At 42.2% G+C, this 72,089-nt stretch overlaps 1 long non-coding RNA gene across 1 annotated transcript; it reads right to left on the bottom strand.

Annotated features, from left to right (window-relative positions):
- Positions 1-59,882: 59,882 nt before the first annotated feature.
- LOC141140694 (uncharacterized) lies at positions 59,883-65,877 on the bottom strand. The gene is made up of 2 exons (XR_012243989.1): positions 65,657-65,877; positions 59,883-61,674 (listed from the first exon to the last, which is right to left on the bottom strand). It is a non-coding gene; the product is annotated as an uncharacterized lncRNA (long non-coding RNA).
- Between the last annotated feature and the right edge of the window lie 6,212 nt (positions 65,878-72,089).

Raw genomic sequence — 72,089 nt, 5'->3', positions numbered from 1 at the left:
TTCAAAATGTTTTACAAATAAATATCTGAAAAGTGTGGCATGCATTTGTATTCAGCCCCCTTTACTCTGATACCCCTAACTAAAATCTAGTGGAACCAATTGCCTTCAGAAGTCAAATAATTTGTAAATAGAATCCACCTGTGTGTAACTTAATCTCAGTATAAATACAGCTGTTCTGTGAAGCTCTCAGAGGTTTGTTAGAGAATCTTAGTGCACAAACAACATGATGACAGCCAAGGAACACACCAGACAGGTCAGGGATAAAGTTGTGGAGAAGTTTAAAGCAGGGTTAGGTTATAAAAAAATATCCCAAGCTTTGAACATCACACAGAGCACTGTTCAATCCATCATCTGAAAATGGAAAGAGTATGGCACAATTGCAAACCTATCAAGACATGGCTGTCCACAAGAAGAAAGCCTTTTTTGAAAGAAAGCCATAAGAAATCCTGTTTGCAGTTTGAGAGGAGCCATGTGGGGGATACAGCAAACATGTAGAAGAAGGTGTTCTGGTCAGATGAGACCAAAATTGAACTTTTTAGCCTAAAAGCAAAACGCTATGTGTGGCAAAAAACTAACACTGCACATCACACTGAACACACCATTCCCACCATGAAACATGATGGTGACAGCATCATGTTGCGGGGATGCAGTTCTTCAGCAGGGACAGGGAAGCTGGTCAGAGTTGATGGGAAGATGGATGGAGCCAAATACAGGGCAATCATGGAAGAAAACCTATTAAAGTCTGCAAAAGACTTGAGACTGGGGCGGAAGTTCACCTTCCAGCAGGACAACGATCCTAAACATACAGCCACAGCTACAATGAAATGGTTTAGATCAAAGCATATTCATGTGTTAGAATGGCGCAGTCAAAGTCCAGTCCTAAATTCAATTGAGAATCTGTGGCAAAACTTAAAAATTGCTCTTTAGAGACGCTTTCCATCCAATCTGACAGAGCTTAAGCTATTTTGCAAAGAAGAATGGGCAAAAATGTTGCTCTCTAGTTATGCAAAGCTGGTAGAGACATCCCCAAAAAGACTTGCAGCTGTAATTGCAGCGAAAGGTGGTTCTACAAAGTATTGACTCAGGGGGGCTGAATACAAATGCATGCCACACTTTTCACATTTTTATTTGTAAAACATTTCGAAAACCATTTATCATTTTCCTTCCACTTCACAATTATGTGCCACTTTGTGTTGGTCTATCACATAAAATCCCAATAAAATACATTTACGTTTTTGGTTGTAACATGACAAAATGTGGAAAATTTCAAGGGGTAGGAACACTTTTTCAAGGCACTGTAAGATTTATTGTGGAACTACCCATGGAAGTGTGCATAATTTACATTTAAGATGTTAGGTTTTTGTTTTGGGAGCTGAATGATAGAGAACTAGATGTCAGGGACTATTTTGTAACCTGAGGTCAACTTAAGCTGGCCATAGATTAATAGTTATTTTTTGTTCAGCCAGCAGGCTGAATGGAAAAAAAACTGATTACTCCATTCACACAAAATGTTGTGAATGGAGGAATCCCTTCCGCCGGGACATTGTAATTTAACAGTGGGACCCACAGTTGTTAGAATACACTGATTGACTGCAGCTGCTGATCAACAAAAGGTTTGCACTGGGTCTGTTCAACAGAAGTTCATCTAACAATGGGCTTCTGTAGTGCAGAGACGGCCACACACTGATCAAAATTTGGCTGGCCTGTGGTGAATCGGTCAAATTTCACTCCATCTAAGGCAAAAACTTTAGTTTCAAGAAATAGGCATTTTATGCAAACTGAACAAAATGTTAGGGACATTAGTAGGATCTTAAAAGAATGGTTACACTTCTCAAATGTACTTGCTAAAAATGTTCTTACCCTGAAAACGGAAAATGAATGCTGACACCATATCTAAGGACTGGTAGGCTGCAATAAATTACATTTTTATTCCTGGATTTAGTTATCTTAGAGCACCATCTTACTAAGAAGGCTGCCAATGTACTATTAAAAACACTGTTAAAAATACTTTTGAATAGCTATGAAAATTAAATACTGTAATTAGAGACATTTATTGGTGAAGCTTCATGCTGAGTCTAAATGAGTGCCACCAAGATAAGCATGACTTAAAAATTTAGGCCACCACCCATCACCCTCCACACAAAATTAGTAGACACAATGTTTTCCTTGTTCAATATCTTAATTAAATTTCAATTGATTTACAATAATCAGATTACATTATTATTATCTAAAATACATCAGAGAAAGATGAAATAACAAGAAATCATATTAGGAGATAGGTGGTTGATGGCTACTTTTTCAGGTATCAGGACCAAACATAAACAAAGTAGCATAAATGACCACTAGTATAATTGACCATCTAGAGGACCCAGGATGCCTAAATAATAACAGAACCAAGAGGTAGGTGTTGTGAAAGACTAAAAGAAGAGAGAAAGAGGTGGTAGAGGGAGGGAGTATGGGGGAATGAGAGAAGGTCAAAATCCCGGGAGTTGGGTAATCGGTAGTAGGGGTTGACAGCATGATGTCAAATGATGAAGGGCCATCAGCATGGGAGCAAAAGAGTAGAGTCAAAATGTGGGGGAGATATTGATCCACCCAAAGCTGCCAAATTCCAGTGTATCATGTAACTTTATCACAACTTTGACTTTGGCATGGATCTTAGCCAGCATGACTCTATTTTTAAAATCAACCAGGTTCAGTTGGAGAGATTTCCATGAGTGGGCTAAACACAACAAAATAGAAATATCAGATTTTACATGTAAACATTTTAACCTTATCACTATTAAAGAATGCCTGAAACAATTTTTTTTAAAAAAAGGGTAGGTAGGCAATTGGTATTGTTTTCTGGCTGTGTCCAATTGTGGGAATTTCTGTTCACTTCCTATCTTCCTGACAAAATAGGAAGCAAAAGCATAGCTATCATCTGAACAGTTCTCTCTTTAAAAATGACTATCACTCACTTCCTTTTCTGTTGATAACTGTAAAAATTTGCATTTCAAATCACTTTTTGTCCCAATTACAGTGCTCACAAGAACAAATAGAGACAAACAGAGAGAGTGAATCTCCTATGCAGAGACATAGACATCAATACAAAAAAGCAGATGGGGGGGGGGGGTGATTTACTAAAGGCAAATGGGCTGTTCACTTTGCAAGTGCAGTTGTACTTCAAGAGGGAAATGTTCTCAGAGCCTAGTGAATGAGGGGAAGCACTGCTAATTTCAATCATCCAATCATGTGCAAGCAACAATAGTGAAGAGTGTGTGGACAGTAAATCACTAGTAAATCAACCTCAGGGTTTGCAATACTTCTCCACTGTATCTAAAACTAACAGAAGCCATTTTGAATTTACACACACGTAAATATATTGCAATTTCTGTCCTAATTAAAGCATTTCTTCGTTGTGAATTTTCAAACATCCACAGTGAAAACAAAAACTTGGCTAAAATCCAAGTAAAGAAGCAAAACTATAGGTGTGAAGGTTTGGTGTTGTGGGTGTGCATGATCCCAGTACAGGTGTCACATGAAGCCAAAAGCATTAATCCTATAATCCCATTTTAATTGAGCACATTACCCATATTAACCCTTTCAAGGGGAATGGCACTGCCTTGGAATATTTATTTAGGCACATTCTGTTTGGGATAAACAGTGACATGATGGCAGTCATTTAAACATAGAAGACTAACATAACAATATTCTAGATTTTCCAAGGAAATACCGTATATAACAGAAGTGTACTATTTTTAGGGATCACAACAAAATAAAAGGCATTTAAGTAAGTTTATTATATTAGAATAAATGTGTGACAGTTCTGCAACATCTAGGCTCTTCTACCACCCTTTATTATTATAGCCACAGCATTTCAAAATATATATTTTAGATAAAATGTAAAAATATTGCTTCTTTGGAAAATGGAACAGTCAAAAATTAAGCTGTAATTTTTCAAGTACAATTTGGAAGGCTGTGATAAAGAAGATAGGAAGCTTTTGTGGCTGAGTGCTCCTTCCAGAAAAACTAGTTGCCTGACTGTCATGCTGAATCAATAGTTTTAGCTTTTTCTGAGCCATTAACTTAGAACAAGTAGACCGTAGTAGCAGTTCTGAGGTCACTCTGACTTTTAGTCTGTATGCTTGTACCAAATCGGTACATAAAATAGTCTTTAACCACTTCAGCCCTGGAAGATTTGGCTACTGAATGACCGGGCCATTTTCGGCACTGCGTCACTTTAACTGACAATTGCACGGTTGTGCGATGTTGTACACAAACAAAATTGAAGTCCTTTTTTTCCCACAAATAGAGCTTTCTTTTGGTGGTATTTGATCACCTTTGCAGTTTTTATTTTTTGCGCTATAAACAAAAAAAGAGCGACAATTTTGGAAAAAAAAGCAATATTTTTTACTTTTTCCTATAATAAATATCCCCCAAAAATATATGAAGAAACAAATTTTTTCCTCAGTTTAGGCCGATATGTGTTCTTCTACATATTTTTAATAAAAAAAATCGCAAGAAGCGAATATTGATTGGTTTGCGCAAAATTTATAGCGTCTACAAAATAGGGGATTGTTTTATGGCATTTTTATTATTTTTTTTTATTAGTAATGGCGGCGATCTGCGATTTTTATCGTGACTATGACATTATGGCGGACAAATCGGACATTTTTGACACTATATTGGGACCATTGTCATTTATACAGCTATCATTGCTATAAAAATGCACTGATTATTGTGTGAATGACACTGGCAGTGAAGGGGTTAACCACTAGGGGGCGATGAAGGGGTTAAATGTGTCCTAGGGAGTGATTCTAACTGTGGGGGGAGGAGCTACCTAGGATATGACAGCGATCACTGCTCCTGATCACAGGGAGCATTACATTTCTGTCATTACACAAGGCAGAACGGGGAAATGCCTTGTTTACAAAGGTGTCGTCCTGTTCTACATCTCCATACTGCAATCGTGGGCCTCCGGAGAACATCGAGTCCCCGGGACCTGCGGGCATGCACCCACGGCGTGCAGAGGGTGCGAGCACCTGAAGGGCGGCAAATTTAAAGGGACGTACCTGTACGCCCATTTGCCTGCCTGTGCCATTCTGCTGACATAAATCTGTGTGCGGCGGTCGGCAAGCAGTTAAATTAGAAACAGGCACACAACCAGAATTTTCATAAAAGTTTAGTAACAAGTGCCTATGTATTTCTCTCAGCACAGGTTTCCAATATAGAGAACTTATTTCTTTGGCCATTTAGGGCAGAATAACAGGTTCTCTTGATAGCCATACAATGATACCTTCACCACACTCCCTGTCACATTATTTGTCTAGTGGAGCTGTTGGAAAACCTGGTGCTTCCAGGTAAGTGACTTTCTCCTCTTACTCCCAGGATGCAGCACTTGGACTAAATCTCATTGGGCAGCACAGTGTCTAAGTGGTTAGCACTTCCACCTAGCAGCACTAGGGTCGCTGGTTCAAATCCCAATCACGAAGCTCCTAGAGGGCAGGGACCAGGACCGGCACGAAGGGGAGGGGGCGGAACCATTTACTGGAGCAAGGGGGGCACAGGAGAAGTGCCGGCATTGTGCTGCTAAAACCAGTTTTGACATGTACACTAAAGCTTCGAACACACAATTGGACTTGTGAAATGTGTGATGACAGGCTGTTGGCGGTAAATCCAACTGTGTGTATGCTTCATCGGACAATTGTCGGATTTTCCGCAGACAAATGTTGCATAGCAGGTTTTAAAATTTTCCACAGACAAATGAATGTTGTTGGATTTTCTGAGCGTGTGTACACAAGTCCGTCGCACAAAAGTCCAAAGTACAAACACGCATGCTCGGAAGCAAGGATGAGCCAGAAGCGGTCGGTCTTGTAAACTAGCGCTTGTAATGGAGAATTAACATTCATGACGTGGCAAATTATGAAATCTCGAAATGCAGTGCACATTCTCTTCTTCTTTAATGGGATAATAATAAAGCTGCTTTGCTGGTGATACTGATGGAGTTATTGCAAACTAATTTTCAAAGGCTTTTTTTCTAGTGATATCAAGAATAATATTATTATGCTTTTTTTTTTTTTTTTGGGCATGTTACCACAACACCATTATCCCGTAGTTATTAAGATCAAAGATACAACTATGTTGGTGTCCCTTGTCAATTTTACATTGTATTTTTTAAAATGTAACTGCCTACTCCCAAACTGTCATTTGAAGTAAAACACATAGTCAAGTATTATTCTCCACATTTTTTTATTGTGCATTAAAAAAATAAAACAAATAAAATTAGACATGCTATCTGCCAATAGAACTTAACCAAAAAGTGCATTCTCTGCATCCAAAAATATAGAAAATATACCAAAATCAAATCATTATTATTCAACCAAAAAATAAAATAAAAGCCTCATGCATGTGTCCTACTTCTTAATATAGGGGGTCAACAATGCCAAGAGCTGGAGAAAGAAGGGGTCCGTCATCCGGAGATAATTCCGAAAAACATCTGGATTATTCTCCTGGAGCTCCCGCAGCAAATGCATATGACATAATTGGTCACGATTAATAAAACAACCAATTTTTGGTCCAAGAACTCCTCCTCCTCCTGTTCCTGGACTGGACTTGGGTCAAAGCAATAACTCCAAGGCCAATAATAAATAACACGTATCTCCTCCGATTCCGTAACATGGCTGGTTGATGAATGGCCGTTCAGAGACTAACTGAAAAGCGCGAAATGAAAAGTGCGAAATGAAAAGTGTGAAATGAAAAGCGCGAATCAACACTCGCCAAACTTCTACTAACACAAAATTAGCAGAAGGAGCCCAAAGGGTGGCGCTAAAGTGCTGAAAAACAACATAGTATGTCACTATGTTCGTATTTGTTGGACAACAGTTCCTTGCCGCTTGTATGCAAGACAAGTTTGGGCCAATGCCCTTTGGACAAAAGTCCACGGTTTTGTTGGCCAACAATCCGATCATGTGTACGAGGCTTTACTGTCTGTACACATCGCTCTTGCTACAGAGCTAATGGCTGCAACATGTGCCGAGTGCGCTCCTGCACACGCCTATTTTCCTTGCTTGTCCCTCTCAGATCTACAGCAACTACACTTCCAAGTGCACTTGTAGTGCAAAGTGGATTTGCCTTTAGTAAATAAACCCCAAAGTGTCAGTTAGTGTCACTATCACATTCCCACTATAAGTCACTGATTGCCGCCAATACTAGTATATAAGAAAATTCCAGTATATATACCAACATCTGTAGGCGCTATAGCTTTCACACAAACCAATTAATATACTTATTGGGATTTTTTTTTTACCAAAGACATGCAGCAGAATACATTTTTGCCTAAATATATGAAGACATTTTTTTTATTAGATGTTTTATAGCAGAAAGTAACTTTTTTTTTTTTTTCAAAATGTTGGGTCAGAACATGGTGTGCAAATATCCCTAAAAGAAAGCTTTATTTGTGTGAAATAAAAAAATATAAATTTATTTTGGGTACAGTGTTGCATGACCGCACAATTACCAGTTAAAGTAGCGCATTTCTATATAGCAAAAAATGAACTGGCCATGAAGGGGAGAGCACAAGTGGTTAATTAACCTCCCCCCTGAGAATTAACCACACACAAGCAGTTCATAATGGGGATCGCAGACAATTCCATCATTGCTGGGGGTTGTTACATAAGCTAGCAACATTGCTGGGGATTATTGTTGCAGAAACTGACGCAAATGCTGTGGGTTATTGCATATTATATTATCGAATTTAACATAATTTTATATGTGTATTGTTCTAAGTATTTTCTTTTTTTGAAATGACACAGACTCTTTCTTTACACCGGGCGGGGGGGTGCAGTTTTCCATCTTTGCCCTGGACACCGGATTACCTTTGTCCCGACACTGGCAGGGACTGATGTGAATATAATATATAGTATCTCACAAAAGTGAGTACACCCCTCACATTTTTGTAAATATTTTATTATATCTTTTTCTGTGAAAATACTGAAGAAATGACACATTGCTACAATGTAAAGTAGTGAGTGTACAGCTTGTATAACAGTGTAAATTTACTGTCCCCTCAAAATAACTCAACACACAGCCAGGGCCGAAACTACGGGGGGGTAGGGGGTGGCGCATCTATGGGGGCGCCGCCAAGGGGTGCCACCCCCACCTGTATTGGGAACTGCTGCTCTAAGGGTGTCACTGCCACCCGATTAAGTGTAATGGACAGGCAGCGCCTGCTGCATAGTTTGCCAAATACCAGAGAATCAAATAGGAGGAAGACTGCACAGGTGCACTAGCGCTGAATCATTCTGCTCCTCCCACCCACCCTATAGAAAGGCAATCCAGAGTAATGCTCCAGCTACTGTTGCTATGTTGCTAAGCAACAGTAGCTAGAGTGTTGCTCTGGAATGCTTTTCTATAGGACATCCAGGAGGGAGGAGCGGAGTGATGCAACGCTAGTGAGCCTGTGTGGTCTCCCTCTTATTTGATTCTCTGGTATTTGGCAAACTATGCAGCGGGCACTGCTTGTCCATTACACTTGAACCGGCGGCAGTGACACCCTAGAGCAGAGGCACCCGGTGCGAGCGACACCCCCGGCGGGGTGCTGTGAGGTCTCCCTCCTAGTCCTGCCCAGTGCCCTAACAGCCTAAGTCTGTTCTGCGTGAGGCATCCCAGAGAAGCGGAGGCTTTAAAGAAGGCCCTGGACTGGGGGGTGCAGAGGAGGCCCTGGGCTGGGGGGGATGCAGAGGGAGCCCTGGACTGGGGGGATGCAGAGGAGGCCCTGGACTGGGGGGGTGCAGAGGAGGCTCTGGGCTGAGGGGGGTATGCAGAGTAGGCCCGGGACTGGGGGGGTGCAGAGGAGGCCCTGGACTGGGGGGCAGCAAAGGAGGCCTTGGACTGGGGGGGTGCAGAGGAGGTGCTGGAGTGGGGGGGTGCAGAGGAGGCCCTGGACTAGGAGGGGAGTGGTACACAGGAGGCCCTGGACTGGAAGGTGCAGAGGAGGCCCTGGACTGGGGGATGCAGAGGAGGCCCTGGACTAGCAGGGGAGTACACCAGAGGCCCTGGACTGAGGGTGTAGCGGAGGCCCTGGACCTGAAAAGTGGAGTGTTAAACAACCTGGTAAAGGACCTGGATTCGGAGAGCAGAGTGCAGAGGAGGCTCTGGACTTGGATTGGGCTGTAGAGGAGGCCTTGGACTAAGAGAGGAATGTAGAGGAGGCCCTGGACTAGGGGTGTGGGTGCAGAGCAGGCCATTGACTTGGAAATGGTGGTTGGTGTGGCAAAGGCCCCTGAATAGGGGGGTACAAGAGAAATTAAAGCGTGGATTGAGGAAGAGCCTGCCTAGGCCCTGGAGGGTGAGTTCACAACATAAATGGAACATTTTATCAATTGTCGCAAGTAATGCCAAACAGGAGCAGAGAGACAGGTCGTGTGATAGATTTTTTAAAGGAGAAGTACAGCCAAAGCCTGTTTGGTTGTGTTTCTCCTGTTGATCGCAGCAGTGTAGATTGTTTTGCACTCCTGTGAGTCGGTCCAGGCTGGGGTAAGATCGTAACCATATGGTTGGGATCCGCTCACATGCCTGGACTGGCACCCACCTGAGTCTCTAAGCGAGCTGCTGAGCCAGCCACTCCTGCCTCTTCCACAGCCCAGTGTTTGAGTGAGTGCCCGGGTGGAGGTGGGGGGGGGGGGCAGAGCCAGAGACCGACAACCACCAGCTCTCTGCTCAGGGATCTCTGAGAACTGAATGACTGGCTGTATGATTACTCAGTTCTCAGCCTTAGAGCTGGCGGGGATAGATGCAGCATCTACCTATGTAAGTAGGATTCATAAATAAAATTCCCATACTTCTCTTTTAATTACCCGACATCTCCTCTTTCCTGCTATCTGGCCCACATGACAATTGGGCCTCATTCACATGGAGCATATGCGTCCATGCCCAGTGTGATGGCCGTGTACTATGTGGGAATGCATGGTGTTCTGTGCATCCCTGTGCAGGCAGTCCAGTCAAAGTCAATTGGGATGCAGCAGCTGCATGGACATAGTTGAATGTCAAAATTTGACATGCAGACAGGAAGGGATGCTTGTATCCAAACGCACAGTGTCAACATTCGGATCTGTGCACCCACTTCTATAGATTAAATTCTCTGGTGACTGCAGATGCAGCAAAAAGTGGCACATCATACAGGACCTGTCTCAGCACCTGTCTGAATGAGCCCTTAGGAGAATTTATCAAAACTAGAGCAGATAGAACTTGGATCAGCTATGCATGACAACCAATCAGCTCATAGCTTTTATTTTTAAAGCTGGACAAGCTGAAGATAGAAGCTGATTGGTTGCCATGCACAGCTGTTCCAGATTCTGACTGCACCAGTTTTGAAAAATTCCCCTCACTGTGTTTTACATTTCTTACTCCTGACTACTGCATTCTAAGTACAGCACATTCTTTGTTAAAGTGGTTGTAAAGGCACAAGATTTTTACTCTTCATGCATACTTACCTGAGCCCCCTCTCAATCCAGCGATGTCCACGAGGAGAGCATTGGCTGTCTGGAGACGCGCACTCCTGATGGCAGCAGTGGGAGCCATTGTGATTGATTGCTGTCAATCAATCACAGCCAGTGAGCCAATCAGAAGATGGAGGGAGCGGATTTGATCCATGGCTCCGTGTGTAAATGGAAACACAGAGCTGTGGCTTAGGAGCGCACCTGCTTGGGTGCCCCCATAGTAAGCTGCTTGCTGTGGGGGCACCCAGAAAGAAGGAGAGGCCAGGGGTGCCGGGGAGGGACCCGAGAAGAGGAGGATCCAAGCTGCTCTGTGCAAAACCACTGCAGCAGAGCAGGTAAGTATAACACGTTTATTATTTAGAAAAAAAAAAAAAAAAACAAGACTTTAATATCCTTTAAGGTTAGCTGTGTGTAGAAAAGGATATACAATGGAACAGTTTTATTTTATTAAAATGAGTATACTGAGGTTTGTACTGTCTGCTACATACTCGCTTGTGGCACAGTCATTAAAGCATATGGCCCTTTAAGCCCCTCCAACTGTTGATGCAATCTGACTTCACCCACAGCTTTGGCGTGGCGCCGCTATATTGCTACATACCATTTTTCTTGGGGGGGGAGCAAAAAAATGACCAGCTCCGGGTGCCAGATGTGCTAGCTACGCCACTGCACACAGCCATTAATGTCTAAACCGCTGGCAATAAAAGTGAGTACATCCCTAAGTGAAAATGTCCAAATTGGGCCCAATTAGCCATTTTCCCTCCCCGGTATAATGTGACTAATTAGTGTTACAAGGTCTCATGTGTGAATGGGGAGCAGGAGTGTTAAGTTTGGTGTTATCCTTCTCAATCTCTCATACTAGTCACAGCAGGTTCAACTTGGCACCTCATGGCAAAGAACTCTCTGAGGATCTGAAAAAAAGAATTGTTGCTCTACATAAAGATGACCTAGGCTATAAGAAGATTGCCAAGACTCTGAAACTGAGCTGCAGCACGGTGGCCAAGACCATAACATGGTTTAACAGGACAGGTTCCACTCAGAACAGGCCTCGCCATGGTCGACCAAAGAAGTTGAGTGCACGTGCTCAGCATCATATCCAGAGGTTGTCTTTGGGAAATAGACGTATGAGTGCTGTCAGCATTGCTGCAGAGGTTGAAGGGGTGGGCGGTCAGCCTGTCAGTGCTCAGACCATATGCCACACACTGCATTCAATTGGTCTGCATGGCTGTCATCCTAGAAGGAAGCCTCTTCTAAAGATGATGCACAAGAAAGCCCGCAAACAGTTTGCTGAAGACAAGCAGACTAAGGACATGGATTACTGGAACCATGTCCTGTGGTCTGATGAGACCAAGATAAACTTATTTGGTTCAGATGGTGTCAAGCGTGTGTGGCAGCAACCAGGTGAGGCGTACAAAGACAAGTGTGTCTTGCCTACAGTCAAACATGGTGATGGGAGTGTCATGGTCTGGGGCTGCATGAGTGCTGCCGGCACTGGGGAGTTACAGTTCATTGAGGGAACCATAAATGTCAACATGTACTGTGACATACTGAAGCGGAGCATGATCCCCCTTCTTAGGAGACTGGGCCACAGGGTAGGATTCCAACATGATAAAGACCCCAAACACACTTCCAAGATGACCACTGCCTTGCTAAAGAAGCTGAGGGTAAAGGTGATGGACTGGCCAAGCATGTCTCCAGACCTAAACCCTATTGAGCATCTGTGGGGCATCCTCAAACGTAAAGGTGGAGGAGCGCAAGGTCTCCAACATCCAGCAGCTCCGTGATGTCATCGTGGAGTAGTGGAAGAGGACTCCAGTGCCAGCCTGTGAAGCTCTGGTGAACTCCATGTCCAAGAGGGTTAAGGCAGTGCTGGAAAATAATGGTGGCCACACAAAATATTGACACTTTGGGCCCAATTTGGACATTTTCACTTAGGGGTGTACTCACTTTTGTTGCCAGCGGTTTAGACATTAATGGCTGTGTGTTGAGTTATTTTGAGGGGACAGCAAATTTACACTGTTATACAAGCTGTACACTCACTACTTTACATTGTAGCAAAGTGTCATTTCTTCAGTGTTGTCACATGAAAAGATATAACAAAATATTTACAAAAATGTGAGGGGTGTACTCACTTTTATGAGATACTGTATATATGAAGTACTGCGTAAATAGACAGTGCTATATAAGTATCTGTAATAAATAAATACAATTCCCGAAAACTGTCACAAGGAGAAGAGGAACCGGTTACGAATCCTGTGTAAACTCCAATGTTGACCAACACAGAGCTTACATAGGGATTAGACCCACAGTTCCAACAAATGCAACATGGGAGCACTACAACGGTGAGGATTAGTGGGGAGATTAAGTTTTTACGCAAACCTGTCACTTTACCCTTAACCACTTCCCGTCCGCCCACAGCCACAACGGCGGACTTGAAGTAGCACCGATGTGGGTTAACTGACCTGTATGTCAGCCCACATTGATGGCTCACAGAGTGTGAACCTGGGAGCCCGGTGATTGGTGTATCCCCCCAGATACAGTGGATCAAATTATCACTGTTCCCGGGTGATCACATGGTCTTGTACCATGTGATTACTCTGTCCAATCACAGCAATCACATAGTACTCAATGGAAACCAAAAGTAAACATCGGTTCTCTCTGCTCTCATACAGATCAGCTGTGAGAGCAGAGAGAACCATGGCTGCAGCCTGTGAGTTTACAACAGCCTGTCACAAGGCATGTACACTCACAGACTGCAGTGTCAGCCTGCCCCAGTGTCCCTGATCACTGCCCCCAGCATGTCCAAAGACATGCTGGTAGGTTAATTGGCTTCTGTCCAAAATTGGCCCTAGTATATGAATGGGGACCTTGGATTGTGGGTAGGGATTGATGTGAGTGTGCGATGTTCAGGGTTAGGGACAAGGGTCAGGGTTGTAGACCCACACTCACTCAGGTTGAACTGGATGGACTGGTGTCTTTATTCAACCTTACTAACTATGTAACTATGTAACTATGTAACTATGTAATAAAAATATTGAGTGCAGCTAGCCCCTGTCACCTGTTCCAGTGTCATCAATGCTCATAAAAAACACCACCATACATCATACCAATGTCCTGATCACTGCCATACCCCATATCAGTGCCCTGATCACTGCCATTCACCATACCAGCACCCTGGTCACCTCCATACACCATACCAGCATCCTGATCAACGCCATATGATAGTTTGTAGACTCCATAACTTTCACACAGACCAAATAATATACACTGTTTTAGTAATTTTTACTAACAAAATTAGCAGAATACATGTTGGTCTTATTTTTTTGAAGAAAGATTTTTTTATTTGCAAACATTTCTTAACAAAAACTAAGAAAAATGTGTTTTTTTTTTATTTTTCATTATTTTTTTATTTATATAGTAAAAAATTAAAAAATTAAATACCACCAAAAGAAAGCTCTATCTGTCTCAAAAAATGTCATTTGGATACAGTGTTGCATGCCTGAGTAATTGCCACTCATAGCGTGACAACAGTTACAGCTGAAAATTGGCCTGGACAGACTTGTGGTTAATGGGCAAAGAGACCAGTTCCCCTTATAGCAAGTCCATCCACCTTCTTCCTCTCTCTGCTAATCCCTCCATTGGCTTCTGTTCTCCCAACAATTAAGATTCAATACACTAACAACAACCTACAAAACCATCCACAACTCGACCCCCAGCTACTTTACTAACTTTGTGTCAAAATACCAACCAAACCATACTCTTCATTCCTCCCAAGTCATCCTGCTCTCTAGCTCCCTTGTCACCTTGCTCATCTTCAGGACTTCCCCAGAGCCTTTCCCATCCTCTGGAACTCCCTACCCCAATCTGTCCAATTATCTTCTACTATATCCACCTTTAGGCAATATCTGAAACCCCTTCTCTTTAGGGAAGCCTATCCTGCTTCTAATTAATAAGCTGTATGTTTACTTTCACCATCAGCTTAATCCAGACAGTTATTACCTTTTGTATCCCTCATAGATTGTAAGCTCTAACAAGCAAGGACCTCTGATTCCTCTTGTATTGAATTGTATTGTAACTGTAATGTCTGCCTTAATTTTGTAAAGAGCTGTGCAAATTTTTGGCACTATATAAATTCTGTAAAGTAATAATAATAATAATAATACGTACATGAATAGTTGTTATAGCCTTCTGTGACCCTCTTTTTGAATGAAAAAGTCATATTGCTGCTGATTAAAAATAAAACTGAGAACAAAAGTGAAGCTGTTGCCCATAATAACCGTAACAACTGATCATAGTTCTTGCTTATTTATTCTTAAAAGAAAAAGCTGAAATCAGATTGGTTGCAATTAGCAAGAGCTCTACTTAGTTATAATTTGTCTTCAGAATCATACCCTATGTTGCAAAAACATGTTCCATGCAAAGTATACATTTGTAGTTAAAAGTCAGTGTTATCTTTTCCATGTTATTCCATATGATTGCTATGAATTACTGTGAAAATTAGATTTTATATTTACTGAGAAAACAAAAACAGTCCCTACCAGCTCAACTATGCATTGCAATGATTTTAGCTAACCTTGTTAACATATCATTTGCAGTTTATATATTCTTTTAGACCATAAGCTTGTACAGACAGGTCTCTCAATTACTGTATATTGTTATTACTATAAATATATTTCTACATAATTGTATATATCTGTGTGAAGTGTTTTTATGAATTTGTGTAATTAAAATAATGTATTCTGTCATGTTCTTAGACATAGAGCTCTGTATAATCAGGATGCAGTCCCCAAATGTATGTCTTCCTTATAGGTTACTTACCTTAAATACTTATGAAATGTGATATCATCACATGTAACCTCAGAACTTGACTTATTTCATTGTTTGCTATGTATTTTACACTGGTCTGACAACTATACCTCTGGTATTTGTCTAACACTGTAAATGCCAATTGATAATGCATTGTAATTTTTAATAGTATGGTCATGTCAAACTATGGTTGTTTTTTTTTTTTTAATTTGAAGTTTCATAAAAACATTGAAATTGAAAATTAATATATTATGTTTACTTATTTTGTGTATATAATTGTTCTTATATTTTGCATTCCAAGAAAAATCTTTTGTTTTTTATTTTTTGGATAGTAAAAATTAAAAGGGAGCATATTTCTAGATAACAGCATTGAAAGTATGTAAACCTGTTTATTAAGGTAGCACAAAGAGCAGTACAAAGGACAATAACCAGCAGAAACAACATTTCATTAGTATGTAGTTGGATTGTGAAGGCTGAAATGTTAATGGTTACTGAGTTACAAGAGAGTGATTTATGATTGATTTATTATGTATAATTGTGAGTTAGGGACTTTAGATTGTAAGCCCCTTGAGGGCAGGGAGTGATGTGTGTACAATATATGTGTAAAGCGCTGCCTAAATTGAGGGCGCTATATAGGTACCTTTGATAAATAATAATGTATTAAACAAATAGAGAAGGTTTACTAAGGAGAGAGAATAAAAGTGAAACTGTCATCCAGCTATCTGTAAAGCCGCATACACACAAGCGGAATGTCCGACAGAAAAAGTCAGACGGAAGCTTTTCATCGTATATACCGATTGTGTGTAGGCCTCATCGGACTTTTTTCTTCGAAAATTCTGACGGACCTAGAAATGGAACATGTTCTAAATATTTCCGACGGACCCAATTCCCAATTTGGGAAACCGATCGTCTGTATGCTGGTCTGACAGACCAAAAACGATGCATGCTCTGAAGCAAATACGAGACGGAAGCTATTGGCTACTGGCTATTGAACTTCCTTTTTCTAGTCCCATCGTAAGTGTTGTACGTCACCGCGTTCTGGATGGTCGGACTTTGGTCGGACTTTGGGTTGACCGTGTGTAGGCAAGACCGCTTGAATGGAATTGCGTCGGAGTTCCCTCAGAGAAGCCTTCGGAGTTTATTCCAACAGCTAAACCGGTCTAGTGTACGCGGCATAAGGCAACACCTTGTTTTGTTGTTTAAACCGGAACTAAATGCAACATTACAAAATTTACAACCAGGCAGGCTATTAATTGCAGAAAAGACATGAATTGTCTCTTTGTCTGCCTGTTCACAGTCCCTTGTGGCATATAAACTGTGCTGCACATTCATAGTCACACCAAACACTTCCTAGAAGTCACACTGGGGGTTATTTACTAAAACCGGAGAGTGCAAAATCTGGTGCAACTCGGCCTAGACCCAAATCAGCTTCCAGGTTTTATTGGCAAAGCTTAATTGAACAAGCTGAAGTTAGAAGTTGATTAGCTCCCACACACAGCTGCACCAGATTCTGAGTGCTCCAGTTTTAGTTAATCCACCCCACTGGCCCATATAAGTTGAACCTGATGAGTTTTCTTCACTCATTAGGCTCATTCCAAGCACTTACTCACATGGGAACACCAGTGTTCTCTTTCCCCAAGATATGTATTCAAATGATTCATTTGAATCATTTGAATACATATCTTGGGGAAAGAGCAAACTGGTCACTTCACCATTGCCCATTGTTTCTCACCTGCTCTACACTGTAAAAAATATTGTGCTGGGTCTAATCAAAAAAAAATGAGGCAACTATTTGTATCAGCTTTTTAAGTACTGTCAACTAAACTTCTTTTTGTCTGTCTCATTAGACTTTTCATGTTTTCAACTTTGTTGTTTTAAGTAAAGCCAACTATTTTTTTTTTTAGTTTACAGACTATAGTGTTTTAAGTTAGGAATAGATACCTTAACTTGTCTGGAACTATAGTTTTAAGTAAAGCCAACTCAATTTTTCTAGTTTTTAGACCATAGGTTTAAGTAAGGCCAACAAAATGTTTCCAGTTTATAGACCATAGGTTCAAGTAAAGTCAACTCAATTTTTCCAGTTTCTAGAAAAGTTTAGGTTAGGAACACATACATTAACTTATTTATTTCAAGTACTTATATAGCACCGTCAATTTACAGAGCGCTTTACATATACATTGTACAATCAGTCCCTGCCCTCGAGGAGCTTTCAATCTAAAATTCCCAAGTCACATTCAGGTCACTTGCAAGTAGTGTCATGGTCGGCATTCAAACCAGCGACCCTTTTGCTGCTAAGTGAAAATGCTAACCACTACACCACTGTGCTGCCCTTTTACTTAGTTACATAGTTTTAAATGATATTAACTTGTAACTAAAGCCTCGAACACAAAATCGGATTTTCCGCAGACAAAACCTCTGACTTTTGTCCGAAGGGCATTGGCCCCAAACTTGTCTTGCATACAAATGGCACACAGTTGTCGGCCAACAAACACGAATGTAGTGACATACTACGTGGTTTTTCAGCTCTTTAAGCTACCCTTTGGGATCCTTCTGCTAATTTCATGTTAGTAGAAGTTTGGCGAGTGTTGATTCGCGCTTTTCATTTTGCGCTTTTCATTTTGCACTTTTCAGTTCACGCTTTTCAGTTAGTTTGTGAGCGGCCATTCGTCAACCAGACATGTTGCGGAATCGGAGGAGATAACATGTTATTTATTATTGGCCTTGGAGTTATTGCTTTGACCCATGTCCAGTCCAGGAACAGGAGGAGGAGGATTTCTTGGACCAAAAATTGGTTGCTTTATTAATCGTGACCAATTATGTCATATGCCTTTGCTGCAGGAGCTCCCGGAGAATAATCCAGATGATTTTCGGAATTATCTCCGAATGACGGACCTATGCTTTCACCAACTCTTGGCATTGTTGACCCCCTATATTAAGAAGCAGGACACATGCATGAGGCTTTTATTTTATTTTTTGGTTGAATAATGATTTGATTTGGTATATTTTCTATATTTTTGGATGCATAGAATGCAATTTTGGTTAAGTTCTATTGGCAGATAGCATGTCTAATTTTATTTGTTTTTTTTTTTTAATACACAATAAAAAATTGTGGAGAATAATACTTTATATTAGTTCAAATGACAGTTTGGGAGTAGGCAGTTACATTTTAAAAAATACAATGTAAAATTAACAAGGGACACCAACATAGTTGTATATAGAATAGTATAGTATAGTATAGTATACTATAGTACTATAGTATAGTAGAAAAAAAAGCCTTTGAAAATGTGTTTGCCATAACACCATCAGTATCAAGAGCAAAGCAGCTTCATTATTATCCCATTAAATAAAGAAGAAGAGAATGTGCGCTGCATTTCGAGATTTCATAATTTGCCACGTCATGAACGTTAATTCTCCATTACGAACGCTAGTTTACAAGACCGACCGCTTCTGCTTCCGAGCATGCGTGTTTGTACTTTGGACTTTTGTCCGACGGACTTGTGTACACATGCTCGAAAAATCTGACAACAGACGTTTGTCCACGTAAAATTTTAAAGCCAACATTTGTCCGCGCAAAATCCGACAACAATTGTCCGATGGAGTGTACAGGCGGTCGGATTTTCTGCCAACAGCCTGTCATCACACATTTCCCGTCAGAAAATCTGATCGTGTGTACGGCTTTACTGAATGTTTTTAAGTTGCTAAAACTTATTTTCCAAATGTATTTGATATATGTTTGAAGGTTTTTATATAAAAATAATACAATAATATGGCTTTTAAAAAAGGAATAGTCTCATTAAACAGGCTTTCAAAACAAATTAACATTTATTATTTATAAAGTGTTACAAATGTAATATTATTAAAGCAGCATCAAATGTAAATGTAACCTTTTAAAAAAAGAAAAAAAAAATGCCTCTTTCTCAGCTAACAAATCAAACTGAAACACACACATGTATATACAGTATATCTGTAAAGAACATGGCATACAGAATGTATTAACTTTTTTTTAAAGCCTTTTAGGAAAGTAATTTGCACTTTAACCACTTCAGCCCCGGAAGGATTTGCCCCCTTGATGACAGGCCATTTTTTGCGATACAGCACTGCGTTGCTTTAACTGACAATTGTGCGGTCGTGCGATGCTGTACCCAAAGAAAATTGACATTCTTTTTTCCCACAAATAGAGCTTTCCTTTGGTGGTATTTGATCACCTCTGCAGTTTTTTATAATAACCGACAATTTTGAAAAAAAACTATTTTTTTTTACTTTCTGCTATAATGCATATAAAAAAAAAAAAATATATATATATATATAGAGAGAGAGAGAGAGAGAGAGAGAGAGAGAGAGAGAGATTGGTTTGCACAAAAGTTATCGCGTCTGCAAACTATGGGATAGATTTAGGGACTTTTATTTACTTTTTATTGTTTTTACTGGTAATGGCGGTGATCTGCAATTTTTAGCAGGACTGCGACATTGCGGCAAACAAATCTGATCCCAAATTACACTTTTTGAGGACTAGTATAAAAATGCTCTGATCAATGTATAAATGACACTGACAGAGAAGGGGTTAACACTAGGGGGCGGTCAAGGGGTTAAGTGTGTTCCCTGGGTGTGTTCTAATTGTAGGGGGGATGGGCTACCAGGGACATGACAGAGATAGCTGTTCCCGATCACTGGGAACAGAAGATCTCTGACGTCATCTGGCAGAACGGGGAATCACCTTGTTTACATAGGCAGATCCCCTTTCTGCCTTAGTATACCGCGATCGTAGGTCGCCGGCGGACATCGAGTCCGCCGGACCCATGGGCTGGTCAGAAAGTGGTTAAAGTGTACACTTTTGAAGATAGATTCCCCACATCTAGCTCTAAAAAGATCTTCTAAAAAACTTCAAAGATATATTTTAGGTTTTCAGGGTAGCTCAGGCTAAAAGCATAAATGAGTCCCATAATCATTCTTTCTGATACAAAATGAGAGTGCTATATGAAAAAATACACTATAACAATATGCTTGTTTTTCCTGCCAATGCAGCATAAATATGGTATATTTGTTTTTGAAATGTAATAACATAGTACCAAGCGGGGCTTTAGGTTACATAATCTAACGTTGAATGTCCAATATCTTGAAAACCGAACAAACAGAAAGTTTGTTTTCGTGGTACAAATCAGCACAAACACAGCACAAACAAATTGTATAATTGTTTTTAAAATGTAATAACATGTGGTGCAAAGTGAGAGAGGTTTCATCAACTATAATGCGCAATATCTGTGAAACAAAACCAGCACATACGTTCGTTTTTGCAGAACAAATCAGCACAGATGCAGTGCAAACTAATGCTATGTTTGTTTTTAAATTTTAATAACATTGGGTGCAAAGTGGGTGGGGCTTGATGTTATATAATCTGAATTTGAATTCCAATATCTCAAAAACCGAACCGGCTGAAACATTCATTTTTGTGGCACAAAACCGTTTTTAAGCCTAACAGCTGGCGGTCCCTCACCCTGCATCTTGATTGCGTTCTGCCGCATGCAGTAAGCCCAAACTTTGCATGCGCACAAGTGAGTTCTCTCAATAGGTGTGTACAACAGACGTATGTCCATTTATTATAAATATATTCATCTGCAAATAAAATAAACATTTTGGATGGTATGTTAAGCAACATTTAAAGCATGTCAACGATAATTTGTTCAATGTTCACACTTACCTTTCAATGGCATTGCATGGCTTTGTAGTGACTTGGAAAAATTCTTGCCGCTGGTTGCGCTCTTTTGTCCTGATGGGCCTCAAACATATGGGAACTGCCTTGTGCAGGCTTTCAAAGTTCCAAAAGACATCAAACTCATTAAAATATACAGCATTAAAACTCGTGCGGTTGCACGTTTGGCAAACATATGCGTCCTGTAATTTCAGTCAAATGAAAATATAATTATTTTAAGTAAATGTAACTCAATTAGAATATGGAAATGCACATACCTTAAACATTTTGTCTAGATTACTCAATATTATACATTATTTTTGTAAATTTAAAAGTTGTGTTTTAAGAACTAATGAAAATGAAGTAAGGTACTTAAAATATCAAAGTAAATTATTTAACATTTATTTTTAAGTTTAAAAATTATAAAATGTTTATGTTTAAATTACAAGCCAACAGAATCATTTTTATCAGTGTAGAGCCGGGCCTTTTGGCTAAGACCAGAGGAACTTTTTATTTATTTTTTTTCATAATAAAAGTTTATTGAGTTATTCAAGTTGAGCATAGCATTAAACATAACATGTATCTTTAACATATATGTGTAATTTGGGTTAACTTTTTATTCCGCCCGGAAGGCCCGCCATGGTCTAGCACTTTCGCTCTGACGGCACTTAGGCCCCTTTCACACTGGGGCGGTTTGCAGGCGTTATTGCGCTAAAAATACCGCCTGCAAACCGCCCCAAAACTGCCTCCGCTGTTTGTTCAGTGTGAAAGCCCGAGGGCTTTCACACTGAAGCGGTGCGCTGGCAGGAGAAGAAAAAATCTCCTGTCAGCCGCATCTTTGGAGCGGTGAAGGAGCGGTGTATTCACCGCTCCTAAACCGCTCCTGCCCATTGAAATCAATGGGGCAGCGCGGCTATACCGCGGCAATACCGCGGCAATACCGCGGCTATAGCCACGCTATACGAGTGGATTTAACCCTTTTTCGGCCGCCAGCGGGGGGTTAAAACTGCACCGCTAGCGGCCGAATACCGAGGTAAAACAGCGCTAAAAATAGCGCTGTTTTACCGCCGACGCCCCCTACCGCCCCAGTGTGAAAGGGGCCTTAGTGTCCTCTTCCCCTTTCCCCTTATTTTTGTGCATTTGTCACTGCACTTTTTTCACAGCACTGTATGCATTTTATCACTTCCCAGATTAGTAGGGTGTAGGTCTTCGGGTCTGCCCTTAAAGTATTGGGGAGGGCACGTGGGGTCTCCCTTTGGGGGAGCCCCACCTAGTACTTGGGGTGGCCTTGCTTTGGCCTTGCGCCCCAGGGGATCAGAGTTAGGGTTATTTCTCTTTGGAGGAGGGCAATGCGTACACCCTGTGCACTTTTTGTTTTCTTCACATTTTGTGTGCTCATTTTTTTTATGAACTGGGTTTTGTGAGTGTGTTTCACGACACCAGGACTTCAAAAGAAAAATATGTTCAAATTATTCAATATTCATTTTTTAAGATTAGTATAAATATGGCAATTTTTCAAAACACCAGTTCATAATAAAATGCATAGCCCTGCATAAATGTGAATATTGTGTATGTAAAACCTAACAATGATCTTCTATTATTTGCTTCCTTTAGGTCTGTTAGGGCCCTTTCACAATAGTGCGTTCAAAGTGACAAGTGGCAAGTGACACGCTGCATCCGGTGACATGCAATGGTGACAAGTGACACGCTGCATCTGGTGACAGGCAATGGTGGCAAGTGACACGCTGCATCTGGTGACATGCAATGGTGTCAAGTGACAAGCTGCATCTTGTAACAGGCAATGGTGGCAAGTGACAGGCTGTATCTGGTGACAGGCAATTGTGGCAAGTGACACACTGCATCTTGTGACAGGCAATGGTGGCAAGTGACATGCTGCATCTGGTGACAGGCAATTGTGGCAAGTGACATGCTGCATCTTGTGACAGGCAATGGTGGCAAGTGACACGCTGCATCTGGTGACAGGCAATGGTGGCAAGTGACACGCTGCATCTGGTGACAGGCAATGGTGGCAAGTGACACGCTGCATATTGTGACAGACAATGATGGCAAGTGACACGCTGCATCTGGTGACAGGCAATTGTGGCAAGTGACACGCTGCATCTTGTGACAGCCAATGGTGGCAAGTGACACGCCGCATCTTGGGACAGGCAATGATGGCAAGTTACATGCTGCATCTGGTGACATGCAATGGTGGCAAGTGACACGCTGCATCTTGTGACAGGCAATGGTGGCAAGTCACAGGCTGCATCTGGTGACATGCAATAGTGATAAGTGACAGGCTGCATCTTGCGACAGGCAATTGTGGCAAGTGACACGCTGCATCTTGTGACAGCCAATGGTGGCAAGTGACACGCTGCATCTTGGGACAGGCAATGATGGCAAGTGACATGCTGCATCTGGTGACATGCAATGGTGGCAAGTGACACGCTGCATCTGGTGACAGGCAATGGTGGCAAGTGACAGGCTGCATCCGGTGACATGCAATGGTGGCAAGTGCCACGCTGCATCTTGTGACAGGCAATGGTGGCATGTGACAGGCTGTATCTGGTGACAGGCAATTGTGGCAAGTGACACACTGCATCTTGTGAAAGGCAATGGTGGCAAGTGACATGCTGCATCTTGTGACAGGCAATGGTGGCAAGTGACATGCTGCATCTGGTGACAGGCAATTGTGGTAAGTGACACGCTGCATTTTGTGACAGGCAATGGTGGCAAGTGACATGCTGCATCTGGTGACAGGCAATTGTGGTAAGTGACACGCTGCATCTGGTGACAGGCAATTGTGGCAAGTGACATGCTGCATCTTGTGACAGGCAATGGTGGCAAGTGACACGCTGCATCTGGTGACAGGCAATGGTGGCAAGTGACACACTGCATATTGTGACAGGCAATGATGGCAAGTGACACGCTGCATCTGGTGATAGGCAATTGTGGCAAGTGACACGCTGCATCTTGTGACAGCCAATGGTGGCAAGTGACACGCCGCATCTTGGGACAGGCAATGATAGCAAGTGACATGTTGCATCTGGTGACATGCAATGGTGGCAAGTGACACGCTGCATCTTGTGACAGGCAATGGTGGCAAGTCACAGGCTGCATCTGGTGACATGCAATAGTGATAAGTGACAGGCTGCATCTTGCAACAGGCAATTGTGGCAAGTGACACGCTGCATCTTGTGACAGCCAATGGTGGCAAGTGACACGCCGCATCTTGGGACAGGCAATGATGGCAGGTGACATGCTGCATCTGGTGACGTGGCAGGCTATGGGTGGCAAGTAGCACAGCTGCATCTAGTGACATGCAATGGTGGCAAGTGACACGCTGCATCTTGTGACAGGCAATGGTGGCAAGTCACAGGCTGCATCTGGTGACATGCAATAGTGATAAGTGACACACTGCATATTGTGACAGGCAATGATGGCAAGTGACACACTGCATCTGGTGACAGGCAATTGTGGCAAGTGACACGCTGCATCTTGTGACAGCCAGTGGTGGCAAGTGACACGCCGCATCTTGGGACAGGCAATGATAGCAAGTGACATGCTGCATCTGGTGACATGCAATGGTGGCAAGTGACACGCTGCATCTTGTGACAGGCAATGGTGGCAAGCCACAGGCTGCATCTGGTGACATGCAATAGTGATAAGTGACAGGCTGCATCTTGCAACAGGCAATTGTGGCAAGTGACACGCTGCATCTTGTGACAGCCAATGGTGGCAAGTGACACGCCGCATCTTGGGACAGGCAATGATGGCAAGTGACATGGTGCATCTGGTGACGTGGCAGGCTATGGGTGGCAAGTAGCACAGCTGCATCTGGTGGCAGGCTATAGGTGGCAAGTGACAAGGCTGTGGGTGTCAATTGGCACACTGCATCTGGTGGTAGGCAATGGTGGCAAGTAACAAGCTGTATTTGGTGGCAGGCGATGGTGGCACGCTGCATCTGGTGGCAAGTGACAAGCTCAGGGTTCCCACTGATTCTGCATTATGGTGAGTTGAACTATTTCATTATATATTGCAATGTAATAACAGAAATAATGTGATTTGATCATCCTGACACCATATCAACTATAGTGTCAGGATGATTTAAGTGCTAACACCAGCCATTCACCCGACAAATCACCTGCTGCCCGAATTCCCTGTCAACCCCAAAACTACATCCCCCCTCATCTTTTTTGGGGAAGGAAGGGGGAGGGGTACCCCTAAATAGCAGTTTGGAAATGAAGTCACCCTAGCCGCCACTACAGCGCTGCTGTTGCTGCATGTTGCATCACTGAGCTGGGATCAGAGCAAGTGACATGCTGCATCTGGTGACAGGCAATGGTGGCAAGTGACATGCTGTATCTTGTGACAGGCAATGGTGGCAAGTGACACACTGCATCTGGTGACAGGCAATTGTGGTAAGTGACACACTGCATCTTGTGACAGGCAATGGTGGCAAGTGACATACTGCATCTGGTGACAGGCAGTTGTGGTAAGTGACACGCTGCATCTGGTGACAGACAATTGTGGCAAGTGACATGCTGCATCTTGTGACAGGCAATGGTGGCAAGTGACACACTGCATATTGTGACAGGCAATGATGGCAAGTGACACGCTGCATCTGGTGACAGGCAATTGTGGCAAGTGACACGCTGCATCTTGTGACAGCCAATGGTGGCAAGTGACACACCGCATTTTGGGACAGGCAATGATAGCAAGTGACATGCTGCATCTGGTGACATGCAATGGTGGCAAGTGACACGCTGCATCTTGTGACAGGCAATGGTGGCAAGTCACAGGCTGCATCTGGTGACATGCAATAGTGATAAGTGACAGGCTGCATCTTGCAACAGGCAATTGTGGCAAGTGACACGCTGCATCTTGTGACAGCCAATGGTGGCAAGTGACAGCCAATGGGGACAAGAGGTCCAGTAACCTTGGTGACAACAAGGGATTCCCTCACTTTAGAGGAATTTGCTCTCACTTCCTGTTTCGGCTATGAGACAGAGAGTGAAAGGAAACATCCACAATGGGACACGGATGGCAAAAAAAAACCCTCCCTTAATCTATCCAGAATTTAAAAAAAAAATGTTTTGCCTTTAGTTCTACTTTAGGACCTGAGTGCATTTCTGGCACATCAACGGGTATTTTTCTGTACTTGCATGGTTATTAAAGGGATAAGACATGGGGAAAAGTGCATGCACTGAACAGATATAGTGCATATGTTTTTGTTTTTTTGTTTTTTGCTGTGACATACACTTATGCCACGTACACACGGTTGGAATTTCTGACAACAAATGTTTGATGTGAGTGTGTCTAGGCTCCATCGGACATTTTCCGTCGGAATTTCCGACAAACAAAATTTGAGATCTGGATCTCCAATTTTCCGTCAACAAAATCCGCTGTCAGAAATTCCGATCGTGTGTACACAATTCCGACGCACAAAATTCCATGCATGCTCGGAATCATGCAGAAGAGCCGCACCTGCTATTGAACTTCCTTTTTCTCAGTTTGTTGTACATGTTGTACGTCAACACGTTCTTGACGTTCGGAATTTCCAACAAGACTTGTGTGACCGTGTGTATGCAAGACAAGTTTGAGCCAACATCCGTCGGCTCAAAAAAAACATGGATTTTGTTGTCGGAATGTGCGATCGTGTGTACGGGGCATTAGAAGTGTTAGCTTATTACCCAAAATTCAGAAAGGAGCAATGGACAAGATAATAGCCCTCTATGGTCTGAATGTTTTGCTTTGTCATCTATTTACAGATCTCTTCACTTCCCACTGATCAAAAGCCTTATGGCTCTACATGCTGAATTCAAGTGAAAAGAGGTTAAGCAATTCTTTAGCAGAACAAAAACTCCTATTATCAGCACCTCTTTTGTTAAATGACACCGTTGTTATGAGGGTGTTAATAAAGTTCTAGGTAATGAACTCTGAGTACTTTTTTTACATATGATATGACAAACAGGCTTTTTTTTTTTTTGCTAACTCCAAGCCATTTATAAACCAAGAACTGGCATTCCAGCCTCCATTATATATTTTTTTAGACAACTTGTATTGTGCTTCCCTGTGTGTATGTACTCAACCCATAAGTCATGTAACACCACACATTTTGTTTGCATTTTGTTTTGTTTTTTTCATAAATTTAACTCATTTTGTAATTGAAAATGTAAAGTGAGTATAAAATAAATCTTTTGTTCTTCCAATCTCCAACATATTTTTCAAACAATATGTATTGTGCTCATTTGATCCCCCGTCCATATGTTCTTAATCCTTACATCATGCAATATCACAAATTTGATAATGTGGAATATACAAGATTTTTTGTTTTTTTAAGAATTTAACTTTTTTTCAAGAGTTTGTTTTAAGAAAATGTACCTAGCGGAAGAGTTCAATTAAAAGAGTATTTAAGAGTACACCAATTGCTAATAATGTGTGTCAAATAGGATATACATAATGAACCAGATATACAGTCACCAGCATATGCAAATGTTTTTGTGTCCTTTGTGTGCTGTGTGTTGTTTTAAATTGACTTTTGTTAATAGCTGTTAATGCACCTTTTGTGCTACAACGTGTGAGTGATGTTTACTGCCGGATCCATAAGTGAAATGAAAATTATTACATTGGTGATTATTGTGTAATTCACAAGCATGTTTTTTTTTTTTTTTTTACAGTTTTCAGTAGCAAGGCCCCCAAATTCAATGTACCCTGAAAGAGGCGATTAATTTAAAGTGAGCAGAGTCTGCTTCTTTAAGACAAGCTCATAAATCGTGAAAGATCACCACTTCTTTTCAAAAGACTCTCCACGGTCTGAATTTCCCTTCTGGGTCAGTAAAGGCATTGAAGTTTTAATGGCATGCCATGGCAGATTACACGATACAGCTGTCCCAGCACCGTGAAAATTAAGTTATGCCCCGTGTCAGCAAGATTTTTTCTTCTTTTCTCTCTCTTTCTAGATCTGTCTCCTTCTTTCAGTCTCCAATTCTCTCCTCTAAGCTGCTGAAAAGTGCACATCCAAAAAAATTGCTGCAGGGGGGATGGGAAGCCAGGGGTGAGCAGGCCCTGGGAGGGTTAGCATTGTATATATATGAGTTTTAAGGGGAAAAACAGCAGTATATAAAAGGAGCTATGTATCATGTGCCTGAAAAAACATGTCTAAGGAGATAATAAACTGTCCTTCTATAAATGTAGAGGATACAACAAATCATCGGTTTCATGCTCTTAATGCAAATTTGATGGTTTTTCGTTCTTACATTTGCTTGACACAGCAAGGGTCATTCAATGAGCAGCCCTTAAATTAAATCCTGTGCTTTGGGATATACAGAGGCTGCTATTGCTGACCTCTCTTTCTAGAAATGTTGGATCTCTAGCTTGCAGGCTGATGTAACGGCTGACTTAACTGACTTCACTGACAGCATACTTCTTTTGGTTCAGTTACTCAGAAACTATTGGAGGCAGAAACAGCCAGGCAATAGGTATTTTCAGGAGAAGGCCAGTCCTTATATTCCCTCTGGCATATTTAACCAGGTGCTGTGTTTGTAGAGACTTTTGGAGCAAATAAAAGTCAGTCCTTATATTCCCTCTGGCACATTATTTAACCATGTGCTGTGTTTGTAGAGACTTTTGGAGCAAATAAAATTGAAGATTTAAATGTATGTATGTATACATTTAATGTATAAAAATATAAAGGAAACGAGTTGCATGTAAACTATTTTATCAATACATTTTTTAATACTTTAAATGTCAACCTAATCGTTCTCTTCGCTCCTCCCAAGACCTCCTGCTCTCAAACTCCCTTGTCACCTCATCCCATGCTCGCCTTCAGGACTTCTCCAGAGCCTCTCCCATCCTCTGGAATGCTCTACCCCACTTTCAGACGATCCCTGAAAACTGATCTCTTTAGAGAAGCCTATCTGGCCCCCACCTAACAACTGTACGTTTATCTTCTCAATCAGCACATCACCCACAGTTATTACCTCTTGTATCTCTTGACCTTCCCTCTTAGATTGTAAGCTCTAAGGAGCAAGGCCCTCTGATTCCTAATATATTAAAGTGTATTGTATTTGTACTGTCTACCTTCAAGTTGTAAAGCGCTACGTAAGCTGTTGGCTCTATATAAATCCTGTATAATAATAATAATATCTTGTTTCTATAAATAATTTGTAATTATACATATACAAGGGAGCAGCCATAGAGGGTTATTCACTAAAACTAGAGCATGCAAAATCTAGTGCAACTCTGCATAGAAACCAATCAGCATCCAGGTTTTATTGCCAAAGCTTAATTAAACAAGCTGAAATTAGAAGCTGATTGACTAAGATACACAGCTGCACCAGATTCTGAGTGCACCAATTTTTGTAAATCTCCCCCATAGTTTCTCAAACTGAGGTTGATTTACTAAAGGCACATAGACTGTGCACTTTGCAAAGTGCAGTTCGCGCTCCAGATCTTAGTAAATGAGGTAAAGCTTCACTTTGGAAAGAATACCCAATCACATGTAAGGAAAATTACAAAAAAAATGCATTTTTGCTTACACGTGATTGAATGATAGAAGTTAGCAGAGCTCCTGCTCATTTACTAAGCTCTGGAGCAACTGCTCTTACAGTGTGTAACTGCACTTTGCAAAGTGCACAGTCTTTTTGCCTTTGGTAAATAAACCCCACTATATGCAGGTTTTGTTTTCTGTTTTAAAATGAATGAAAACCGTTAATCACTTCCCATCCCGCCCATTATCATATGACGTCCACAGGAGGGATCTCCCATCCTGGGCGGGCGTCATATGACGTCCCGGGCTTCCCAGCTGCTTGGGGGGCTGCGCGCCCCCGCTGCGTCATTTAGGAGCCGATGCGTGTGCCCCGGCGGCCGCGGTGTCCGCCGGGCAACCGCGATTGCCCATTAACAGAGCAGGACCACGTCCTGTCAGGTGAGAGGAGACCAATCATGTGTTCCCAGTACAGAGGAACACCGATCGGTCTCTTCCCCTTGTGAGTCCCCTCCCCCTACAGTTAGAATCACTCCCTAGGTAACACAATTAACCCCTTGATCGCCCCCTAGTGTTAGCCCCTTCCCTGCCAGTGACATTTATACAGTAATCAATGCATTTGTATAGCACTGATCGCTGTATAAATGTGAATAGTCCCAAAATGGTGTCAAAAGTGTCCGATGTGCCTGCCGCAATGTCGCAGTCATGATAAAAATCGCAGATCACCGCCATTACTAGTAAAAAAAAAAAAATTATAAAAATGCCATAAAACTATCCCCTATTTTGTAGACACTATAACTTTTGCGCGAACCAATCAATATATGCTTATTGCGATTTTTTTACCGAAAATATGTAGAAGAATACACATCGGCCTAAACTGAGGAAAAAATTGGATATTTATTATAGCAAAAAGTAAAAAATATTGTTTTTTTTCAAACTTGTCGCTCTTCTTTTGTTTATAGCGCAAAAAATAAAAACCGCAGCGATGACCAAATACCATGAAAATAAAGCTCTATTTGTGGAGAAAAAATGATAAAAAAATAAATTTGGGTACAGTGTTCCATGACCGCGCAATTGTCATTCAAGTTGCAACAGTGCTGAAAACTGAAAATTGGCTTGGGCAGGAAGGGGGTGAAAATGCACTGTATTGAAGTGGTTAAACTAATGTAGTGGCTGACAGCAGCGGATGTTCATGTGACAATTTTCTGCCCATGTTCTTCCATTTTTTTAGATGAAAGATGTTAGGTGGGAAGGGACTGACAGGGCCGCCCACTGAGTGAATTTTGGCTAGTTTATCAGGTACCAGATGAAATTATATGAAATCATATGAATGAAAAACAACTGTACTCATTTCCCCCGGAGTTTAGTGAATGTGATGAAACTTCACTTTGTAAAGAATACCCAATCAGGTGCAAGGTATAATTTAAAAAAAACTGCATTTTTGATTGCAAATGATTGAATGATGAAAATCAGCAGAGCTTCATGACATTCACTAAGCTCTGAGGAAAATGAGTACAACTGCACTTGCAAAGTGCACAATCTACTTGCCTTTAGTAAATCAACCCCATGGCAGGGATGCTAGCTGTCCATTACAGACAAAACATATTTGTAATGAAAAGTGCACACAGTGCGGCCAACCAATAGAGCTGCCCACAGTGCCCACCTGAGTAGGAGGAAGAGACTGCTATTGAGTCTAATACACTGCAGGGCTGCAGTCCACCTCCACCTCCTCTCAGCCAATCACCAAAGCACTATAACACGCCCCTTTCCCCAGCCCACCACATTTGACTTAAAACAGAAGATGCCCGTGACCTACACGGGGCTGGATCAGGGCGGGACTGTTAATTGTGATATAGCAGTAAGTAGCTGAAGCAGTTTTTTTGTTTGCTTTTTGTAAGCTGTGGGTTGCTAAAAGGAAGAATCTTGAAAATGACTACAGTACTTAGTTGTGGGTATTGCTCCTGGTATGATTAAGAATAAAGATATTTTAGGGGAGTTGTTGCAAATCTCATTGTATATGCTAAATACGGGGTCCCAAAATGGTTTACACAAAGGAAAGTTTCACTAGATGTGGATGAAGGTGCCTTCAGATTGCTAGTATAGTCAGCATTAATTAGACTGTGTGGGTTTGGTACAATTTAGAGAGAACTTTAAAGCTGATCTTGTGTGTTTTATAGGAAGTAGAGAGTTTGCGTATGAGTAGGCACAATTTGCTTCACTGCTGATATCTCAATCTCCTTTTTCTACTAAAGAGTGTAATTCTTGAGATTTGTCCCTGTTGGATTAAGAAGTAATTGGTATAGGGCCCTGATTGGGGGGGGGGGGGGGTGTTGTTTGTGAGCATAGGTCTTTAAACCTTGTAAGAGGTATTTATAAATATGTAGTCTCAGGAGATTTGTAGAATCTCTGTAGTTGGCTGTAAAAAAAACAATTCCCAGAAACAGCACCAACAGTTTGCGCAGCACATTACAAAATGAAGGCAGACATTACAGTTAAAATACAATTTGGTACAAGAGGAATCAGAGGGCCCTGCTCTTTAGAGCCTAAAATCTAGGAGGGAGGGTCAATTGATACAAAAGGTAATAACTGTGGGGGATGAGCTGATTGAGAAAATAAAAACACAGTGTATTAGTTAGAAGCAGGATAGGCTTCTTCAAAGAGAAGGGTTTTCATGGGTCATCTAAAGATGCATAGATTAGGAGAACGTTGGACAGATTGGGGTAGGGAGTTCCAAAGGATGGGAGAAGCTTGGGAGAAATCCTGGAGGTGAGCATGGGAGGAGGTGACAAGGGAGCTAAAGAGCAGAAGGTCTTGGAAGGACTGAAGAGAGCGTCTTGGTTGATATTTTTTAGACTAGGTTAGTGATTTAGCTGGGGGCAGAGTTGTGGATGGCGTTGTAAGTTGCTGTTAGTACATTGAATTTTACTTGTTGGGTGAGAGGAAGCCAGCAGAGGGATTGGCAAAGAGGGGTGAAAGATAGTCGCGAAGGTTGAGGTGGCATGATGTGAACAGTGATTGGATTATGGCCTGAAAGGACAGTTCAGCGTTACCCCTAGCACCCTGGCATGGGGGGACAGACTGATAGTTGTCATCTTGACAGAGAAGGAAATATTATGAGCTCCTATAGCAGTGATGGCAAACCTTGGCACCCCCGATGTTTTGGAGCTACATTTCCCATGATGCTCATGCACTCTGCAGTGTAGTTGAGCATCATGGGAAATGTAGTTCCAAAACATCTGGGGTGCCAAGGTTCGCCATCACTATCCATGTCTGCAGTCTCTGGCCTTCTGGTGTAATTCTCCTGTCTCTGACCATCACCTGTAGTATGTCTTAAGTCTCTGATAATCTCCTGTACTATGTCTGCAGCCTGGGACTATCTCTTGTAGTATGTCTGCAGTCTCTGACTGTCTCCTGTGGTATGTCTAGCACACTAAATAATATGCACAACCCTTTGGTGTGTCAGGAGCTGCAGCTGAGGCCCCCAAAATCTCATCAGTTGACCATTACGCTGATGCAGTCACAAACCAAGCTACATGTCTACAAAATAAATGGAGTTTATTATATAATAAACCTGTGCGCCATGTGACAACAATACTAGAACCAAAAACCACCAATGGATGTCAATAATTCAAAATGAATGAATAAATAAAACCTTGCTGCCACCCATAAACTGTAAAAAACACTGAAAATAATAATATATAATGCAGGAGGCACTAGTTATTAACAATATTATCACACAAAATTCAACCTATCTATGTGACACATAATTCACGTGCTAAATAAATATAAAATACATAAATATAAAAATATGAAAAATGAACTTCATAAATATATAATATGACCTATCAGTTCATGCATTATATAACACATATCAATATGTGCAAACAATTAAAACAATAATCATTAAAAATCTATATTGTATAAAGTGCTAGTACTGAAACATATGCATGGAAACAGTGACTATAAAATGGTGAGTCCCACTACAATATGTGCAAAAAAGAAAATAGCCAGAAAACATATGAAGTCCATAGAAAACATTCAATCCAAATCTTCTTTTTTACACCATGTTGTGACACACAGGGGTTGATTTACTAAAGGGAAAAAGACTGTGCACTTTCCAAAGTGCAGTTGCACTCTGCAAGTGCACTTGCTCCAGAGCTTAGTAAATGAGTAGAAGCTCTGCTGACGTCCACCATCCAATCATGTTCAAGCAAAAATTCTGTTTTTTTTATTTTCCTTGCACGTGATTGGGTACTCTTTGCAAGGTGAAGCCTTACCTCATTTACTAAGCTCTGGAGCAACTGCACTTTGCAAAGTGCACAGTCTTTTTGCCTTTAGTAAATCAACCCCACAGTGAATAATATATGTGCTAATCACTCAGAAAGCCAGTGACCACTTAATTAAAATTATTATTATTATTATTATTGTGCTCAATTCCATTCTTTGCTGCTTGACAAAGGAAACCACCTTTAGTTGATTTAAGCTTCTCCTCCCATATAATATATATATATATATATATATATATATATATATATATATATATAATATATTCAGGGCCCTATGACCAGGAGAGATGTGAACCACGTAAACACACCACAAGACTAACGACACAAAGTAGACCAGAAGTGTGGCCTGGTCTGCTGGTCGGGTATGCCAAGAGAAGGGGGCATACCCAAGATAAGTGAGTGGATGGTTTGTAGAGAAAGTGTTTTTAGAGGAGTGCCCTGAGAAAGGGAATGGGTGGGTGGGTACCGCGCACTGGAACCAACAAAGACCACTGTGGGTGGTCTGCTTAAATACCCCCCCGGGCTCCTCCCATAATTTCAGGCCACCATACTGGCCTTCCTATTTATGGTCGGAGCCATATGACCGGGAGAGATGTGAACCATGTAAACACGCCACAAGACTAACAACATAAATTAGACCTGAATTGTGCCCTGGTCTGCTAGACGGTATGTTAAAGAGAAGGGAGCAAAACACTTGGTTAGGAAAGTAATTATTTATTTGAGCTGGTAACGTACTACTGGGCAAGCTTGCTGAAGGCTTGTAAAATTTCTGCTTGTAGATTGGGAATGTACTGAGCAAAGCAAGCGGATTTCCACCTGCCCGGCTTCTTGATGACATGGTCCGGTACCCCGTGTTGTGATGCTACTGACGCTGCTCTGATCCGGAAGGAATTTCCAGAATATAGGGCAGGGTCAAGGCCCAAGTTAAGCAAGAGGATCCTAATGTGTCTGGTGAATTGGCTAACACTCAGAGGGTTGGTAAGGAAAGGTAGCAATGGGCTAGACTCCGACAGGTCAGGCAGATGAGCTAATAACTGGTCTAGAATGGCCACTGGGCACCAGGCATTGTGAGTCTGGAAAAGTTAGATATTTACCCCAGGACCAGACTGTTGCATTTTGGACACTACGAGGTGCAGGATGAAGTGATTCTGAGGGTGTGTCAGATGGCGTCTGTGTAGTACCTGACACCCGGGGCCGGTGAACTTGCTCGGACACAAGAAGCCGTAGAAGGCCAAGTAGATGGCTGCTTGAATGACCAGGCTGGGCAGTAACCCAAGGGGGAACGTAACAGGATGGTAGACATGGTGGTGATGGTAGTCTCTGAAGATGGCACTAGTGATGGATAGGCACTTGCTACTGGTTTGGGGCTGCTGCCTGTGGATACCGCATAGGATAGTTTTGACTGTGTGGGCAGTGAACAAGGATGGTTTGGTAGGGTCCTGAAAGGAGTCGAAATGCTGGATGCCAGCCAAGTAGAGTCTGATGGTATTATGTGATAACGCTAGCTGCGTGTGGCAGTATGATATGAAAGCCAGGATGTGCTTGAGATCTCTTGACACTGCGAAAGGCTAGGAACCTGTCGTAGGAATTCCAGGCAGTAGGCCTTCTGGGTGTTGCGGGATAATGACTGATTAAGAAGGCAGGTCACATCATGAAGGTGTTGCTTTAATCCAATGTTAGCTGTTACCAAGGTGGGATAAGAGATGTGGTCGGGTCGGCTCCAGGTTCCTGCCAAAAGAATGGCGCAAAGTTAAAGTCAGCCGAGACATTGCACTTGCCTGGGATATAGATGCAGTGCACATTGAAATGGTGCTGCAGGGATAGTTGCACCAGCCTGCACAGGAATGACATGGTGGCTAGCGATTTGGACCTGCCTTTGTTTATGATATTGGCTGTGGCCTGATTGTCTGTGGCAAAAGTCACTGTTTGCTCTGCCCAGGTCCTGCCCCAAACCTGAGCTGCTGCCACAATAGGGTAGAGTTCGAATAGTGAGGAGGATTGACTGAACCCGGGGATCAGGAGGATTTCTGGTGGCCATGGCCCTGCAAACCAATGGTGGCCAAAAATTGACGCAAAGCCTGTAGAGGCTGTGGTGTCCATGACTACCCGAGGTGAAGAAGAGGATGCTGAAGGAATGAATATTGATATGCCATTCCAATGTTTGAGAAATTCGGCCCACATTGACAAATCTGCTATTGCTTCTGTGTCCAGTCTAAGAATATGGTAGGGATCTTGGGCCTGCGAGAGGAAAACTAACAGGGACGAAATGAAGGACCGCCCCTGAGGAATGATCCTCATGGCGAAATTAAGCATGCCAAGCAAAGATTGTAGCTGTTTCTTGGTGCAACCTCGAGTAAGGGTAAAGGTGTGAACGACCAACCTGATGCAGGTCAACTTGTCAGGTGGCAGGCTGGCCTGCATGGCCCGTGTATCGAGCGTGACACCCAAGAAGGTGATGGACTATGCTGGGCCTTCCACTTTATTTTCTGCTATGGGCACATTAAGATTAGCAAATACCCCTCTTAAGCTGTCCAAGTCTACTGGGGGCTCAATGGGTTTTTCGATGAGCAGGAAGTCATCGAGATAGTGGATCACTTTTTGTCAATGCGCCTGATGTGACAGGATCCAGGAAAGGGACTGGGAAAATATATCGAACAGCCACAGGCTGCTTTTAGAGCCAAATGTCAATATGGTAGTAGAATAGAACAAGCCTTTCCACTTGATTCCGTGCCACCGACAGAGGGATGGCTGGATGGTCAGTAATTTGAATGTGTCTGAGATGTCCGCTTTGGACAGCCAAGTGCATACTCTTATGACGTTGAGCGACCTTGTCTGCATAGCTGAAGGGTCACCCTTCGAAAACAGAGTGTCGTGCACAGAAAGGTGTGAGAGTTACTAACGCCTAAGGAGCAACTCGAATCATGTATGTGAAGTAAACATTTCGTGAAAGAGTGCTTAAGGAAAAATGCAAGGGAAGTGGGCAGTGCTTAGCAGTGCTGATATGCATGGGTAGGTGGCACTGGTGGGCACCGCTTAGCAAAAATTGGTCTGGAGTGTGCGGGACCGATGTCCTGTTTACTCCAGATGGTAATCAGCTTTTTTTAATCTGCTTTTTTTTCTCCTCACACTGTGGAGAATATGGCTGTTTAGGACAAAATGGTTTCATTATAAGGATTTTATTCTGTACTTATTTCTTTCCTTTACATGTACACTAGCATATTGCAAAAATAAATCTGATGACTACCCGAAACTTATGATTTATGTTTGAAGAACCTGTGGCAAAGCAAGTTCCTGGAAAGCCCATCTGGATGGCTGTTTTTAAATGACACCCAAAGCTGCAAGAAAAAAAAACATTATTTAATGATAATGTCTTGATGAACCATGATCATAAGACAATTAACTCAATGCTTGCTGTATTCATATTAATCTATGATTAGTCAATTTCATATCTTGACACAACCCCACCATCAAACATGGAGGAGGAAACATTATGCTTTGGGGGTGTTTTTCTGCTAAGGGGACAGGAGAACTTCACCGCATCAAAGGGAGGATGGACAGGGCTATGTACCGTCAAATCTTGTGTGAGAACCTCCTTCCCTCAACCAGGGCATTGAAAATGGGCCGTGGATGGGTATTCCAGCATGACAATTACCCAAAACACACGGCCAAGGCAACAAAGGAGTGGCTCAAGAAAAAGCACATTAAGGTCCTGGTGTGGCCTAGCCAGTCTCCAGACCTTAATCCCATAGAAAAGGTGTGGAGGGAGCTGAAGGTTCGAGTTACCAAATGTCAGCCTCAAAACCTTTAATGACTTGGAGAGCATCTGCAAAGAGGAGTGGGACAAAATCCCTTCTGAGATGTGTGCAAACCTGGTGGCCAACTACAAGAAACATCTGACCTCTGTGATTGCCAACAAGGGTTTTGCCACCAAGTACTAAGTCATTTTTTGTGAAGGGGTCAAATACTTATTTCACTCATTAAAATGCAAATCAATGTATAACTTTTTTGAAATGCGTTTTTCTGAATTTTTTTGTTATTCTGTCTCCCACTGTTAAAATAAATCTACCATTAAAATTATAGACTGATCATTTCTTTGTCAGTGGGCAAATGTACAAAATCAGCAGGGGATCAAATACTTTTTCCTCACTGTATATTACATATGAGTATTTAAAGCTGAGTTCCGCCGAAAAAAAAAAAATTAAAATTTAGCAGCTACAAAAAGTGTAGCTGCTGACTTTTAATAATCAGACACTCACCTGTCCCACAGCCCTGCTCCTCTCCCCCTCCTCTCTAAGGGGCTGGCATTCCTACTGTGGGCTGCGAATGGCCGGGCAATCTTCTGGGAACTGTGACATGTTCCAGAAGATTGCAGGGAGGGCGGGGGAAGAGGTGAACTTCCTTTTGGCGCCACGGAGCCCCGGGATGAAGTGGGAACTGGATGCCTCCAAAAAGAGGGTATCCACTCCACTCCCCCCCAAAAAAATGACATGCCAAATGTGGCATGTCAGGAGGTCACCATCCCTTAAAGCGGAAGTTCCATTTTTGTGTGGATCTCCGCTTTAATCTGAAGCGCCAAAAAATTAAAGCAGATCAACTGAATCAAGCTCCTTCACTCTGTCTGGTTTCTATGTAGCTACATATTATCTCTTGAATTGGGTCACTGACTAACAGCAGGCCCGGATTTACTCCCTTTGCCGCCCCAAGGCCGGGCCCTTCAATGCCGCCGCCCCCCCCCCCCCCCCACACCACCAGAAAGAGCCCCCAGACATAATACGGTCAAAGACTGCAGACATGATACAAGAGATGGTCAGAGACTGCAATCATAGTACAGGAGATGGTCAGAGACGGCAGACATGATACAGGAGATGGTCAGAGACTGCAGTCCCTATGGACATTAGTAGATAATGGCCGATCGGCCCTCTCACCTGGCCCAGCGATACAGCAATGCTTCCCCTGATCAGGAGTCAGCTCACTCTGAATTGCCCGTGGCGACTCCGTTGGGTAGCACCCAGATCTGTATTCCTGCAATGACTCCATTCCTTTCTCCGCCAGGGATGGAGCCAGGCTGTGTGGCTTTCCCTCTGGTGGCGCAGGGCAGCGGGGTTCTCTCTCTGATGGTGTTCCGTCAGCACTGCCCTCTCCCTCTGGAGCCCTGGGTGTACTTTCCTGGGTGTAGACCCCCCCAGGACAAACCACCCCCTTCCATTAGTACAGACCCTCCCCTCCAGGACAAACCCCCCCCATTAGTACAGACCCCCACCAGGACAAACCCCCCTCCCTTCATTAGTACAGACCCCCCCAGGACAAACCCACCTCCCTTCATTAGTACAGACCCCCCAGGACAAACGCCCCTCTATTAGTACAAACCCCCCACAGGACAACCCCCCTCCATTAGTACAAACCCCCCCAGGTCTACCCCCCTCCATTAGTACAAACCCCCCCAGGACAACCCCCCTCCATTAGTACAAACCCCCCCAGGACAAACCACCCCTTCCTTCATTAGTACAGACCCCCCCAGGACAAACCACCCCTCCCTTCATTAGTACAGACCCCCCCAGGACAAACCCCCCTCCCTTAGTACAGACCCCCCCAGGACAAACCCACCTCCCTTCATTAGTACAGACCCCCCCAGGACAAACCCACCTCCCTTCATTAGTACAGACCCCCCCAGGACAAATGCCCCTCTATTAGTACAAACCCCTCCAGGACAACCCCCCTCCATTAGTACAAACCCCCCCCAGGTCTACCCCCCTCCATTAGTACAAACCCCCCCAGGACAAACCACCCCTCCCTTCATTAGTACAGACCCCCCAGGACAAACCACCCCTCCCTTCATTAGTACAGACCCCCCCAGGACAAACCCCCCTCCATTAGTACAAACCCCCCAGGAAAACCCCCTCTCCATTAGTACAAACCCCCCCAGGTCAACCCCCTCCCCCTCCATTAGCACAGACCCCCCCAAGGACAAACCGCCCCTCCCTTCATTAGTACAGACCCCCCCAGGACAAACCCCCCTTCATTAGTACAAACCCCCCAGGACAACCCCCCTCCATTAGTACAAACCCCCCCTTCACTAGTACAGACATCCCAGGACAACCCCCCCTCCATTAGTACAGACCCCCCCAGGACAAATCACCCCTCCCTTCATTAGTACAGACCCCCCCAGGACAAACCCCCCTCCATTAGTACAACCCCCCCAGGTCAACCCCCACCCCCTCCATTAGCACAGACCCCCCCAGGACAAACCACCCCTCCCTTCATTAGTACAGACCCCCCAGGACAAACCCCCCTCCATTAGTACAAACCCCCCTTCCCTAGTACAGACATCCCAGGACAATCCCCCCTCCATTAGTACAGACCCCCAGGACAACCTCCCCTCCAAGTGTGTACAACAGAACAGATAGAGACAGGCACAGGCTTGGGCGGGAGTGAGAGACAGAGGAGAACACGCCCCCCCACACAGAGACCAGCCGCTCCAATCTCCGGCGGCTGCTCTCTTTCTCTGACAGGAGGAGGGAGGGGGGACGGGCTTGAGCAGCGAAAAACACAGCGGTGGCGGCGGTGACCTGCGGAGGGAGCCGCCTCAGTCTTGACACAGAGAGGAGGAGGAGGGAGAGGAGCACTCTAGCGCTTCAGCGCCCCCACCTCTCTGGCGCCCGGGTGCACTGCATGCTGATGTTAGTGTGGAGGGCGGCGCCGCCCCTGTACCACTGCCGCCCCGAGGCCTGGCCTCGGTGGCCTTGTGGGAAATCCGGCCCTGACTAACAGGGGTCAGGTATCTGTACCTGAACTAAAAGATCCCATGACAATAGTCTTATTACAAATCAGTTTTCTCTTGTTTACCTTGTCTAAATAATCTCTATCCCTGTAATTGTTTATATAAAATGCAATAAATACAGCGGGTAAAATAAGTATTGAGCATGTCACCATTTTTCTAGGTACAGTACATATATTTCTATGGCTTCATGTACACAGGATGCTTGAAAACCTCTTCTGATCGCTGGAACTTGACAGCTAGTAGCGGATGGTTAAAAACGTCCGCTTTGCCACTTTTACATGCCGCGTTTATGTGCTTTTAGCGGCGTTTCTGAGCATTTGCATTTTGCATTTAGAAGCGTTTTTTTTTACAGATAACCTCAGTAGACCCTCCCAAATGCCCACATTGCAGGAAAAACAAGTATTACTAACTGTTTCAGTCTCTCTCTCTCTTCTAAAAGCAAGTTGCTGTGTTTAGACACATTTACACGCTGTTACAAGCATTTGGCGTTTCAAATGCCACTAAACTACCGTCCTGAACGCGATTTTCTGTTTTTAAAAAAATGCCTCTAATCTCAGCTGCTGCTAAACTACCATAAAAGCCTGAGTGTACATGTACCCATAAGATAATATTGAGGAAAGTTTAGGGGCTGCTGAAAAAAGTGCCCGAATGCTCCTAAACATCCGTTTACCACCTGCAGTGTACATGAGGCCTAAAGCTGCTATTGACATGCAATTTTCACTACATGTCGGTAACAACCTATGCAATCTATACATACAAAGAAACCAAAACAAATCAGTTCAGGAATTACGTTATGTGTAATAAAATGGAATGACACAGGGAAAAAGTATTGAACACATGAAGAAAGGGAGGTACAAAAAGGCATGGAAAGACAAGACACCAGCTAAAATCTATCAGTAATTATTGTTATTATTATACAGGATTTATATAGTGCCAACAGTTTGCGCAGCGCTTTACAATGTAGGGAGACACTACACCAACAGTACAATTCAAAACAAGAGGAAGATTCCTGCGAGCTTACAATCTAAGAGGGAGGGGCTGGTGAAACAAAAGGTAGGGACTGTGAGGGATGAACTGATGAGGGGAGTAGAAGATTTGATTGTTAGCTGGAGGCAGGATAGGCCACCCTGAAGATATGAGTTTTTAGGGATCGCCTAAAAGTGGACAGAGTAGGAGATAGCCAGACATAATGGGGCAGTCAGTTCCAGAGGATGGGAGATGCTCTGGAGAAGTCCTGGAGACGAGCATCGGAGGAGGAGACAAGGGAGCTAGAGAGCAGAAGGTCTTGGGAGGAGCAGAGAGGACGGTTTGGGTGATATTTGGAGATAAGATTGGTGATGTAGCTCAGGGCAGAATTGTAAATGGCTTTGTATGTTATTGAAAAAATAATAATAGAATCGCGCTAAAGCATTAACTTAATAATGTATAGTCAATCATTACTGCCCATGACACATAAGCATATGTATCAAGAACAGATTAACACAAACTGATATAATGCCAAAATCGGAAGATCAGAAGTGAAGACAAAGGATATTAGTGAAATCAAAATGTATATGGCATATAGTGTAATGTCCAAACACAAAAATGACCAAACACCCGTGAACAGATGAATAAAATACAAAAATATTGGAAAAAGTCCATCAAATTGTAAATTGTATGGAGTCTTCCGTGACGTGAGAAGTCTTGTGTTCAATCCACCACCAATGATAAAGATTTGCAGCTTACCAGAACCCCATGATCCCCCACTACAGAGTATCAGGGGAAGCTTGTACAGAGATAGCCCTCCAGAGCTTAACAAGTGGACCCAGATTCAAGATTCATGGGTGGTGATTAAACATCCAAAGATACCAAATGGAGCTATTGGAACTCAGATCCCATCGTATCTCCCCAGCTCAACTGCAATCAACAGGTGGCCTGGAGCAGACAAAAAAAGAAGAATTCCTATTATCCTTTGTCTGCACTTTTGGCTTCCAATTTTGGCATTATATCAGTTTGTGTTAATCTGTTCTTGATACATATCCTTATGTGTCATGGGCAGTAATATTGATTGACTATACATTATTAAGTTAATGCTTTAGCGCGCTTCTATTATTATTTTTTCTATATTTACACTGTTTTGTTGTGCAGAAGAATCGCTGCTTATATTATTTAGAATATTCACTATTAGTTTTATTTGTGTTTTGGCACATTATTTCGATTCACCTTAGCGCAGTTTTTCTCCTTTTTTCCTTTGTATGTTATTGTTAGTGTTTTTAATTTTATTTGTTGGGCAATGGGAAGCCAGTGGAGGGATTGGCAGAGATGGGTGGTGGACACTGAACGGTTGGTAAGGTGGATGAGTCTGGCAGCAGCATTCATGATAGACTGAAGAGGGGATAGCTTGCGGAGAGGTAGGCCAATGAGGAGGGAGTTTACAAATGTCAAGGCGAGAGATAACAAGGGAGTGAATAAGTTGCTTAGTGGTCTCAACAATTAGAAAGGGGCGTATTTTGGAGATGTTTTGGAGGTGAAGTCTGGACGATTTGTGTTTGGATTTGGGGCTGAAAGAACAGGTGAGAGTCTAGAATTACACCTAGTACCTTGGCATGAGGGGAGGGACTGATGGTTGTATTATTGATCTTGATGGAGAGGATAGCAATCCTGCCTCTTGTCAGTGCAAATTAATATCAGCTGATTCCGTCTCAACTAATGGCCTATAAAAAAGGTGTCTCATTAGCGGCGAGGATGTGGAATTCCCTTCCACAGGCGGTGGTTTCAGCGGGGGGGCATCGATAGTTTCAAAAAACTATTAGATAAGCACCTGAACGACCGTAACATACAGGGATATACAATGTAATACTGACCTATAATCACACACATACTGTAAGTTGGACTTGATGAACTTGTGTCTTTTTTCAACTTCAACTACTATGTAACTATGTAAATGCAGTTTTTTTTATTTTCCTTGCATGTGATTGGGTATTCTTTGCAAAGTGAAGCTTTACTTCATTTAATAAGCTCTGGAGCAACTGCACTTGCAGAGTGCAATTGCACTTTCCAAGGTGCACAGTCTATTGGCCTTTAGTAAATCAACCCCTGATTGTGTGGAAGAATGGGCCAAAATCCCACCTGAGCAATGCATGTGACTATTTTCTCCATACAGGAGGCGACTTGAAGCTGTCATTTCCAACAAAAGATTTTGTACAACGTATTAAATACATTTCAGTTAGCGTGTTCAATACTTTTTCCCTGTGTCATTCCATTTTATTACACATAACTTCATTTCTTAACTTATTACTTTTGGTTTCTTTGTATGTATGGATTGTATGGGTTGTTACTGACATGTAGTGAAAAGTTCATGTCAATAGCACCTTTAGAAATATATTTACCTAGAAAAATGGTTACGTGTTCCATACTTATTTTACCCGCTGTTAACAATTTAACCACTTGCCGACCTGCTGCCCTCATTATACTGCGGCAGGTTGGCACGGCTGTGTACGTCGACCGCTTTAAGAGCGATAGGGGGCTCGCAACGCCGGGTCCGATGCGCGTGACCGGCGGCCACGATGTCCACTGTTCACTCGTGATCGCTCCTCTGAGAGCCAGAATGGGTATCTGTCAATATAAACAGACAGATCCCCGTTCTGACAGGGGAGGAGAGAGAGATCTGCTGTTCCTAGTGATCAAGAACAGCGATCTCTCTCCTCCTCTAGTCAGTACACTGCCCCTACAGTTAGAAACACCTCCCTAGCGAACAGTTAACCCCTTGGTTGCCACCTAGTGTTAACCCCTTTCCTGCCAGTGACATTTACACAGTATTCAATTTGTAACTTTGATCGCTGTATAAATGTCACAAAAAAAGTCTCAAAAGTGTCCGATCTGTCCGCCGTAATGTTGCAGTCCTGCTAAATATCACAGATCATCGCAATTACTAGTAAAAAATAAATAAATAATAAAAATGCCATAAATCTATCCCCTATTTTGTAGATGCTATAACTTTTGCACAAACCAATCAATATATGCTTATTGCGATTTTTTTAATCAAAAATATGTAGAAGAATACATATTGGCCTAAACTGATGAAGAAATTAGTTTTTTTTTTTTATTTTGTTTTTTTGAATATTTTTTATAGCACAAAGTAAAAAAATATTGTTTTTTTTCAAAATTGACGCTCTTTTTTGTTTATAGTGCAACAAATAAAAAACACAGAGGTGATCAAATGCCACTAAAAGAAAGCTCTATTTGTGAAAAAAACATGACATCAATGTTGTTTGGTTCCAACATCACACGACTACACAATTGTCAGTTAAAGTAACGCAGTGCCGTATCGCAAAAAATGGCCTAGTCATTAAGGGGGCAAATCCTTCCGGTCCTTAAGTGGTTAAAAAGAGCACTCTTGATGCACATTTTATTTTTCTGTGTCCCTTTTTACTACCATATAAATAATGTTCTGTATATTTTTTTTTTACTTTTTTATGTGTACTTTGCTATATATTTACAAGTCTGCATAAATACACTTTTGAAAGCAGCTTCAAAATTGTTTGGTTGCAAAAATGGAAAAGATGAAATAATTAACAACACTCTGCCCACCTCTCTGGTCCTCGGTGCATGTACCTTATGTGATCCCCATCTTCTGATAACCTTCTCAGCTGGTATGAAAATCCAGCAAATAAAAACTTTACTAAAACAAATTAGCACTCACGATTGCTCGCCTAATGTTGTCATACGGCCTCCAGCCCTGCGCAGTGATGTTTTGAAGTGCAGAACCATTATACAGGCTTCAGAGGGTGGCAAGAGATGGGAAATCACATAAGGTACATGCACCAAAGATCAAAGGGGTGGGAAGAATGTTGTAACTTAGTACTACTTTTCATGTTTTGTGAAAAAGGTGAGTTAACCCTTTAAAAGCAAATTTTGATCTCCAGTCAGGTGACCTTGCCTAGGCTGCTGCATGCAAGCATTTTCTCAGTCTCCCCTCCTGCAGTTATCAGATGGCAACATCCTAAGGATTTACATGATTGGATCATCTTTAAGATATCATCTCAGTCCAGAAAGTACATGCTGTTCCTTGATGATACCTAAACAAAAATGGTGCTGTCTTACCAGAGAGAAAAGCAGATGAGAAGTACTGGCAGATGGAAGGTACAGGGAAAGTACCATCATCTGTGAAAGATAATGTACACATTACATAGATTAAATAAATTTGTTGCTGGGTCTGGTTTAAAACAACTTGGACCTGTTGTAATCTAGCAGCTATAACCAAAGAAATACACAGGACCAGCCAAATTACTGACATTGAGCATGCTCACTGGAATCAGTAAGCAGAAATCTCACAATATGCAACACGAATGCATTCTTTATATTAAACTTTCACATAAAATCGAGTGTAATAGAATTACATTTGAGAAAAGGGCAAAAGTTCACTGCAAACTTTACTTATAAATGCCATACGTGACAGTAACTATATATTTCAGCTCCACCTTCAAGATCCACCCGAATACATAATATACACTAATACATACTGTATATTACTTTATATTGTATAATATGTCTTTATAATATTTATTTTAGATTTGGTGATAAATATACAGTATGTATTTTTGAAATATTGTGTGGCGCCTTAACACTATTTTCTTTTAGTTTATTAGTTAAAATGGTTTATCAAGTGTCTGGGGAAGCATTTTCTTTCACATACCATTTTCAGTTTGGAGTAAATGTTAAAAAAAATCCTGACTGGTCCACTGTTCACTTCTCCTTAAGATTAATCTAAAATAATCACACGGCCAACAAAATTATTTTTCGACTGGGTTGATACTTTTATTACTTAGGTATCGGCCACAGCTTGCCAACTGTAAATTAACCATCAAACCAGTAAACATATATAGCCAACACCAGATCCCTTTTGCGGTGCTAAGTGGCGAATCTCAACTTTCCTTACTTATTAGGAGCCAATTCAGCCCCCAGCCGTCCAGGTTAGGCTCAGGGAGCTTACTAAGGGCTTCCTGCTCCCCATTTAACCGAATCTATCAGCCACCTGCCACCTCAGTCCACAAAAGGGATAACCGCCACCGTCAGGACATAGATGATTACCTTATCGACTCCCAGACCGCCACAAAGACAGAGCCCATTCAATCTGGTCCTGCAGTAATAAATTGAACATGTCAATGCCCACGTTATTTAGATGGACCCCATCCGCACAAAAATAACAAAGCCTACCCTCCAAATCCAGATCTCGAGCGACCAGGCAATTCCTTGACGGTAAATTTGGAAATAGCCCTATTCACTTTAATACGCTCCTTGTCAAGGGCTCTGAAGTCCCTGGCATGACACCAGAAAAAATGGGGGGGGGGGATCTCCGACCAGACCAGAAGAACATGTAGATGTGCAAAAAGAGTAACTTCGTAGGGGGAATGGCATAACTTAAGTAGTACCCGCATCATGTTATGCAAAATTTTCCCAGGTAATTGGTCTACGGCGATCTGCGTGCGTTTGCATCCTTCTCCAACCCTTCAATGCCTGACGAACTACGAAACACTTGGTGTAGTCAGGATATACCATTACTTTAAAAAGAAAGGCCAGCACGACCAGCTTTCTGTCAACCACTGCAGGTGAATCGCCCCAAGCTAATGAGTCACTCACAAACCATAGAAGCAGATCCTGTCGGCTAGTACAAGAGCGCAAACCACCAGCCATACTCTCCGTCCGAAACCATTGCAGCCACACCTTAACATACGCCAACCAGGTAGGCGGGGATAATGAACACCGAATAAATGCCCACATACCTGTTATACAAGGGTCCATAACCAGGTCTGGATGGGGGTCGCTCTCCTCCCGTGCCTCCGGCACCAACTTCCTGAAGCGGTCCCACTGGAAGCGAGAAAGAGAGTTGGCTATGTCATTAAGCAACCTAGGAACATGAATCGCTTTAAACAGTAAATTACAATGCAAACAAGATAGAACAAATTGTCTCAATAGGGTAACCACAGTAAGAGAAGAGGCCGAAAAAGTATTGACAGAGGAAACCAACCCCATGTCGTCGGAATGAAATAGCACCAATTTATTGCAGAGCAAAGGACCCCAAATCTCAACCGCCGCCACTAATGCCCCGTACACACGGTCGGACATTGATCGGACATTCCGACAACAAAATCCTAGGATTTTTTCAGACTGATGTTGGCTCAAACTTGTCTTGCATACACACGGTCACACAAAGTTGTCGGAAAATCCAATCGTTCTGAACGCGGTGACGTAAAACACGTATGTCGGGACTCTAAACGGGGCAGTAGCCAATAGCTTTCATCTCTTTATTTATTCTGAGCATGCGTGGCACTTTGTGCGTTGGATTTGTGTACACACGGATTTTGTTGTCGGAAAATTTTATAGCCTGCTCTCAAAGTTTGTGTATCGGAAATTCCGATGGAAAATGTGTGATGGAGCCTACACACGGTCGGAATTTCCGACAACAAGGTCCTATCACACATTTTCCGTTGGAAAATCCGACCGTGTGTACGGGGCATTAGGGAAAGAGCCCTAGAAGTGTCAGGTTTTTTGTAAAACCTGCATCAACCCAACACTGAGGCCATGCAGTTGCGCACCACCTACCTGCAAGGAAAGCCCGAAGACCCAAAGATCTTGCCACATCAGTGGCAAATGACAGTCCACTTTAGTCTGGGGGGACTCCAGGCAATAAGATGTACCATCAAAAGTACCAAAAAATTTGTGCCAGATCCGTAAATCATCCTTATGCTGAGATGTTAAACGGATAAAATGGTGGGGCTCCCAAACCCTCGCCGTGGCCAAAGACAAACGGCGTGATAAAATTCAGCCCAGCGGCAATACTCTGCAAGCAAGATTGAGTTTTCCTAACCTGCAAGGCTAATTCGATGCTGACGATCAGATCTGAGATTTTGTCAACAGGCAATCTACAGATACCCTTGACAGAATTGATTTTAATTCCCAAAAATGTTATGACAGTGGAGGGTTCCTCCATCTTGTCGGGGGCGATGGGCACCCCAAATTGTGCAAAAATGTGCGCAAGAGTGCTCAGCAGGAGCTCACAAACCCGAGAACCGGAAGGACCGATGCAGAGGAAGTCATCAAGATAATAAACTACATAATTAAATCCTGTGTGAACCCTGACAACCCATTCCAGGAAGGAGCTGAACAACTCAAAATACGCACAAGAAATAGAGAAGCCTATTGGAAGGCACCTGTCAACAAAATAGGCCCTGTCAAAGCGACACCCCAGAAGGAACAGGCTGTCCGGATGAACTGGCAAAAGGCAGAGAGCTGCTTCAATATCTGTCTTTGCCATAAGTGCGCCCGGTCCCAAAGATTTTACTAAAGAGAGGGTGGCATCAAAAGACGTGTATGAAACAGAGAAGAGGTCTTTACTAATGCCATTGTTTACCAATCTCCCTTTAGGGAATGATAAATGATGGATCAGACTAAATTTACCTGATTTCTTCTTGGGGACCACCCCCAAAGGGGATACTGCATCTGGAGCCTGGACGGGGACCCTTGGAGCCCAAACACTGAGGTTTGAGTCATTGAGCAGAGCGCCGGACCTGGCGTGGTCGGGCTTCTAGAAGTGCAGGAGGAAAGTGAAGGGGGTGAGACTTGTTCCCTCGTGAGAATTGTACAGACTGAGGGATTATTAATTCAATAACCTGCTACCAAATTTATACCACCTCACCAACCACCCCTTAGCCATTGCTTAACCCTTTTTATGCCAATGTGCTGTTCCGAAGGAACTGTCTCCAGTCATGATACTGTGTTTGTAATGTGTTTATAACATAGGGCATTGCTCTCCAAGGGGTGTAAAACTAGACATCCCTACATTTTCAGAAATTGCCTGGTCTATATCTACCAGGGCCAAAGCTCAATAAACTTGTACAAAAACCTAGCTTTGGACCACACATGTAATATCAAATACATCTGTTTTCCTCCAGTCACTTCAATGTGGTAGATAACAGTAACACAAATATTCTTGCCTGTTAATTAAGCAGCATGCTTTGTTTTTCTTGGCATGTTAGCAGTCTAATCAGAGAATGTAGCATGAAGAAATGGTATCACTTCAAAATCACATTTTTTGCTGGTTACGTACAGAAAATGACACCTATCAGAAAAATGATAGGAAGCAATCTTGTTATCTTTCCCTGCAAGACAGATCTACTTTCTCCATTATGAGTTATGGGAAAAGTAGCTCAAAACATATACATTTGAAGAAACTGTTCCCCATAAAAAAGTTTGCAAAGAAACATCTTGATTTGTCCATGTATCATACATTGCCTGTTTCTAATACCACCTTTATGATTCATCTTTAGTTTTAACTTAGCAAACTGTTCATATTACAGTATATCACACACATGTGGCTGCCTGCCATTTCAAGACATCAGGTTGGATTGCGTATAGTCAGGCTAGCTTCTGGGCTCTTGTATTAGTTAATTATAATCAGTACTATATTTACATAAAACCAACCGCACACATCTATGGTATAGAAAAAAGTTATGGGGCAAAGCTGCACTAAAAGCTCTTAGCATATACAGGTAGACCACAAACACAATGCCAGACACTGCATCCCACTTTATCAACATACTAAATCCAACATGCAATAAATGATCATTTATTTGAGAGAATCTTTAAGGCTGGGTTCACACCTATGCAAATTAGATGTTGCTTTCCCCGCATCCAATTCTCATAGCAGGAGAATGTGACTGGCTCCCTATGGAGCTGGTTCACATATCTTCGCTGCGGCCGAGGAGCGCACTGCACAGAAACGCTGTGCGTCTTTGGCTCCGTTTCAGAGTCAAATTCAGGCATAGATTCGGCCCTGATTCATCCCTGAAACGGGGAACAGGGAGGCACAGCGCTCCTGTGCGATCCACAGCTGGTTCCAGTGTGAACCAAGCCTTAATGTGTTGACACAAAATAGGTAATGGATTATATTAAGAGGTTGATCATTTTGATGCTCTGCTTTAAACATGTCTGCCAGAAAGGTACAAAATAGTAAACATCAAAAGTCACTTAACTAAAAGTCACTTAACCAAAAGGGGAAGCTCTGCTTTAAGTCCTCTTTTCTCATTAGCACCGTCTCCATGTGATGGTCACTCAGCTGCTGAGTGTTATCTGACATCAGTGTTCAGCAGACTGACCAAAAGGGATATTGATAACACTTAACTGTGGCAAAATTAGACTAGAACTAGACGAGGGTGCGCTTCCCTACGCACCAAAAGGCCACTTAACAAAAGGGACCAAAAGGGAGTCTATGGAAGCGTGTACTTATGGAATTACCAATCGGCATGCTATGACAGATCTCTATACTATGAGAGGACACCAACCCATGTATGTACACTTTGGATGATAACTTATTACTATCATATCGTATAAAGTATAATATGAAGTATAAAGTATCATTTCCTCTCATTGCCTGTTTTAGCTATGGGGCAGAAGATGAATGGACTTTTTCCCTATGGCACACAGATGGTAAATGAAAAAAACTGACAGGGATTATAACCCACCCATACACATCTAAAATGAAACAAAGTTTTGCCTTTATTTCTACTTGATGTATTTCCCACTAGATAAGCTGAAACTTGTATGTATTTTAATTACTGTACACCACAAGTAAACTTATTATACTGTACAATAGGTTGTTGAAGTGTATATAAACAAGAACTCTATTTGTCAGTACTGTATGTTTGGCATCGTACCTCAAAGTATACAATTTTCTTTTAGTAAAAAAATAATAATTTTTTGTTTAATCTCTGGAATGATGCACATTTCCCTGTGTTCTATTCCTTTAAACTACAAGTAATGCTGCAAATACAGAAAAAAAAAAAAACTGTTTATGTGCCAGGAATATGGCGTGCTCCTACTTTCCTCTTTGACATGACAGCACAATATATTTTAAACCCTGTATTCCTAAACTCATGGTGTCAGCCCTGCCTACTTCATTTCTGATGCATTACAAAGAACACAGACCTCTTCTCATTTTCTCATCTCCATAACCTTTCATTGTTCACATACAGAAAGTGTAGGAAGTTATCAGCTCAAAAGATTTCTGCCAAAATCAACAGGTATTTATTGTACTTATTGACTATATGTAACAAAACACTTTGAATGGTAAATTTAGCCAATTTATAATAGACGTTGTTAGGGTTTACATAATCTTTAAGAAAATAGCAAATAGTTTTGTAAATCTATTGCAAAGTTTCGCATTTGTAGATCCTGCCAGTAAAAGCACTTTCTCTTGCAGGCTTCCTTGCAAATAGTTGTCAGTCTGCGTGTGCTCTTTCAGTTGGCTGTTGGACTAACTATCTGATAGTCTTGATAGGTGGCCTAGTGGCCAACCAAAGCAAGTTACACACGCATAGTTTTTTTTTTTCAACCACTGTTCATCAGAAACCGGCTGTTAGACCAGCTTCTGTTGAATAGACAGCAGTACTCACATACTGAAATTCAGGCAGTTGCTGCTGAACCGCCCAAATTTTGTAAAGTGCATACTCAACTTAACTTAACCGCCCACTGTAGATATAGTGCAGCAGGGTGGCCACTCAGCGCCGAATCACGTATACACGCGCCGGGGTAGAGAGCGCGCCCCGCCACCCTGGCTGTGCTGCGATTGGCTGCAGCACCAACTAATATGTGAGTGGCGGCCGCTGATTGGTCGCTGGCACCCGCCGATTGGCTCTGGAGATTACCGAAGTGAGCCCTGTGTAGGTAAACAAACACAGGGCTCTCTACTGACAGCAGCAATGTGCTGTTTCTTCTCCCTGCAAAGCAGTGTATATTTTTAGCACTGAACACTGTATTAGTGTCACTGGTTCCCAAAATAGTGTCAAAAGTGTCAGTTAGGTGTCTGATTTGTCCTCCACAATATCGCAGTCCCGCTAAAAGCCACTGATCGCCGCCATTACTAGTAAAAAATTTTTAAATAAATAAAAATTCCATAAATATATCCCATAGTTTGTAGACGCTATAACTTTTGCTCAAATCAATATGTAGCAGAATACAATTTTTTCAAATATTTTATTTATTTAAACCAGGAATAAAGCAGGTCCAGTGCATTACATTCAAATTACATAGGCGTCAACATAATCGGTTACAAGGCAAACAATGTGTCTATTCCGTAAATCCATGTTAAAGATCATCAGGAAACATTACAGGGTATATAACCAGTTTGTATTCATCATTTCTGCACTTGTTTTGAGAGATAAACCACATAAAGAGGCATGGAGCTGCCCATTCCTTTTTCTATTCTATATATAAGATACGAACAAAGAAAAAGTAGGTAAGCTGAGGTCAGAAGAAGTGGGAGAGGGGGAAAAATGTACTTGGGAGGGGGGACTTGGGAAAGATAAGGGAAGGAAGGGAGGGAATAGAGGAAGTTGAGTGTGAGGAAATGGCACGTCACAATGCAGGCATGCAGAGAGTAATTTCCCCCCTCTTTTGACCAAAACTCATACTCTACTGGAGAAGGCATCAGGGCCTACACTCACGGTTACTTAAAATAAAATACTTAAAATAAGCAAATAAGCATTTTGCCAAAATAGCTATATCTCTTCCAATCCCTGCCGATAGAGATACCCCCCCCCCCCACTATTTTAAGCAAGTAAACACTCTATTTATCAAATTTATCTGGGCACATAAGCGCCCTTGTCTCCCTCGCCGTCAACTCTTGCTACCCAAACAGTATGGAGGCCTGGCAGTCCCCGATGTCCTGAAATACTACCAGGCAACTCACCTTAGTAGAGTTATCGATTGGTGCCATCACTATGATGTCAAACTCTGGGCGCAAATTGAGCAAGCCCAAACCTACCTACCACTGAAAGGATATGTCGAAACATTACCACGCCCATTAAAATTACAGCCATTGATAGGACCCACAATGCATATAAGCTCGAATATCTTCTCTCACACCTCCCTATCCGCATGAGAGTCTCCCTTATTCCCAGTATTAGGGAATCCACAATTTCAGCCGGGACAAGCTGGATGCTTTCAAGAGTCCCACTTCCTGTCGGCGGGCTGTTGGCCTTCCATTGCATCCTTAATGGAGGACACAGGCCCTTTTTGCCTAACCGTTTGGAGAGCCCTTCAACTACGTCATTGTCTAAATTGTCTGCCAAACCCTTGAATATTTGGGTGCAATGTGACCATTTTTGAGGAATACTGTTCTGATGAAGGAACTCTTTCAAGGGTTCTTTCCAAAAGCTATAACATGCTGATTACACCTACCGAACAACCATCTTTACCTTGCCTGAGGAATTGAGAAACAGATCTACACTGCACCTTAACACTAGAACAACAGAAAAACATTATTCGATTCTCCCTAAAATCATCCTTCTGTACGAAACGTCAGAAAACCAACTTCAAAATTCTAAAGAAGTGGTACCGTACCCCTCATATATTACTTACATTTTACCCCAATACTACTGATCACTGCTGGAGATACCAGGAAGGAGAGGGAACATTGGTCCACATATTCTGTACCTGTCCAAAGCTTGAACATTACTGGAAGGAAATCAGGAAGATTATCTGGAAGTTCACTGATTATGAAATCCCTGACAATCCAGCTTTTTTCTTACTACACGTTTCAGCCATCCTGGCAGAAGTTTATAAAAAATAAATGGTACGTCACCTGTTAAATGCCACCAAATTTTGTATTCCTTTGAATTGGAAAAACCTGCAGCCTCCAACAATCAATTGTTGGCTTCGCAAAGTAGAGGAAATCAATAAAAAGGAAGATTTAATACTTACAGCACAACATAAACATGAAAAATACTCCAAGACCTGGAGACTCTGGAATATGATTGTCCTCTCTGAAGAGGGGAAAGATCTTTTAGGTCCATAATTTTCTCAGTGGAAATTAGATTTTTTACATGTTTATATTGGATGTGCTTTATAGCAGAAAGTAAAAAATATTGGCTTTTCTTTTCAAAATTGTCTTTTTTTGTTTATAGGGCACAAAATAAAAACTGCAGAGGTGATCAAATACCACCAAAAAATAGCTCTATTTGTGAGGAAAAAGGACATAAACTTTATTTGGGTACAAAGTTGCACGACCACGCAATTGTCAGTTAAAATAATGCAGTGCCACATCACAAAAAATGGTCTGATCATGAAGGGGGTAAATCTTCCAGAGCTCAAGTGGTTAAAGGAGCTTACACAGCAGGCTAACATTGCAGCTGCTAATTGTAAGGCTGGCCATACATTATACAATTTTCTTGTACAATTTTCCTTTAGATTTACCAAAACAATATAATATGAGGTCAAACCTAAACACTTTCTATTTGTGTGCAATCAGGCAGACTCTTGCATCACATAGTTGAAGGTAAATCTACAGTGAATTGAATAAGAAAACTGTATAATGTATGGCCAGCCTAATGGCTTAGCGGTATCAGCCTGCAACAGGAAATGCTGTTACTTGCAGGTGCTCCAGGGAAAAAAAAAAACAGGGACCAGAACAGGGGCAGCCTGTCCATTAGGGGTGCACGGGCACTGCTCCCTCTATCCATGCCACCCCCTATATGGTTAATGGATAGATTTATGCATAGCATGAATCTATCCACAGCCGCTGGGGCCACCCCCTATCTCTTTCAGGACGCTGGGCGCATGAATTACATCAGCGGGGGTGTTTTTTGAAGAACCTGATTAGAGCCTTAGGCTATAATAGGCTTCAAAATAAGGTGGACTCAGAGCGCAGAGCATTGCGCTCGGAACCCACCCAGGTGTGTTAGAAAAGCAAATGAATATTCGCTTTTCTAACACTGAATCGCCTCTCCACCAATCAGGAAGCGCGGGTCTGATACCGTTTCCTGATTGGCTGAAAGGTCAGGCGATCCTATTGGAACGCCTAGGAGGAGGATGGAAAGCGGAAGGCGCCGTGATCCACGCCACAGGATGAGGAAGAAAGCCGCCAAACACACTGCCTGCCCGCTTCCTAGGGGTAAGTGTCCTCCTGCATAGCCAGGACAGCCGGCCGACAACCGACTGGGGGGGCAGTTTGCAAAAACAATTATGGCAAGTACATAGAACACAATTTTTATGGATACAGCACTTTAGATGAATTTCCCAACATGTTTCGCCCACATCCTGGGCTTTCTCAGGGGATGCTGTCTATTTGGGGTACAACCTTCCCGGTCTCCCTAGATTAATATATACTACAATCAAGAAATAGTTCAGGAGGACTGCAACCATCACCGAAACCAAGAACTACAGGTGACCATAGAGGATATTCAAGGACCAGAAAACGTTTTGCAGTAGAACTCAATACACAGGGTATCCTGCTTTGGAGATTCTCTGTCCCTGTGTATTGAGTTCTACTGAAAAACTTTGTTTTCTGGTCCTTGAATATCCTCTATGGTCACCTGTAGTTCTTGGTTGCACTTGACATAATTGTTTTTAAACATTTTTTTATCTGTGCTTAGAATAAAATATTTTTATATTACTCTTTGAGATCACTGTACCTTACTTGCATCCCACAAATTTCCTTGTCCCACTTTAATTAAGGAATGTGATGCTAATAATAGTGGTTTGTCCATGGTTAAAAAATCCACACCATATTGATAGGTTAAGGTTAAGGTTAAGAAATGCTGATTTAGCCAATATTTGCTTATACCAGATTTACCTGTTTACAGTTTGACATTGTAAAAAATAGATTTTATGTTTAGATATACTTTAAAAGAGAAGTAAATGAATTTTTTTTTCTGACTCATACTTACCTCGGTGGATGTAGCATCGTTCTGATGCTGCATCTGTCCCCCTGCACCTCTGCACTAAAAACTGAGCGATCGAACATCGCTGATCGCTCAATTTTCAGAGCTTCGTGAGCAGAAAGCTGCAGACTGTCAATTACAGCTCTCTGCCCCCTCTCGCTCATTGGAACGCTGGGCTGTGGAGGGGGCAGCCAGCTCAGACTCTCAGCGGCTCGTTGAGAGGCTGAGCCGGGTGTCACTCCAGGCACCTGGCAGATCCAGACTTTATTGTCGCAATGACGCAGTGCCTGAACTGACATCCGTGACGTCAGCAGAGAGCAGGCTGAAGTCCGAGTCACAGGAGTGCAAAACAAACTGCACTCCTGTGATCCATAGAAGTCCACCCAAATGAGCTTTGGCTATACTTCTCCTTTAAACATGTGAGCGTCACCTTTTTATTAGAGTTACACCTTAATAAAATCTCACCACTGGGCCTCATGCACACAGGACGCTTACTTGTCTCCTAGAAGCCAGCAGTGTTTTTGCAGAAAAAATGCCTGACTCTTGTAAAAGTGTCTAAAGCTTTTAGGACCTTTTACAGGCGTAAAGCTCTTCGGCGTTAATTAATTTCATTAGCCAAAATAAATAATTTAGGTGCTAGTTTTTAGAAGCTTTCAGCAGCATTTAGAAGCGCCAAGCGTTTTTTTTACCCAAACTCTGCTGCTCCTGGATGCACTGGCAGTGTTTTTTTTTTTTCCTGCCTCTAAAAGCCCCTGCCACTAAACGCTGTTAAAAGCCTATGTGTGCATGGACACATAGGCTAACAAGGAGGGGCGTTTAGAGGCAGGGAAAAAAAGAAAGCCTGAAGACCCTAGAAGCAGCAGTAAAAACGTCCAGTGTGCATGAGGCCTTCATGTGTAGTCTCCCATGCAGATACTACATGACTGCTGACTTCCATCATCCAATCAAGTTCAGCAAAAATTTAGTTTTTTTTATTTTCATTGCATGTGATTGGGTATTCTTTGCAAAGTGAGGCTTCATCTCATTTACTCATGTCTGGAGCAAATGTTCTTGCAGAGTGCAACTGTACTTGCAAATTGCACAGCCTTTAGTAAATCAACCCCTGTGTATCACATTGTTGTTAACTGCAGCAACAAATCAGGCCCTCCTAAGCCCTTTGCACTTGAAACAACAACAGCTCCCTGTCTAATGATAACATGCAGGCATATTCTTAGCTCCTTCCTCCTGTTGTGCTAAAGTAGTCTCCATGTTCCCAGAGTGAAATCATTCATACTAACATTCTCCAACAATTTACTTTTAAAGCTGTTTAAGAAGTACTATCCGAGGGAGCTCTTTGAGGAGTCCTAATCCTAACTTTCTCTCAAGACTCCGAGACCCAGCTGCTCTAACTGGATTAGGAATCTTTTTTTTTTTTTTCCAATGTTTGATCTCAACAAAGTTTGGGTGTGATGAAATCAAAGTGGCAGGTTCCATTTCGGAGTTATTTGTATTTGAACTTCCTTATGGCTAAATCCACAGTAATTCCAGGGGTAAAATCTTTCACTGTAAATGTCATGCTGATGCAATGTCGTCTTGGGAACGCAGCGATGGAAGAAAATAATATTAATTATTTTTATGAGCTTTTATTTTAATGGGCTAAAACTTGCAGGGTCATGTTGAGCATCAGGGAAGGAGAAAAGAGCAGCTATTTTGTTCTGTCAGTCACGTGTAAAGAAGTCACAAATCATAACAACTAATGTGAAGTGAAACTGGATTGATTTCTTCAAGCAAAGTATCGCATTTGTGCATCTCTCTAGTGACCTGTGGCCCCTCAAATGACCTATGTCAGGAAGCACATACTATTAACGGCCTGCTCCATCATATGCTTCACTAACTATAAGCTAATGAAAGGACCAGGTTTATCAAGATTAATTAGCACAAGAATATGGATGAAATATAGCAATTCGGGCAATGTAACAATATAATTAGTACAGCCTAGCTATGTCTCACATGTAGAGATCGGATTTTCCAGGTGGTTTTCAAGTCATTCATTTAAAGTCCACCTTTTACAAAAAATAATAAATGAACATATATTTGCAGTAAAAAATTTGCATTTTTTTTTTTTTTTTGCAAATCAGCCCGCAAAAGCATTGCAACTGAGATCAGAGGATGGCACGTGCAATGCCAGGCTCCTGCACACTTTTCCTCCAGCTTTATGCCTATACAGATGTACAGACTTTCAGTTAGAGTGCTGGAGGAAGTGTTAATGGGACAGTGGCTGTGAGGGAGAATATCCCCCACATGCTATCGTTGGGGTGTGGGAGGCAGATGTCCCATTTGCACCATGTTACACACTAAATATGACTGTAACATACTGCATAACATGCTCCAGAAAGTGGAGTTAGCCTTCCAATGAAAGTAGATTTAAACCCTAAGTGTATGATATTCTGTTTGATAAAGCATTGTGTATCATAAACAACTCCCTTGTGGGTGGGGCCTAAGGCACTCCAAAGGAGAACTCTGGAAACTTTGCTTGCTAATGCCCAACTAAGCAGGTGAAGGCAGCGGTCATGAGAAATCTACATTAAGGTGGCATTCCCACGTAGAAGCGAGCACATGTCGTGGCACAATTAACTCTTCGTGACTCATCCTCTTCACACCAGTGTTACATTTGACTAACTGTACACAGTGTTTCACACATGGTGAAGCACTTGCAAGGGAATACCGCAGAGCCTGTATTCTGCTCTCCAGCCTTGCTTTGACGACACCTCACTTCCATTTTGAGGATCCTCTCTCCTAATTCTTCCCGTGACTTCCCGGCAGGGAAGGGGGTTTCACTCAAGGTCCCCCTTGCTACCATAGCACTCCATCATCCTTACACATTCACTCCAAACATTTGCCAGCTAGCATCTCTAGCACCTGACACTCCCCCAGTAACTTATGGCAATGGCAAGGTGATCCTTCCCCCTCTGCAGCATTCTCCACGTGTAAGCCTTTGGTAGCACTCATCCACTGCAGCATTCTTCATGTGTAAGCCTTTGGTAGCACTCATCCACTGCAGCATTCTTCATGTGTAAGCCTTTGGTAGCACTCATCCACTGCAGCATTCTTCATGTGTAAGCCTTTGGTAGCACTCATCCACTGCAGCATTCTTCATGTGTAAGCCTTTGGTAGTACTCATCCACTGCAGCATTCTCCATATGTAAGCCTTTGGTAGTACTCATCCACTGCAGCATTCTTCATGTGTAAGCCTTTGGTAGTACTCATCCACTGCAGCATTCTTCATGTGTAAGCCTTTGATAGTACTCATCCACTGCAGCATTCTCCATGTGTAAGCCTTTGGTAGTACTCATCCACTGCAGCATTCTCCATGTGTAAGCCTTTGGTAGTACTCATCCACTGCAGCATTCTTCATGTGTAAGCCTTTGATAGTACTCATCCACTGCAGCATTCTCCATGTGTAAGCCTTTGGTAGTACTCATCCACTGCAGCATTCTCCATGTGTAAGCCTTTGGTAGTACTCATCCACTGCAGCATTCTTCATGTGTAAGCCTTTTGTAGTACTCATCCACTGCAGCATTCTCCATGTGTAAGCCTTTGGCAGCACTCATCCCCTGATATAAGCTTTGTTCTTTTGAAAAATGCCATTACATGCATCCCCTTTTGGTAATAACTTCAGACCAGACACCTTTGAATGAACTAGGAACTTTTACTGAGAAGCATGAAGTTGACATATTACAGTCTTTACAGTTAACTCTTTCTCACGCTAACTCTCCTTCCTTCAATGTACCGCTTTCAGCATCAAAAATCTGACATAATCATACTGCCAGGGAGGTTAAAGTCCTAAATCGTCTGTAATATCTGTGTTCCAGTGTTGTCCCTCCACTCACTCCCTCTACCTTTTCATTTACAAAGCAGTAATATCACAGGTTGTGCATAGCAAAGCAAACGGAGAGGTTGGAGGTACAACAACAGAATTGGTAATAAAGTAAGAAAATACAGATTCAACAGTTGTTATAGAACACATTAAAGGTTAAAAAAATCATAAAAGCCAATGTGCCTGGAGTTGGGCTTTAAATATTCACAATTATTGTGTCTAAGCATCACATTTTGAAAGAGAAATTTGGGAATACCAAAAAAATATATCATACAAATTGCAGATGTGCCCCACAGACACAGTCTGCCCTGAAAACACTGAACGATCAAACACCACTGAACGCTCAGTTCTCCCCCTCCACTCTGATCAGAGATCCGTGACTGTCAGTCCCAGGCTCTCTGCTCTGCTTCTCCAGCCCTCACTGGAGTGCCAGGCTGTGGAGAGGGTGGAAAGGGCATGCCGCTGAGAGGCTGAGCCAGGTGCGGGTCCAGGCATCTGGGTGGATCCCAACTGTAAAATGCGGGTCACAGGAGTGCAGAACAATTTGCACTCTTGTGATCCATAGGAAAAGTATACCCAAAAGAGCCATCTTTGATTTATACCCTGGGTTCTAGACTTTTGCATGAACTGATCTGGCATAAGTATGAAAATCAGTAGTACTGACATCACTGTGATTTTACTTTCTTTATGCTGGTTTCAGATCAGTTACTTGATAGGTTAAAGGATCAGAAAGACAGACAGGAAAAATTAATTTTTAATAGGAGGTCAGCAATGGCACCCATACTTTTAATCAAGTTTTTGTTCAGCTTTTGTTCGCATGCCAAAGCCACAATGCTGTGCTTCATGGCCATGACAAAAAATGAAACTTCATGTCGCTTTCGGCAGGCAGTACCACCATTGAACGCAACCCATTTAACTGTATGAGAGCTACACCTCGTACACTGCAGATTGATTTTCATAGGGGCAGCAAGGGCTGCTGCGCATGTCAGAATGAACCCTTAGACCACCTTAAAATTCACTTTGTCCCCTTGTCCACAGGAGTGATGAGAAGAAGCCCTGTGTAAGGCACTTTGGTTAGAGCTTATACAGGGCTGGGGACTCTCTTACCACCCCCACATGACAGGGTGCCAGGTGATTTGCCCTTCGGATCCCAGCTCTGCTTTTTGTAGGAAATTAGGTAAGTGACAGTGTTTAGGAGGTGCTTTGTGCCATCAGTATCATGGGTAGAGCTGAGGTGGGTCCAGGTCCAAACTAAGAAGTCAGCTGTCATTCCTGGGTAAAAAAATGTTACCTGGGGGTGCAGTTACTCTTTGGGTGCAGTAGTACAGAGCCCAGGCCGGCCTGATGATACACCCACATGGTTGTTTCCATGACAGACTGGGCTAAGAGGAAGCAGAACGAATGACTGCTCACACTCACTAGCAGTTCAAAGCCAACTTTAGTAAATAAAATTCTGAAAGATTAATAGCAAAGGCAACTTTTAGATTAAGGGTTTTTTTTTTTTTTTGCACGCATTTATTCAACTTCTCATTTTTTCCATAGTGACAGCCAGTACTGTAGACTGTTCTGTAATGGCCCCTGAGATCCTATTGTATTGCTTCCATCTGCAAATGAAAAAAAAGACTGTGATTCATTCTATTGTGCAAATTCCATTTATACGAATAACGCATACCTTGAATGAAAGCCAATTGCCTTTTCCCTGTTATCCTAATAATATAAAACATATGCTGAAAGGAAATAATGAGGGGAAAGGAATAAGTATGGAAATGATATAACAATTCTACCAGATGTTCTGACTTTTTTCCTTCAGTTTCTTCTTGCATCTTTAATACTAAATAACAGATAAAACACGGCAAAAAAGGTTTTCAAGAAATAAAGGGGAGAAAAAAGTATATATCTATGTTTTTATTTTCAACTGTAATAATCGAATAGCATTAATTACACATTTTCTTTCTCAAATTCTTTGCACACCCATTTTTTATCTCTCAGGAAAAGATCCTGATCTTTTAAAACTAGAGCAATCCATTAAAGGACAGGTCTTAGGGCCCATTCACAAAACAATATAGTGTGCTTTAACACGCTTATTTGTGCATTGAGTAACTTTGGAATAAGCTGCCATGGCACCTTAATGGACAAAAAATTAGGACCAGCCCTATTTTTTAACCACTTGCCTACCAGGCACTTACACCCCCTTCCTGTCCAAGCCATTTTTCAGCTTTCAGCGCTGTCGCAATTTGAATGACAATTCCATGGTCGTGCTACACTGTACACAAACAAATTTTTTATCATTTTCTTCACACAAATAGAGCTTTCTTTTGGTGGCATTTAATCACTGTTGGGTTTTTTATTTATTTACTTTTTTACAAAAAAAAAATAAGACCACAAATTTTGAAAAATAAATGTTTTTTTACTTTTTTTCTGTCAGTAAATTTTGTAACTAAGTAATTTTTTGCCTTCACTGATGTGCGCTGATGAGGCAGCATCGATGGGAACTGATAGGCTGAACTGGTGGGCATTGATGAGGCGGCACTTATGGGCACTGATGAGGCGGCACTTATGGGCACTGATGAAGTGGCACTGATGAGGAAGCACTAATATGCTGCACTTATGGGCACTGATAGGTGGCACTGATATGTGGCACTGATGAGCACTAATAGGCGGCACTGATGGGCACTGTTAGGTGGCACTGATGGGCACTAATAGGCGGTACTGGTGGGCACTGATAGGCGGCAGTGGCGGGCACTGATAGGTGGAACTGGTGGGCATGGAAAGGCGGCATGGATAGGTGGCACGGATAGGCAGTACATATGGGCACTGATGGGCATTGATGGACAGCAGTGATGGGCAGCACTGATAGGCGGCACTGATTGCCAGCACTGACTGGCATGGCTAATGGGCACTGATTGGTGGCACTGGTGGGCAGTGGTGGGCACTGATTGCTGCCACTGGTGGGCACTGTATGCTGGCATTGGTGGGCAATGTTGGGCACTGTATTCTGACACTATATTTCTTTATTATAATCAGAGCACTGATGATCAGTGCCCTGATTACATTCCTACGTGTCCCCCTGTGAGGAGATGCCGCTGATCGGCTCTTCTCTCCTCACACTCTGGCAGTGTGAGGCGAGGAGAGACGATTACCGGCACTTCCTTGTTTACATGTGACCGGCTGTGATTGGGCACAGCTGATCACATGGTTAAAGAGCCGCGGACGCGGCTCTTTACACAGATCGAGGTTTCACTTGCACGGTTTAGGAGATATCAGCATGTGCCAACGTCATCGGCACATGCGCACTGAAGCAATGGCACGTTCATGCCGTTGCTTCAGCTAGTGTGCCGTTACCGGCATGCGCAGGAGTGACGTCATTGCGGCTCCGGCCAATCACAGCGCTGGAGCCCAGGATACCTGGGCCAGCCGGAGCTGTGTACTGGGACTGCTGCGGGGGGTTCGATCTAAGGTCAGTATTTCATAATGAGCTAGTATGCTATGCATACTAGCTCATTATGCTTTTGTCTTACAGTTTTTTTTTGGGGGGGGGGTTTACATCCACTTTAAAGTGGTTCTAAAGGCTCAAGGTTTTTTATACATTAGTAGGAGAACCAGGTGCAGAATATTTTAGGACAAGGGAATGGAGTTTATTGAGAAGGAGCGGGTGGTCAACAGTATTGAAAGCCGAAGAGAGGTCAAATAGTAGGGGTATGGAGAAGTGGGCATTGGTTTTAGCAGTTAGTAAATTGTTATTGAGTTTTAGTAGGGCAGTTTCTGTGAAGTGCCACACTGGGAACCCAGACTGTAAGGGGTCAAGAAGGTTGTTTTCAATGAGGTAGAAGCTCAGACAGTTGTAGACTAAGCATTCTAAAAGTTGAGAGGTGAATGGGAGCAATGAGATGGGTCTTAAGTTGGTCAGGTTACTGGGGTCCAGTGAGGGAATTATATGTATAGGAGTGATCTGTGCATGCTTTAGAGGGGAGGGGAAGGTGCCAGTAGAGAGGGAGAGATTAAAGATGTAAATGAGGGAGCATAGGATTGAATAAGAGGGTGATTGTAGTAGTTGTGAGGGAAAAAGATCCAGGGGACAATTGGTTAGATAAGCATCTGAGAAAAGTTATGCAACTTCTTCAGTAGTAGCCAGTTCAAAAGAGATATTTCTAAAATATAATGCAGTACTTGTACATAAGAACATAAAGTAATGCTTTTATTATGTACTAAACATCAATACATGAGTGATTCTATAGTGTACTGTGTGATTTAGAACAACCTGAATTCTTCTAACACCTATCACAGGTTTAGAGCAATCAGGAGTTAAACTCCAAGTAAAACTTAGGGCAGCTCAATAGTTATTTACTTGTAAAAGGATTGGAAATTCTGCATAGCCAGCCTGTGTCCAAAGCTAGCCATACACGGGTCATGGGCCGATTGAGAGAAAATCAAACAATTCCCCCATCCACGCTAAGCAACGTGGAGGGGGGAAAACAACGCTGCCAGCTGTTGAATTCCTGAACAGTGACTGCATCTAAAAGGCCAATCATTTTCCACATGGCCCAGTTGTTTTTTTAAATTCTTTCTTCTAGCCAGCAAAGATGCTTGCAGGGCCACCTGAAACTTGAATTATGGCTTCATAAGGAATCAGCCAAAACTTAAGCCATCCTTGGCCGGTATTATACACATTCTCTACACTACACAACCAGAAAGGTGATATAAATTGTTCCTGATTAGGCAATTGCAGGCTCAGCAATTAAGCTTCCTATGTCATGTCTATGTTTGACAATATATATAAATCCTAAGTGAATGACAATTCATTATATACAACACCATGTATAAAAAAAAATAGCTTTTTTAAGGAAATATTTGTTTACATATGATCAGCTGCAGCCTCTTTGCAGCCACCTCCTGAGTACATGTACCACAGTGATTGTAGTTCTCAATATGGGTTTCCTGTTGGTGGCAACAGTAGATCATACCTGTATAATATGTTAAAACAGCCCCCTGTATTATTCATCAGGTCCCTGATCACCCTATAACAGTAAGGCCCCTTTCACACTGGGGTGGTTTGCAGGCGTTATTGCGCTAAAAATACCGCCTGCAAACCGCCCCTGTTTGGGGCTTTCACACTGAAGCGGTGTGCTGACAGGACAGTAAAAAAAGTCCTGCGAGCCACATCTTTGGAGCGGTGAAGGAGCGGTGTGTTCACCGCTCCAAAACCGCTCCTGCCCATTGAAATCAATGGGACAGCGCGGCTATACCGCGGCAATACCGCGGCTATAGCCGCGCTGTACGAGCGGTTTTAACCCTTTTTCGGCCGCCAGCGGGGGTTAAAACCGCACCGCTAGCGGCCGAATATAGCCGCAAAAACGACGGTAAAACAGCGCTAAAAATAGCGCTGTTTTACCGCCGACACCCCCACCGCCCCAGTGTGAAAGGGGCCTAAGTGCCTGAACAGAGACCTTCTTGACAGGATAAACAGGTATTATTTCAATAAAAGCTGCAGATTTAAAATGTTGAAAATTGCTTTTAAAATGATTTTAACAGTAAAACAGAACTACACTGCATGTGAGCACCACAAAATCAAAAACCAAGCAAACTCACCCATCCATCCATGTCTCCATGCTTTATTTTGTTGATAGATCACTTTGAAATACACCCATCAGCATTTCTAGCCATGACCATCTTGAGAGAGGCATGTAGCATTTAATTCCTGGAATTCATTTGCCCTTAGCTTAGACATGCAGGCAGGAGGGCGTGCTTAATTGAGAAAACCCCTCCTTCCCTCTTGAAGACACCTGGGATGTATGACATCAGAAACCAGGAAGTAACTGCAGAAATGTAAAAAAAAAAGTTTAAAAGTAAGTAAATATGATATACTTTACTGTCTTTTTACTGATGCTAGCAGCATAAGGTTTAAAAATAGTCACTGTTGATTGAGAGAGTGAAGTTCCACTTTAAAGTGTTTTTTATTGAGTGATTGGGTTTCTTAATACTTTAGACAAAAGGGAGGAGTACCTTTAGGGCCTGTTCATACCAGACATATGATCATGCATTTTGCTGCATACACCGGGGTAAGTATTTCTAATTGAATGTATGCACACCAATGCATTGCGTTGTGGTGCTTTAGGAAAAGTCCTGCAGGCTGCATCTTTGACTTGATGACCTGCAGTTTGAAAATTTAGTCAAATTAAATGGAGTCTTTTAAAAACCCAAAGCAATGTCAGCGCACATTAACATAACATATGATAATACAAGTATTCTGGTGTAAATGCCTCTTTCTTGCCCTCAAGCACTTCTTTTAATGCTATTCTTAAGGTGGCAAATGATTTGCATATCAAAGAGTATGGGCACTGAGAGGTCACAGTACTACAAAACATAACCTCCAGCCATTTAGCCATTTTCTCAGTTCTGCTTTGACATTTATGTGCTGGAGAAGACATCCACCATCTCTACCAGTAGAAGAATGTAAGTGTGGTGGGCTAGCTGCAACCTTTTTTGGTTAATGAAATGTGCCAATCTGTAAATGCTATATGTAGAATGCCCAAAGTATGAAACCAATGTCATAGAGACACTGTCGTTTGACTGTCTCCTGATAGCCCCAGCCCTGGCAAGATATATTCATCCATCTGCACTCCTTCACTGCATCTCCCCATTCCGTGGAAGCCATCACTTTAATATACTAACAGATAGGGACTTCCAGATATGAAAGTTTTCCCTAAACACAATTTGTATTCCTTTACAATGTCCCTTTGATCTTGCTAGAAAGATTGACTAGTCTATTATAAGCACAACCCCCTCCTCCTTGCATGCCATAGCCTTCTCCTCTTCCAGAAGTGTCCAATTACCATCTGTGCAAGCAGCTCCTCCATACCTTCCATCACCTCCCTACATATCCTTTTATGTAGCTGCCAGGGTAGGAGGGAAGGAAACTAGTATAGAGTGTCACTTGATTGACAGTTCTGAATCTGCTGGGGCTGCTGATGTTATATCCAAGATGGCAGCTCCATCAGGGCATTCAGCCAGGCAGGCTGTTACAGGTAACATGTATTAAATATGTTAAATGCACATATAATATTGTGGGATTGTTTGGCCTAGTAATGGGGGGTCTCTGTAATACTGGGTGCACACATGACACTGGTCTTGTAGTTCATTCTGGGCATTCTAAAGAGGAACTACAGCTGTAGCTTTTCCTTGAGTGACTGTCTTTCTCTAACTGAATCTCCATATGACCCAATTGCAATAGGGGAAGGGGGTGTGAGCTAACTAGAAACAAAAATGAAATATTTTAAATTGCACTTTTTAGTCCTAAAATATATATATATTAGAAGGCCAGTATGGTGGCCTGAATTTATGCAAGGAGCCTGGGGGAGGGGGGGGGGGTATTTAACCACTTTAACCCCGGAAGGATTTGCCCCCTTCATGACCAGGCCATTTTTTGCTATACGGCACTGCGTCGCTTTAATTGCCAATTGCACGGTCGTGCGATGCTGTACCCAAACAAAATGTACATCCTTTTTTCCCCGCAAATTTTTCCCCGCTTTCTTTTGGTGGTATTTGATCGCCTCTGCGGTTTTTATTTTTTGCGCTATAAACAAAAAAAGAGTGACAATTTTGACAGAAACACAATATTTTGTACTTTTTGCTATAATAAATATCCCCCAAAAAATTTCTTCATCAGTTTAGGCTGATATGTATTCTTCTACATATTTTTGGTAAACAAAATCGCAATAAGCGTATATTGATTGGTTTGCGCAAAAGTTATAGCGTCTACAAAATAGGGGATAGATTTATGGCATATTATTTATTTTTTTACTAGTAATGGCGGTGATCTGTGATTTTTATCGGGACTGCAACATTGCGACGGACACATCGGACACTTTTTTTTTGGACCAATGACATTTATACAGCGATCAGAGATAAAAATAGCCACTGATTACTGTATAAATGTCACTGGCAGGGAAGGGGTTAACACTAGGGGGCAATCAAGGGGTTAACTGTGTTCCCTATGTGTGTTTCTAACTGTGGGGGAATGTGGCTGACTAGAGGAGGAGAGAGATCGTTGTCCCTACTTAGTAGGAACACACAATCTCTCTGCTCTCCCGACAGAACGGGGATTTGTGTGTTTACACACACAGATCACGGTTCTCGCTCTGTCATTAGTGATCGCGGGTGCCCGGCGGCCATTGCGCCCACCGGGAATGTGGATTGGCTCTGGGGAAACACGCTGCGAGCGTGCCTCCGGGGAAACACGCTGCGTGCGCCTGCTACAGCATCTTAAAGAGCCAACGTACAGCTACGACGGCTCGCCCAGGGGAGCCAACTTGCAGTATAACTGCGGCGGCTGGTCGGGAAGCGGTTAAGCAGCCCACTCACCTGTGTCCCTTGTTGGTTCCAGTGCATGATACCCTCCCTCCCATCCCCTTTACAGGGAACTTCCCTCACATCCCTCTTCTATCAACCATTACTTATCTTGGGTATGCCCCCTTTTTGGTGTACCAACCAGTTGACCAGGGCACACCTCAGGTCTATGTTATGTTGTGAGTCTTGTGGCGTCTTTATGTGGTTTTACGTCTATCTCGGTTGGAGGGCTCCGACTATAAACATATATATATATATTTATATATATATATATATATATATATATATATATATATATATATATATATATATATATTTGACTGGTACATCTCTGGACTTTGACTTGTTATACCAGGATGATGCCTGCATCATCTCAGTATTGTTTTTTTCAGCCTGCTATTCTGTAGGGCCTCTGTTTAAAAAAAAATATATATATGTTTGAGGGTTCTAAGTAAATTTCTAGCAAAAAATACAGATTTTTACATGTAAACAAAAAGTGTCAGATAAGACCCGATCTTAAAGTGGATATATATATATATATATATATATATATATATATATATATATATATATAAAAACTGCTGAGGGAAACATTACCAAGTCTTTGTTCCAAGAAAAAGGTCAGGCCCACCTTACCTCCATTGCATGTGATCACTGCATATGGCTACCTCCATTGTCCATGCCAAAGGAGCAAATCCAATATTTCATAATTTTATTTAAAACTTTATTTTTTTGAAAATGTACACATACCTTTATCATCTTGTCTTGGTGTTTGTATATGGACTTGGGGCAAAAGAATGACGAAAAAAATGAAAAAAAAAAAAAAATCACAAAGGAGATGAATGGCAAGTCATGATAATAATTATATTTTAAACAGAGGATTTTTTAATAGCATAGCATGCACCCTACCTACTCTGCTGCCTCTCATTCCTTCAAAATATTTCCATACGGAAAATTTTACCCAAAGTGTCAGTTTCATTATTTCTCTACCTTTTTTTTTTTTTCATTAGGCCAGATAGTTGAGACCGAATGCCAAAACAAACTGCCTGGAAAGATCTTATGAAATCATTTCTCTTTGCAAATCCATAAAATCGCTTTGGAGTCCTTATCAATAGAGCTGCTTGAAGTGAGAGCAGAAGTCGTTGAATTATGATGTGCTGGTTTTAATGAAATTCCTCTCCTGCTGAGATGTTCCCTGCAGACTTTCCATATTTCAGCATGGGAAAGGTTTGATGCTTTCCTGTCAGTGCCAAGAGTTAATTGAAAACATTTCGGGATAACTTCAGGTTGGGGGCCAGGACTTTAATTCCCTCATTATTCTTAGACAATAATAGGGCAGCAATGCAATTATTAATAGACGGGGCTGGATCCTCTTAAAATGATGTGTTTTACAGACAGGCTCCTCACATTCACTGTGCACACTATGAAATAATTAGCAAGAGAATAAGGAGAGTGTAATTTAAACATTATGCGGTTTTACTTTTGTTCTCACCAATAGGATGGTTGCAGATAACAATAAACTTTCCTTGTACGGATTAGATTGAGGTCATGTTGAGCCACTGTTTTAAAACTAGTTGTGTATTGAGAATTTCTGATTTGCTTATTTTTCTTTGAACCCTTGAAAGCCTAAACTACAGGTTACCTTACAGTATATAAAGCAACAACAAAATATTGTCCTCCTGTATACAAATTTCAGCCACTGTAATGTAAAGTTTGTTACAAACTTAACCTAAGCAACTTAAGCAACTTAACCTAATGCATAGACAGACAGTAAATTTGTTGAAAAACAGTAGATCTAGACATTTAGCCAGCTGAAGCTATAGATAAACCAAGTGGTTGATTTACTAAAACTGGAGAGTGCAAAAACTTAGCAGCTGATTGGCTACCATGCACAAGTTGCACCAGATTTTGCACTCTCCAGTTTTAGTAAATTAACCTCCCATATGTTCTTGCAAAAGTCAAGCTTGGACCTCCTCCCAAATCTTCCTATAGATCAGCTAGGCTTCCCCATCATATAACAGGACCAACAGACAAGATGTAGAGGCAGGGCCAAAGCTGACTTTTACAGAATTTTAAATTTGCTTGTAACTTTAAAGCAGCCCAAAGATTAGTCGAAAACCAAAAACTTCTGTTGAACGAAAAATGAAAATGTTCATTTTTTCATGCAAATGTGCCATCATTGTTTCCAAATTTGCCCCGCTAAAACAACCATTTGTTTCATCATCTGCGGAAATAATGTAATGTATTTTGACCTCATCTATCCCCCTACTGTACACACTCCCTCTGTACACTCCCCTTGTCTATTCAAATCATGGCGCCTGAGTGAAAACATTATTCTTTTCTTGCTGCAGAGTAATCCACTTTGGTTGCAGACACTATGGCACTTTATGTACAAGCCTTCCATTAGCCTACTTCAGGGGTCTCCAAACTATGGCCCTTCAGTTGTTCAGGAACTACAATTCCCATCATGCCTGGTCATGTCTGTGAATGTCAGAGTTTTACAATGCCTCATGGGATGTGTAGTTCCGCAACAGCTGGAGGGCTGTAGTTGGGAGATCCCTGACCTACTTGATTCTTGGTGCTGGAAATGCATTAGTACATAAGGTGTCATCTATTTTCATTATAATGCAAGCACATATTTTCTATTCCACTCTGCGGGCAGACACATATTTTGTTCTTAATGCCTGCTATTCATACATGTTTATTGTTACGTATAAAAAAAATTTCTTGACAATGAATGTTCTCATATGATTCCCCCCATCAATGATTAGAAATCCATTTGTTGTTTAAAAAAACAATCCAACATATTCACGCACTTTCAGCTGCGGGATGAAAATTGCATGTTGCAGCGGGCACACCAATTATGTGAAAAACAAACAATCTGCTTATCGACAATCATTTTAGTTTAGTTTTTTACGCGTCTATAGCCTGCTTAACCCCATTCGCGCCAACTACCTCTCGGCCCTTTAAGAGTTCTAAAAGCCAGGAGGCAAAGACAGGCATTTGGGTCATGTGACCGCTGTGATTGGCTGCCACAGTGGTCACATGTTGTGAAATCTCCCGATGGCACCTATGCATCAGAAGCTTACCGTTTCCCGCCGGCCACCGTGCTGAGAGCATGGTCTCAGCACGGTAGGTGGTTTACACAGGGCCGCATATATGCGCCCGCTCTGCGTTAAGGCCCATCCGATGAGCGGCTGCATATATACGTGTGGCAGACATGAAGAGGTTAAGGCTTCTGAATCTACAGCCTGAGAAAAATAAACTTATCAAAACAGTTAACATGTATATGCTTAAAAAAAAAGCTGGTTTCCAACATTCTTTCATTTATAATTGTATAAGTATATTGGGGCAACCACATTTATCCATACCACATGCATGCCCTGACTCTTGCTTGGCAATGATCCACAGTTATCTAGTTGTTTAGCAGAAATCACAGTAATCACACTAAAGCTGGCCGTACACAAAGCTAATTTTGGGTTGGTTTCTGAAGAACCAGTCAAAATTGGCCCAGTGGATAGCCCTGTCAGCACCTACCCGACATCCCTAACTTGAAGAATCAAAGGAGCTGGACAAAAATTGTTGCCAGAATAGCACCTGCATCCAATCAGATGCAGGCACTGGTCAGGTATTTTGATAGCCAGCTGTTAAAGTACAATAGCCAGAGCAGGAGATT

This window comes from Aquarana catesbeiana, linkage group LG01 (genome assembly GCF_042186555.1).
Source record: "Aquarana catesbeiana isolate 2022-GZ linkage group LG01, ASM4218655v1, whole genome shotgun sequence".
NCBI classification, from domain to species: domain Eukaryota; kingdom Metazoa; phylum Chordata; class Amphibia; order Anura; family Ranidae; genus Aquarana; species Aquarana catesbeiana.
This window is presented reverse-complemented; position numbering and strand designations above follow the sequence as displayed.